The sequence below is a fragment of the Rutidosis leptorrhynchoides genome, chromosome 1, assembly GCF_046630445.1.
Source record: "Rutidosis leptorrhynchoides isolate AG116_Rl617_1_P2 chromosome 1, CSIRO_AGI_Rlap_v1, whole genome shotgun sequence".
NCBI lineage: Eukaryota > Viridiplantae > Streptophyta > Magnoliopsida > Asterales > Asteraceae > Rutidosis > Rutidosis leptorrhynchoides.
In genome coordinates, this window is record NC_092333.1 from 587,969,078 (window position 1) to 588,041,166 (window position 72,089).

The 72,089-nt window shown below is 33.5% G+C and overlaps 1 protein-coding gene and 1 pseudogene across 1 annotated transcript; both read left to right on the top strand.

Moving 5' to 3' along the window:
* Positions 1-34,681: 34,681 nt before the first annotated feature.
* On the top strand, positions 34,682-35,802 carry LOC139846649 (probable xyloglucan endotransglucosylase/hydrolase protein 26). Its single transcript, XM_071836137.1, has 4 exons — positions 34,682-34,853; positions 34,935-35,035; positions 35,111-35,304; positions 35,394-35,802. Exons 1-4 carry the CDS (start codon positions 34,682-34,684, stop codon positions 35,800-35,802), a joined length of 876 nt encoding a protein of 291 aa, XP_071692238.1.
* Positions 35,803-35,954: 152 nt separating this feature from the next.
* LOC139846658 (grpE protein homolog 2, mitochondrial-like) lies at positions 35,955-48,445 on the top strand (annotated as a pseudogene).
* Positions 48,446-72,089: the final 23,644 nt, after the last annotated feature.

A 72,089-nucleotide genomic window follows, 5' to 3' on the forward strand; every position in this document is an offset into this window, starting at 1 on the left:
ACCAAAAACACCTACAAACACTTTCATTCTTCAATTTTATTCATCTAATTGATCTCTCTCAAGTTCCATCTTCAAGTTCTAAGTGTTCTTCATAAATTCCATAAGTATAGTTTCATAAAAATCAAGAATACTTTCAAGTTTGCAAGTCTACTTCCAAGCTTTCTAATCCATTCCAAGTATTCATCTAAGATCAAGGAACCTTTGTTATTTATAGTAAGTTATCTTTCTAATTCAAGGTAATAATCATATTCAAACTTTGATTCAATTTCTACAACTATAACAATCTTATTTCGAGTGAAAATCTTACTTGAACTGTTTTCGTTTCATGATTCTGTTTCAAGAACTTTCAAGCCATCCAAGGATCCTTTGAAGCTAGATCCATTTTTCTCATTTCCAGTAGTTTTATCCAGAAAACTTGAGGTAGTAATGATGTTCATAACATCATTCGATTCATACATATAAAGCTATCTTATTCGAAGGTTTAAACTTGTAATCACTAGAACATAGTTTAGTTAATTCTAAACTTGTTCGCAAACAAAAGTTAATCCTTCTAACTTGACTTTTAAAATCAACTAAAAACATTTTCTATATCTATATGATATGCTAACTTAATGATTTAAAACCTAGAAACACGATGAACACCATAAAAATCGGATATACGCCGTCGTAGTGAAACCGGGGGCTGTTTTGGTTTGGATAATTAAAAACTATGATAAACTTTGATTTAAAAGTTGTTCTTCTGGGAAAATGATTTTTCATATGAACATGAAACTATATCCAAAAATCAAGGTTAAACTCAAAGTGGAAGTATGTTTTCTAAAATGCTCATCTAGACGTCGTTCTTTCGACTGAAATGACTACCTTTACAAAAACGACTTGTAACTTATATTTCTGACTATAAAACTATACTTTTCTGTTTATATTCATAAAATAGAGTTCAATATGAAACCATAGCAATTTGATTCACTCAAAACGGATTTAAAATGAAGAAGTTATGGGTAAAACAAGATTGGATATTTTGATCTTTTTAGCTACGGGAAATGTTTAACAAATCTATACAAATCATATCCTAGCTAACTTATATTGTATTATACATGTATTCTAATATATTATGTAATCTTGAGATACCATAGACACGTATGCAAATGTTTTGACATATCATATCGACCCATGTATATATATTATTTCGAACAACCATAGACACTCTATATGCAGTAATGTTGGAGTTAGCTATACAGGGTTGAGGTTGATTCCAAAAATATATATACTTTGAGTTGTGATCTAGCCTGAGACATGTATACACTGGGTCGTGGATTGATTCAAGATAATATATATCTATTTATTTCTGTACATCTAACTGTGGACAACTAGTTGTAGGTTACTAACGAGGACAACTGACTTAATACACTCAAATCTTTAAAACATAATAAAAATGGTTGTAATTATATTTTGATCATACTTTGATATATATGTACATATTTGTATAGGTTCGTGAATCGATCCGTGGCCAAGTCTTATTTCCGAGGAAGGAAATATCTGTGAAAGTGAGTTATAGTCCCACTTTTAAAATCTAATATTTTTGGGATGAGAATACATGCAGGTTTTATAAATGATTTACAAAATAGGCACAAGTACGTGAAACTACATTCTATGGTTGAATTATCGAAATCAAATATGCCCCTTTTTATTAAGTCTGGTAATCTAAGAATTAGGGAACAGACACCCTAATTGACGCGAATCCTAAAGATAGATCTATTGGGCCTAACAAACCCCATCCAAAGTACCGAATGCTTTAGTACTTTGAAATTTATATCATATCCGAAGGGTGTCCAGGAATGATGGGGATATTCTTATATATGCATCTTGTTAATGTCGGTTACCAGGTGTTCACCATATGAATGATTTTTATCTCTATGTATGGGATGTGTATTGAAATATGAAATCTTGTGGTCTATTGTTATGATTTGATATATATAGGTTAAACCTATAACTCACCAACATTTTTGTTGACGTTTAAAGTATGTTTATTCTCAGGTGAATACTAAGAGCTTCCGCTGTTGCATACTAAAATAAGGACAATATTTAGAGTCCATGTTTGTTTAATATTGTGTAAAAACTGCATTCAAGAAATATATGTCGATGTAATATATTTCTATTGTAAACCATTATGTAATGGTCGTGTGTAAACAGTGTATTTTAGATTATCATTATTTGATAATCTACGTAATGTTTTTAAAACCTTTATTGATAAAATAAAGGTTATGGTTGTTTTAAAAATGAATGCAGTCTTTGAAAAACGTCTCATATAGAGGTCAAAACCTCGCAACGAAATCAATTAATATGGAACGTTTATAATCAATATGAACGGGACATTTCAGTTGGTATTCGAGCGTTGGTCTTAGAGAACTAGAAAATTTGCATTAGTGTATCTTATCGAGTTTGTTAGGATGCATTAGTGAGTCTGGACTTCGACCGTGTTTTCTTTAAAATGATTGCTTAACATTTTTGTTGGAAACTATATACTATTAACATGTAAATATTATGTGATATATTAATCTCTTAACATGTTTGATATTGTGTGATAGATGTCTACCTCTAGCACAAATCCCATTGTCTCACCTAATAATAACGAAGAGTCGAATATATATTGGCAAGATTCACAAGTTCCCGAAGAACCGGAAGAAGAGGAAACGGAACCGGAAGAAGAGGAACCAGAAGAAGAGGAACCAGAAGAAGAAGAGGTTCTGGAGGGGGGGAATAGTAGGAACCACAGAAAACCAGTCAAATAAAAGAAAATCCTCAACCAATGGACCAAAGTTAATAATGGTCAATGGTGTTTCCGCTAAGGAAGCAAAATATTGGAAAAATTACCAATTTTCCGATGAATCGGATCCTGATGAGGATTCCGATGATGTTATAGAAATTACCCCGACCCAATTTAATGAGGCAAAAGAAAATAATAAGGGAAAAGGCATCAAAATTGAGAAATCTGATTCCGACCCCGATGAACTTTATATGTACCGTCAACACCCGTATTTTCAATATCGTGACAATAACCCGGGAACCTCTAAACCACCAGGTTTTTCTAAACGAATGTGGAAAACGACGACTCGTATTAGAGGAACATCATATATCCATAGAAGATTAGGAAAAAGAACCAAGTCCGAAGAAGAAGAAACCAGTGATTCAGATTAGAGGGGTGTGAGCATGTTGTGTAATAAATGTATTGTAGTGTGCTTGTACTTTTATGTTCTATGTAAAAATTGCTTGTATTATTTGTTTTTACGAATCTAATACTTGTCTATTTTACAGTATAAAAACAAAATGGATGTTAAGGGTAGACAACCGAATATTTTAGAAGACCTACCAGAGGATATGATTGAGGAAATCTTGTCTAGAGTCGGTCAGAATTCATCAGCATATTTAGTTATGGCGAAATTAACTTGTCAAACATTTGAAAGACTTTCCAGAAATGCCTTAGTTTATAAAAGGCTTTCCTTTGATAGGTGGGGTATATCACATTGGGGAGACTTCAAGTTACGCCGTGTTTTCTTTAAAGCGTTAAATGCGAGGAACCCAAATGCAATTTTACGCTACGGGTTAAGAACCTATTTTGACTCAACATATCCCAACATAGGATTTCGTGAATTAGAAAGAGCTTCTAACATGCAACATAAAGAAGCATGTTATACTTACGGGTTAGTGATGTTCGCTTCTTACCAAAGTGAGAAAAAGAACATCGGATTACAGCTTTTAAATAAAACTTTCCCACAAGTGACGGATTCAATAGTTGGGGTGAGAAACAAGGTTTTTAGATTATTACGGGGCTATTGTACATTACGTAACCCTCGTCCTTTTGACGACATTACAACATGCTGCCTAGCTAATGGTCATAACGGTTATTTTCCACAAAACCAAGGATGGGAAGTCGTCTTAGTAAAACCAGAATGCATGACTTGTTTCTGGACTTATGAATTACGTGTCTTTATTTCCTTTGCTGAACAACTTGCGTATTAACTAGATTTATCTTCAAAACTGTCCTGTATCATAGTGTACTATATTTCATGTTATATGTAATATAGCGAAGTTGTAAGTTTGAAGAATATTTGTATGTGATATATTATTATAATCAGTTTTTCATATGGAATTGTAGTAGTTGAATTGTATATTAGCTACTAAGTATGAACTTAACGGGCAGGTAGTACCCGAATTTAAACTTATAAAACGCTAATATGAAGAAAAAACTTTTATAAATGAGTTCATATTATGCTTCGAGATACTACTGACTACTCTTAATATTCTGTATGATTAAATTGTTTCATTTGACTATTTTGAAGGAAATGGCACCGACTACTCGACACACCTTGAATATGAGCGAAGAGGAATTTTGTGCCTTTCTTGCTTCAACATAGCCGCAGTACAGGCCGCGCTACATACCAACAATAACTCTGAATCTAGCAATACAGCTAACGGTGCAAGAAATCGTGTAGGATGCTCCTACAAGGAATTCACTGCCTGCAAACCTTCAGAATTTGATGGGACCGAAGGACCAATCGGATTGAAACGGTGGACCGAGAAAGTTGAATCGGTGTTTGCCATAAGTAAGTGTGCTGAAGGAGACAAAGTGAAGTACGCTACGCATACCTTCACAGGTATTGCGTTAACATGGTGGAATACCTATCTAGAGCAAGTGGGACAAGATGCTGCTTACGCGCTACCGTGGTCAGCATTCAAGCACTTGATGAACGAGAAGTACCGTCCCAGAACCGAGGTCAATAAGCTCAAGTCAGAACTTAGAGGGTTACGAACACAGGGATTCGATATTACTTTGTACGAAAGACGATTCACAGAATTGTGCCTATTGTGTCCGAGAGCGTTCGAAGATGAGGAAGAGAAGATCGACGCGTTTGTGAAAGGGTTACCGGAGAGAATCCAAGAAGATATAAGTTCACACGAGCCTGCCTCCATACAAAAGGCATGTAGAATGGCTCACAAACTAGTGAACCAGATTGAGGGAAGAATTAAAGAACAGGCGGCCGAAGAGGCCAACGTGAAGTTAGTCAAAAGAAAGTGGGAGGAAAACGGTGATAAGAGTCACCAAAACAACAACAACTATCCCAACAATCGCAACATCAATCGCAACTACAACAAACGGCACAACAACAACAACAACAACTACAACAATCATCCCAACAATAATAACAACCGCAACAACAACAACAACAACAACAATCAGAAGCAGCTATGCCAAAGGTGTGAAAAGTATCACTCGGGGTTCTGCACCAAATTTTGCAACAAGTGTAAAAGAAATGGTCATAGCGCGGCGAAGTGTGAGGTCTACGGACCAGGGGTTAACAGAACGAAAGGAACAAATGGTGTCGGAATGAGTAATGGCGGAGCAAGTAGTGTCGGAGCAAGTTATGCCAATGTAGTTTGTTATAAATGTGGAAAACCGGTCCACATTATTAGAAATTGCCCGAACCAGGAGAACACGAATGGACAAGGCCACGGAAGAGTTTTCAATATTAATGCGGTAGAGGCACAGGAAGACCCGGAGCTTGTTACGGGTACGTTTCTTATTGACAATAAATCTGCTTACGTTTTATTTGATTCAGGTGCGGATAGAAGCTATATGAGTTGAGATTTTTGTGCTAAATTAAGTTGTCCATTGACGCCGTTGGATAGTAAATTTTTACTCGAATTAGCAAACGGTAAATTAATTTCAGCAAATTATATATGCCGAAATCGAGAAATTAAACTGGGTAGCGAAATATTTAAGATTGATTTAATACCAGTAGAGTTAGGGAGTTTTGATGTAATAGTTGGCATGGACTGGCTGAAGGAGATGAAAGCAGAGATCGTATGTTACAAAAATGCAATTCGCATTGTACGAGAAGAAGGAGAGCCCTTAATGGTGTATGGAGAAAAGGGCAACACGAAGCTACATCTTATTAGTAATTTGAAGGAATAAAAACTAATAAAAAAAGGTTGCTATGCTGTTCTAGCACACATCGAGAAAGTACAAACTGAAGAAAAGAGCATCAATGATGTTCCCGTCACAAAAGAATTTCTCGATGTATTTCCGAAAGAATTACCGGGACTACCTCCACATCGATCTGTTGAATTTCAAATAGATCTTGTACCAGGAGCTGCACCAATAGCTCGTGCTCCTTACAGACTCGCACCCAGTGAGATGAAAGAACTGCAAAGCCAACTGCAAGAATTATTAGAACGTGGTTTCATTCGACCAAGCACATCACCATGGGGAGCTCCTGTTTTGTTTATCAAGAAGAAGGATGGTACATTTAGGTTGTGTATTGACTACAGAGAGTTGAATAAACTTACCATCAAAAACCGTTATCCACTGCCGAGAATTGACGACTTATTAGATCAACTACAAGGCTCGTCGGTTTATTCGAAAATTGATTTACGTTCTGGATATCATCAAATGCGAGTAAAGGAGGATGATATTCTAAAAACTGCTTTTAGGACGCGTTATGGTCATTATGAGTTTATGGTTATGCCGTTTGGATTGACTAATGCACCAGCTATGTTCATGGACCTTATGAACCGAGTGTGTGGGCTATATCTTGACAAGTTTGTCATTGTTTTCATCGATGACATACTTATTTACTCAAAGAATGATCAAGAGCACGAAGAACATTTGAGAAAAGTGCTAGAAGTATTGAGGAAAGAAAAACTGTACGCTAAGTTTTCAAAGTGTGCATTTTGGTTGGAAGAAGTTCAATTTCTCGGTCACATAGTGAACAAAGAAGGTATCCAGGTGGACCCGGCAAAGATCAAAACCGTTGAAAAGTGGGAAACCCCAAAAACTCCGAAGCATATACGTCAATTTTTAGGATTGGCTGGTTACTACAGAAGATTCATCCAAGATTTCTCCAAAATAGCAAAGCCCTTGACTGCATTAACGCATAAAGGGAAGAAATTTGAATGGAAGGATGAACAAGAGAAGGCGTTTCAGTTATTGAAGAAAAAGCTAACTACGGCACCTATATTGTCATTGCCTGAAGGGAATGATGATTTTGTGATTTATTGTAACGCATCAAAGCAAGGTCTCGGTTGTGTATTAATGCAACGAACGAAGGTGATTGCTTATGCGTCTAGACAATTGAAGATTCACGAGCAAAATTATACAACTCACGATTTGGAATTGGGTGCTGTTGTTTTTGCATTAAAGACTTGAAGGCATTATTTATATGGGGTCAAAAGTATTATATATACCGACCACAAAAGTCTCCAACATATATTTAATCAGAAGCAACTGAATATGAGACAACGCAGGAGGATTGAACTGTTGAATGATTATGATTTTGAGATTCGATACCACCCGGGGAAGGCGAATGTGGTAGCCGACGCTTTGAGTAGAAAGGACAGAGAACCTATACGGGTAAAAGCTATGAATATAATTATTCGTACTAACCTTACTTCTCAAATAAAGGAGGTGCAACAGGGGGTTGTAAAAGAAGGAAAGTTGAAGAATGAGATACCCAAAGGATCAGAGAAATATATTAATATTCAGGAAGACGGAACCCGATATAGGGCTGATAGAATTTGGGTACCAAGGTTTGGAGATGTGAGAGAAATGGTACTTAAAGAAGCATATAAAACCAGATATTCAATACATCCCGGAGCGGGAAATATGTATAAAGATCTCAAGAAACACTTTTGGTGGCCGGGTATGAAAGTTGATATTGCTAAATGTAACATCCCGCCTTTTTCCGGTTACTTTCCGTTTAACTATTTTAAAGTCCGTTATATATTTATAACATCTTTCGTTAATACGCGTTTTAAATTATCTCGATTAGGTAATTCACGCACCCGATTCAAACTTGAGGGACTAAACTTGCCAAAATTCCAAAATGGTGACTAGGTCAAAGGAGTCAAACTCCTCTCATCCATTCATTTCATCTTCTCCATCTTTCTTCTTCTTCTTTTTCTCTCAAAAACACCAACAAGAATTCATCATCTAAATTCGGATTAGGAAGTTAGCAACAAAACAAATTACAAATTCGTGATCCTTGCATCTTCCTCTTCGATTCCATACCGATTTCATTACATTTGGGTAACTTTCTAAAATCACTAGATTTTGTGTTCTTGATGTTTTTAACTTATAAAAGTGTTAATTAGTGTCTATGGCTCAAGTCTAAAATGAATATATGAATTGTATGCTCGATCTTGTTGTTTTGAAGTAACTAGCATGAACTTGAATTTTGGTGTGTTGTTTTTGAGTTTTGGATGATCATATGTTGTTAGATGTTAAAAGTTCATGTTCTAATTGTGTTCCTAGTATCACTAGCTTCAATTTGATGTGTAGGTTGCTTTAGAAAAGTTCATGAACTTGATTTATGATTTTGGTGAATTTGGGTTAGGGTTTGATGAACTTGAAATGGACTTTTGATGCATTGAATGCCATGGATTATTATTGGTAAGTGTTTAGTTGGATTGTATGCTTGATTACCTTCGAAACGGCATATCATTCATGTAAATTGGTTGCCCGAATCATTGAATTGCATTTATGAACTTGTATGCGGTTAATGTTAAGCATTAGATGCGGTTTTGGTTGTTGTAATAGGTAGATTGATTGATGAAATGTGTTTAGTTGTTTTCCTTGTCAAATTACCTTCCCAACGGTATAAGATACTTGTCTTGATTGTTTGCGGATCATAAATTGTGTTTGTTTGGATTTTGGTTCGTGCACTTGAGACTTTCAGCAAACAGAACCTGAATACTAATCTGGACGCCGTCCAGTTCTTTAATACTGGACGCCGTCCAGATATTGGGACGCCGTCCAGTCCTTTAATACTGGACGCCGTCCAGAAAATCTGGACGCCGTCCAGTTACACTTGAAGTTTCTGTTTCGTTTTACCATTTTTCGAAAAATGTTAACTATGCTACGCACCTCCAATTCACATGTAACTTGTTCTAACGTGCTCATATATGATTAAAAACCTCAGAGAAATAGTTCGGGACCCGACCCGAACGAGTTGACTTTTTCGTTGACTTTGACCCGACCAAGTTGACTTTTAATCAAACTTAACCAAATGTTTGTGCAAATCATTCTAACATGCTTTTATACTCGTATCTTGCATGAAACTTGACAAATTGATTCACATGCTACGTAATCGAGTCGTAACGAGCCATAGGACTAATTGAACATCTTTGACCTTTTGTGTTTACCGTTGTTGATACGACCTATTTGTTTAGGTCAAGGCTAGCATTGTTCTTTACACACGTTACTTGTCGAAGTACTTATTTACTCTTCCGCTCAAGGTGAGATCATAGTCCCACTTTTACTCTTTTGAAACTTACATTTGGGATGAGAAAACATAAACGTTCCTTTTTAACTAAGTGAACACAAGTACAGGAAAACAAACATTCTACATACGAGTTTAGAACAAAAATCCTCAATTCGATTATCATTAGTTACACTTGCCGGGTGTAAGCGAGAACTTATGTTATATGGCCATATGGGTTTGACAAACCCTCATTCAAACGGTTCGCTACCGTTTACGAATGAAATATATTTTCGAGAAACAGTGTATGTTCTAGCACTAAGGTGATGGGGTTCTATGGAAGGAATGTTAAGCATTGATAATTGGGTGCTCGTGATAACAAATTTTTGGAATGGTTAACTATTATTGAAATGTTATAAATCTTGTGGTTCATTTGTACTTACTTACTTAAACCTATGATTTCACCAACGTTTTCGTTGACAGATTTCTATGTTTTTCTCAGGTCCTTGAACGATACATGATACATGCTTCCACTCATTATTTTGATACTTGCATTGGATGTCGAGTATATATGCATACATGGAGCGTCTTTTGGCTACTTTTAAATTGTGTCGCATAAGTTTCATTTGTACTTATAACTTTGTAACGTAACTTGTGGTGGAACTATTCTTGTAAACTTTGAACAATCTTTACATTTGAAATGAATGCGACATATCTTTTGGTCAAACGTTGTTTTAAAGATTTATGACCACATAACGGGACCTAAGTAGACAGCGCCGTCAATGACGATTTTGTCGGGTCGCTATACTAAATATGTAGGAGAATATTTGACGTGTTCTAAGGTCAAAGCTGAACATCAAAAACCATCAGGTCTACTACAACAACCTGAAATCCCGGAATGGAAATGGGAAAACATTACCATGGATTTCATTACTAAATTTCCAAGGACTGCAAGTGGTTATGATACTATTTGGGTAATAGTTGATCGTCTCACCAAGTCAGCACACTTCCTGCCAATGAGAGAAGATGACAAAATAGAGAAGTTGGCGCGATTGTATTTGAAGGAGGTTGTCTCCAGACATGGAATACCCATCTCTATTATCTCTTATAGGGATGGTAGATTTGTTTCAAGGTTCTGGCAGACGTTGCAACAAGCATTGGGGACTCGTCTAGACATGAGTACTGCCTATCATCCACAAACTGATGGGCAGAGCGAAAGGATGATACAAACGTTTGAAGACATACTACGAGCATGTGTTATTGATTTCGAAAACAGTTGGGATCGACACCTACCGTTAGCAGAATTTTCCTACAACAACAGTTATCATTCTAGTATTAAGATGGCGCCGTTTGAGGAACTTTATGGTAGAAAGTGCAGGTCTCCGATTTGTTGGAATGAAGTGGGGGATAGACAGATTACGGGTCCAGAGATAATACAAGAAACTACCGAGAAAATCATCCAAATTCAACAACGATTGAAAACCGCCCAGAGTCGACAAAAGAGCTACGCGGACAGTAAAAGAAAAGATATAGAGTTTGAAATTGGAGAAATTGTCATGCTTAAGGTTTCACCTTGGAAAGGCGTTGTTCGATTTGGTAAACGGGGGAAACTAAATCCAAGGTACATTGGACCATTCAAGATTATAGATCGTGTCGGACCAGTAGCTTACCAACAGGAGCTACCTCAACAACTCGCGGCTGTACATAACACTTTCCACGTCTCGAATTTGAAGAAATGTTTTGCTAAAGAAGATCTCACTATTCCATTGGACGAAATCCAAATCAATGAAAAACTTCAATTCATCGAAGAACCCGTCGAAATAATGGATCGTGAGGTTAAGAGACTTAAGCAAAACAAGATACCGATTGTTAAAGTTTGATGGAATGCTCGTAGAAGACCCGAGTTCACCTGGGAGCGTGAAGATTAGATGAAGAATAAATACCCGCATCTATTTCCAGAAGATTCGTCAACACCTTCAACAGCTTAAAATTTCGGGACGAAATTTATTTAACGGGTAGGTACTGTAGTGACCCGAACTTTTCCATGTTTATATATATTAATTGAGATTGATATTTACATGACTAAATGTTTCCAACGTGTTAAGCAATCAAACTTATTAAGACTTGATTAATTGAAATAGGTTTCATATAGACAATTGACCACCCAAGTTGACCGGTGATTCACGAACGTTAAAACTTGTAAAAACTATACGATAACATATATATGGTTATATATATAGTTAACATGATTTTATTATAAGTAAGTATCTCATTAGGTATTTTAACAATGAGTTATATACATAAAAATTGGACTATTAAATTAAGAAACTCGAAAACGATATATATAACGATTATCGTTATAACAACGTCTTACTAGGTACATATGAATCAAATTAAGATATTGATACACTTGGTTAATTATTTTAAATGATAATTAAATATATCATTAAGTGTATTAACAATGAACTACATATGTAAAAATAAGACTACTAACTTAATGATTTCGAAACGAGACATATATGTAACGATTATCGTTGTAACGACATTTAACTGTATATATATCATACTAAGATATATTATATATCATAATATCATGATAATGTAACAATTTAACATCTTATTTGATATAATAAACAATGGGTTAACAACATTTAACAAGATCGTTAACCTAAAGGTTTCAAAACAACATTTACATGTAACGACTAACGATGACTTAACGACTCAGTTAAAATGTATATACATGTAGTGTTTTAATATGTATTCATACACTTTTGAAAGGCTTCAAGAAACTTATCAAAATAATTCTACTTAACAAAAATTCTTACAATTACATCCTCGTTCAGTTTCATCAACAATTCTACTCGTATGCACCCGTATACGTACTCGTACAATACACAGCTTTTAGATGTATGTACTATTGGTATATACACTCCAATGATCAGCTATTAGAAGCCCATTTGAGTCACCTAACACATGTGGGAACCATCATTTAGCAACTAGCATGAAATATCTCATAAAATTTCAAAAATATGAGTAATCATTCATGACTTATTACATGAAAACAAAATTACATACCCTTTATATCTAATCCATATACCAACGACCAAAAACACCTACAAACACTTTCATTCTTCAATTTTCTTCATCTAATTGATCTCTCTCAAGTTCCATCTTCAAGTTCTAAGTGTTCTTCATAAATTCCATAAGTATAGTTTCATAAAAATCAAGAATACTTCCAAGTTTGCAAGTCTACTTCCAAGCTTTCTAATCCATTCCAAGTAATCATCTAAGATCAAGAAACCTTTGTTATTTACATTAAGTTATATTTCTAATTCAAGGTAATAATCATATTCAAACTTTGATTCAATTTCTACAACTATAACAATCTTATTTCGAGTGAAAATCTTACTTGAACTGTTTTCGTGTCATGATTCTGTTTCAAGAACTTTCAAGCCATCCAAGGATCCTTTGAAGCTAGATCCATTTTTCTCATTTCCAGTAGTTTTATCCAGAAAACTTGAGGTAGTAATGATGTTCATAACATCATTCGATTCATACATATAAAGCTATCTTATTCGAAGGTTTAAACTTGTAATCACTAGAACATAGTTTAGTTAATTCTAAACTTGTTCGCAAACAAAAGTTAATCCTTCTAACTTGACTTTTAAAATCAACTAAACACATGTTCTATATCTATATGATATGCTAACTTAATGATTTAAAACCTAGAAACACGATGAACACCATAAAATTGGATATACGCCGTCGTAGTGAAACCGGGGGCTGTTTTGGTTTGGATAATTAAAAACTATGATAAACTTTGATTTAAAAGTTGTTCTTCTGGGAAAATTATTTTTCATATGAACATGAAACTATATCCAAAAATCAAGGTTAAACTCAAAGTGGAAGTATGTTTTCTAAAATGGTCATCTAGATGTCGTTCTTTCGACTGAAATGACTACCTTTACAAAAATGACTTGTAACTTATATTTCCGACTATAAACCTATACTTTGTCTGTTTAGATTCATAAAATAGAGTTCAATATGAAACCATAGCAATTTGACTCACTCAAAACGGATTTAAAATGAAGAAGTTATGGGTAAAACAAGATTGGATATTTTTGATCTTTTTAGCTACGGGAAATGTTTAACAAATCTATACAAATCATATCCTAGCTAACTTATATTGTATTATACATGTATTCTAATATATTATGTAATCTTGGGATACCATAGACACGTATGCAAATGTTTTGACATATCATATCGACCCATGTATATATATTATTTGGAACAACCATAGACACTCTATATGCAGTAATATTGGAGTTAGCCATACAGGGTTGAGGTTGATTCCAAAAATATATATACTTTGAGTTGTGATCTAGCCTGAAACGTATATACACTGGGTCGTGGATTGATTCAAGATAATATATATCTATTTATTTCTGTACATCTAACTGTGGACAACTAGTTGTAGGTTACTAACGAGGACAACTGACTTAATATACACAAATCTTTAAAACATAATAAAAATGGTTGTAATTATATTTTGATCATACTTTGATATATATGTACATATTTGTATAGGTTCGTGAATCAATCCGTGGACAAGTCTTATTTCCGAGGAAGGAAATATCTGTGAAAGTGAGTTATAGTCCCACTTTTAAAATCTAATATTTTTGAGATGAGAATACATGCAGGTTTTATAAATGATTTACAAAATAGACACAAGTACGTGAAACTACATTCTATGGTTGAATTATCGAAATCAAATATGCCCCTTTTTATTAAGTCTGGTAATCTAAGAATTAGGGAACAGACACCCTAATTGACGCGAATCCTAAAGATAGATCTATTGGGCCTAACAAACCCCATCCAAAGTACCGGATGCTTTAGTACTTCGAAATTTATATCATATCCGAAGGGTGTCCCAGAATGATGGGGATATTCTTATATATGCATCTTGTTAATGTCGGTTACCAGGTGTTCACCATATGAATGATTTTTATCTCTATGTATGGGATATGTATTGAAATATGAAATCTTGTGGTCTATTGTTACGATTTGATATATATAGGTTAAACCTATAACTCACCAACATTTTTGTTGACGTTTAAAGTATGTTTATTCTCAGGTGAATACTAAGAGCTTCCGCTGTTGCATACTAAAATAAGGACAAGATTTAGAGTCCATGTTTGTTTGATATTGTGTAAAAACTGCATTCAAGAAACATATGTTGATGTAATATATTTCTATTGTAAACCATTATGTAATGGTCGTGTGTAAACAGTATATTTTAGATTATCATTATTTGATAATCTACGTAATGTTTTTAAAACCTTTATTGATAAAATAAAGGTTATGGTTGTTTTAAAAATGAATGCAGTCTTTGAAAAATGTCTCATATAGAGGTCAAAACCTCGCAACGAAATCAATTAATATGGAACGTTTATACTCAATATGAACGGGACATTTCAAATTTAATCATATATTAAGTATGGATAACAACCCTAGGGGCAAATTAGTCAATTCAAGTATGGAAATGTGAGGGTTGTTATAGTTTCGTTTCCGCTGCAATTGAATTATTGATTTTATTAAACGTCTCATTTAGAGTCGTTCTCGTTTATATAATTGTGTGATGATAGTGAAATGTCATATTTACCCCGACCCTATTTGGGGGTATGACATTTAATGTCTCCTTCGAGTAGGAGATTGTTAGAGTGCGAAGTTCGAATTAAACAAGGTTTGCTGAAACTGTGAAACTTGTGACCGCGAGTTTAGAGTTATGGTCGCAAGTATGAAAGAGTCTGCTGAGAAAATAAAACTCGCGACCACCAGAATTTCATTGCCGTCGCGAAAATGGTTCTGACGGGAAGAAACTTCCAGAATCGTGTTTTCTTGTTCGTTAAGTAGTTTCCTTGGTGAGTTTTGTCTATTTAAACACCCTATTGTAACCCTAATATATGTGCACGAAATTTATAGTAAAAAATCTCTGGTTTGCGCCCGTGAAGTAAACCCTTCTCCTTGTTTTGGAGTTGGGATGTAACCACGTTAAATTCCGTGTCATTTATCTTAATCGTTATGCTTTAATTATTCGGTTGTCGTTCGTGGGTTAGTGATTATGATCAATCACTTATCTTGTTTGGGTCCTAAATCCTAACATAACCTAAAGTGGTTCAAGAGTTGTAAGTTCAAGTCTCTTTAGAGACAAAAGTGGTATAATAGTATACTAGTTTAGTGACCCGTGAATTCACAGGTTGTGATAATAAACAATACACAATATTACATAAACAGTATTTACAATATTTACAAAAAAAGGTACTAAGAAAATGTGACACTTCATATTCAATAAATATTATCAATTCACACACTTATATAAAGTCATTCTTGTCAAATTCCTATAAAAGGAAAATCATAGTACCTTAACCTTGTGTAAATATTATCAATTCACACACTTATAAAAATAACAATATAACCTTTTTAGCAATGAACACCTCTAAAGCAATACGATTCATCTACATTGTATAACATAGATGGACCAAAATGTGACCTGATCTGATGCGTTCTTGTAACCTGAAAAATAGAAAATCAATCAAAAATAAACAGACTACGATACATGTATATTTACTACTACTTAATAAACAGTTAACAATAAGCAAAAAGATCAAGCCAAAGTTATTTCAAACTAAATAAACTTACTTGAATTAAAGAACATACACATAAAAGAAATGTATATAAGACTCCAGGAATAAAGAAAAAGTTACTGATCCAGGAACAAAATCATAAATAAGACTCCAAGAACCATATAAGTAGATCCATAATTGTAATATGTAAAATAGAAGAAAAATCGTAAATAAGACTCCGGGCATAAAACAAAAGTTACAGTCTTACTGACGCAGTAAGAAATACATTACTTTTTTACACTTTTTCGTTGCCTAAGCCATCCACAACTACAAATGCACAATCATCATCATAAGTTCATAACACTGATAAATTTAGAATACGAAATTAACCTCTCAACATTAAAATAGACTATCAAAAAGTAAGCTTTCAATGTATTGATATATATTTGTGCAAGCCAGATTACATACTACTGATATATGATTTCTAGAAAGGTAATGAACACTTGTTTTTTTAAATATCTAATAATAGACTTCAGTTCAACTAATTAGGTCAATAATTGACTACAAATTTCATTTTGTAGGACTACCAGTATACCAAATCAACTACTTTAAACTTGCTTGAATGTTTAGTCCCAACACATATCTAACCATCGTAATAACAATAGTGTTTTATTTGTAGCCAAGTTTCATTTGTCCCATATTGTCATTCTAAGAATGTGGACATGTTGATTTGAAAGTCCAAGATAAATAGTTCAAGTGTGGAATATAAAATCAAGTTTTGAATAATCTATCCATGTCACTTCAATGAACATCTCAAATAAAACAATAGGCTAACATGATACATTCTCAGCTATTGTATAAATCACAGTGGAAACAAAATGTTAAAATATTAGTGCACAACTCAAACTCAAGTGGCTCAACTTGCTCAACTAGCTCAACTTGATTTTGGAATTTATTGATCAAGTTGCTCAACTTTTCCAAATGAGTTTAGGCCATTATTGACCAAATTAATGGTTAAGGTATTTAGTGGACAACTTGACATTATCTTTTGTGACATACTTGCATAATCAAGTTGCCTTTTATCTTGTTTTGTTAGGTCTAGTTGTTAGTGTGTTCACATGTATGCTAGTTGTCATCTAGCTTTACTAGTGGGTCTAGTTGTTGGTATGTTATGATTACGTTTTGATTTAATCATCTATATAAGGATGTGATTGTAACCATTTGAAATCAATCCAACACATTTAGTTTTTCATATTATTTCCTTAACCTTTTATTCATAGCAAATAACTTGTTGTTTTATGGTATCTAGAGTTTGGTTCTAAGTTAAACTCTTGAGTGCAAATACTCAAAGTTTACTCAAAGTTCCAAACTAGTTATCTAGCTATCAAAAATGGAAGGTACACATGGAAACAATGGTGGTATGGTAAATGGAATGGAGAAACTTGTAGGCAATAAATATAAGTATTGGAAGATGTGTATGGAGGCTTTTCTTCAAGGTCATGATCTACGGGAACTTGTGGCAGGAGGTGATGCGATAATTCTCGTAGAAACTCTAGAGAATGTAGAGTCAAGAAGAAAATGGAAGGTAAGGTGTGGAAAGGCTCTCTTTGCATTGAGAACTTCAATTAGCAAAGATTTCATAGAACACATTCGTGATATTACTTCTCCAAAAGAAGTATGAGATACTCTTGAGAAACTCTTTTCTAAGAAAAACACCGCAATGTTGCAATTCTTGGAAAACGAGTTAGAAATCTTAAGAAAAGAAGGTATGACTGTTTCCGAATATTTCTTACGGGTCAAAAATATCTGTTCTGAAATATCAGAGATTGATGCCAACGAGAAAATTAGTGAAGCTCGTTTGCGAAGATATCTAATTCGCGGTTTGAAGAAGGAGTATGTCCCGTTCATAACCTCTATTCAGGGGTAGACTACTCAACCTTCGGTTGAAGAATTGGAGAATTTACTCTCTAATCAAGAAGCTTTGGCCAAGCAAATGGCTAAAGAATTTGAAAATGATGCGGTATTATTTTCAAAAGGGAAGAACTTCAAGAAAGGTTCTTCTAGCAAAGAAAAAGAAGAAGAGCAAACTAGTTACAAAAGTAACTATGAGAAGAAACCTCCTACATGTTACAAGTGCGAGAAGGTTGGTCACATCAAAAGATATTGTCGTTCTAAAGTCACAAAAGCAAATGTGGCTTGTTCAAGCAATGATGATGATGAAGTCAAATGGGAGCAATGTTTTACCATTGATACGGTTGTCAAGAATAATCAATGGATTGTCGATTCGGATTGCTCTCATCATGTGACCGGTGATGGAACTCTCCTTCATGACGTTAAAGATCACAATCAAAATCGAGTTGTAATCACGGCCGACAACTCAACTCATCCGGTTAAAAAGGAAGGTAATGTTATTATAGATGTTAATAATGATACATTTACTTTGGTAGATGTTTATCTTGTTCCTAAATTAACCAAGAATCTAGTTTCGGTACCTCAAATTACCGAATCCGAAAAGCATGTTCTTTTTGGTCCAATGGATGTGAAAGTCCTTGAGAATGCCAAGGAGATTATGGGTGATGTTCTTTTCAAGGGAGAAAAGAAAGGTTCTTTGTTTGTGTTGTCCGCGGGCGAGGTTTATGTGAAGAAAACAAGTCAAACCGACAACGGAGCTATTTGGCATGCAAGACTAAGCCATGTGGGATATCAAATGTTACAAAAGATATTCTCACATAAGCTAGTAGATGGTATTCCTCAATTGAAGAATGTTCATGAGGAGGTAATATGTAACGACCCGTCAAAATCGCTATTGACGCGGCACGTTAATTATTGATTCCACAGTGAGGTTTTGACCTCTATATGATACGTTTTGATAAAATATTGCATTCATTAAAATAAGTGACTTTCTAAACATAGAAAGTTATAAACATGTGGGCGAGTGCTTAGGTATAAACAAAACCACAAAATACGTAAGTCTTTAATTTACAGGTTGACATCATAGTTCAATTATTTATTACACAACGCAGTTTTATTTTGAATGCAATAAACTTTGTATAAAGCATGAGAGACTCCATGCAGGCAACAAGCACATCACAGCGGAAGCAGTCTAAGGACCTGAGAATAAAACATGCTAAAAAGTCAACACGAATGTTGGTGAGTTATAGGTTTAATTGCTTGAGTCATAAACATATATAAAGATAGACCACAAGATTTCATCAAAAGTTTATCAATAGATTCTACGTAACAGAGCACCCTGGTAACTAAACTTAATGCTATAGTGATAATTACCCCATTCGTTTTAATACACGCAAACCAACGTGTCTTAAACTCAAATAACATACGTCCGTTAAAAGGCTAGCGCTCTAGCTCGGACGGGGATGTCAAGCCCTATGGATCCATATACAATTATTCGCACCCACCAGTCTATATCCTATGCACTGGCAGCTACTAGTTACCAAAGCTAAGAGATTTTCGGTTTAACTCAGTATAGAATTTAGTATGTACTTGTGTCTTATCGCGTTTAAAATAAATTGCATGTATTCTCAGCCCAAAAATATTTAAAGTATTTAAAAAGGGAGACTATAACTCACTGTTCAATATTGTGGTTCAATATTGTAGGCAAATTACGTAGACGTAAAGATAGTGGATGACTGTATGGTTGGTCTTGGATTCACGAACAATACCCCGAACAATACCCAATATTTCCTTAGCTTAAAACGGTTTGAAACCCGAATTAAAACACCCGCGTATATACCTTATTATTATTAAACTTTAAATTATAAATTATAAATTATAAATATTATCACTCTTACAGAAGAAAGAAAAGGAGTGAAGGTGTAAAAATTTCGTCGAGCGAGCTGACTTTTTATAGTACTTTTCCGTTTTACTGTAGCTCATGCGATCGCATGAGTTTTCAGTGTTTTTGCCATGCGATCGCATGGCCGCCTTTTTCGATTTTGTTTGCTAGTTCGTCGACATCAAATAGTGTACTGTAGCAATAGTGTACTGTAGCAAATAGTGTTTTACTGTAGCAAATAGTGTTTTACTGTAGAAAATTACTGTAGCAAAGTCGTTTTCACTGTAGCAATGTAGCAAAATACGGTTTCACTGTAGCAAATAGTGTTTTACTGTAGCAAATAGTGTTTTACTGTAGCAAAGTCGTTTTTACAGTAGCAATTAGTGTTTTACTTGTACATCTTATAATATATATATTTATATGTATATTTACATAATATTAAATCATATAGAGAATTGGTTTAAGTTAGTCAAAATTTTCTGGGGCATCACATAACCTCCCCGTTAAAGAAAATTTCGTCCCGAAATTTTGAGTAGTACCTGTTTTATGAGCGATATCAGTGAACAAATGTGGATACTTTTGCTTCATTTGATCCTCACGTTCCCAAGTAAACTCGGGTCCTCGTCTAGTGTTCCAACGAACTCTAACTATCGGTATTTTGCTTTGTTTTAATTGTTTGACCTCACGGTCCATGATTTCAACAGGTTGTTCGACAAAATGGAGTTTATCATTGATTCGTATTTCTTCAAGAGGAATTACGACATCCTCTTCAGCTAAACATTTCTTCAAATTTGACACGTGAAATGTGTCGTGAACACTACTAAGTTCTTGCGGTAGCTTTAATCGATAAGCAACTGCTCCAATTCTTTCGGTGATTTCAAAGGGTCCTACGTACCTAGGACTTAGCTTTCCTCGTTTACCGAATCGTACAACGCCTTTCCAGGGTGACACTTTCAACATGACTTTGTCACCCACTTGAAATTCTAGCGGTTTTCTTCTTACATCAGCATAACTCTTTTGGCGACTCATGGCCGTTTTCAATCGCTGTTGTATTTGAATGATCTTTTCGGTGGTTTCATGAATAATTTCTGGTCCAGTAAGTTGTCTTTCTCCTACTTCACTCCAACAGATAGGAGATCTGCACTTTCTACCGTAAAGTGCTTCAAATGGCGCTGCATTGATGCTCGTATGATAGCTGTTATTGTATGAAAATTCTGCCAACGGTAAGTGTCGATCTCAACTGGTTTCAAAGTCAATCACGCATGCCCGTAACATGTCTTCCAATGCTTGTATTGTTCTTTCACTTTGACCATCTGTCTGTGGGTGATAAGCGGTGCTCATATCTAATCGAGTTCCCAATGCTTTTTGTAATGACTGCCAAAAACGTGATGTGAATCGGGTGTCGCGATCAGATATGATGGAGATAGGTACACCATGCTTGGAAACTACTTCCTTCAAATATAGGCGTGCTAATTTCTCCATACTGTCTGTCTCCTTTATTGGTAGAAAGTGAGCTGATTTAATTAGACGATCAACTATCACCCAAATAGTATCATGACTACTTGTAGTCCTTGGCAATTTCGTAATAAAATCCATGGTTATTCTTTCCCATTTCCACTGCAGAATTTCTGGTTGTTGCAGTAATCCTGACGGCTTTTGGTGCTCAGCTTTGACCTTTGCACACGTCAAACATTTGCTTACATAAATAGCAATTTCTGTCTTCATATTAGGCCACCAATAGAACTTCTTGAGATCGTGGTACATTTTCTCATTTCCTGGGTGAATTGAGTACCTCGTTTTGTATGCTTCATCCAGTACTAGTTCCCTTAGATTACCATGTTTTGGTACCCATATCCTATCAGCAAAATACAGGGTTCCATCGGCTTTTACTTCAAGCTGTTTTTCTAACCCTCTGCTCATTTCCCTTTTTTATTTTCTTCTTTTAAAGCCTCTAACTGTGCTGCTTGAATTTGCTTTGTGAGATTAGTACGAATTGTAATATTCAAAGCTCGGACCCCAAGAGGTTTTACTCTTTCTTTCCGACTTAGGGCTTCAGCTACAACATTAGCCTTTCCGGGGTGGTAACGGATTTCACAATCGTAATTGTTTAACAACTCTACCCAGCGACGTTGCCTCATATTGTTTTTGATCAAAAATATGCTGAAGACTCTTATGGTCGGTGTACACTGTACACTTGGTGCCATATAGATAGTGTCTCCATATTTTGAGTGCAAAAACTACTGCTCCAAGTTCCAAATCGTGCGTTGTATAGTTCTTTTCATGAATTTTTAGTTGTCGTGAGGCATATGCGATAACTTTTGTGCATTGCATTAATACACATCCTAAACCTTGGCACGAAGCGTCACAATAGATCACGAAATCATCATTTCCTTCTGGTAATGACAAAATGGGTGCAGACGTTAACTTCTTCTTTAATAACTGGAATGAGGATTCCTGTTCCGTGGACCAATCATACTTCTTTCCCTTTTGAGTCAATGCAGTTAAGGGTTTGGCGATTCTAGAGAAATCTTGAATGAATCTTCGGTAGTAACCAGCAAGACCTAAGAATTGACGGATTTGTGTTGGAGTCTTCGGTGTTTCCCATTTACTAATGGCTTCGATCTTGTCAGGATCAACTTTAATTCCATGTTTACTGACAACATGGTCCAAAAATTGTACTTCTTGTAACCAGAAATCACACTTAAAAAATTTTGCGTACAATTCTTCTTTCTTGAGTATCTCTAGTACCAGTCTTAAGTGTTGCTCATGTTCTTCCTTATTCTTCGAGTAAATCAATATGTCGTCGATAAAAACAATGACAAATTTGTCTAAATACGGTCTACAGATGCGATTCATTAGATCCATGAATACTGCTGGATCATTAGTTAATCCAAAAGGCATGACTAGAAACTCATAGTGACCGTAACGGGTTCTGAACGCGGTTTTAGGAACATCTTCTTCCTTCACTTTCAGCTGATGATATCCGGAGCGTAGATCAATCTTAGAATAAACACTTGATCCTTGCAATTGATCAAACAAATCATCAATCCTCGGTAATGGGTACCGATTCTTGATCGTTAATTTGTTTAATTCTCGGTAATCTATGCACATTCTCATAGATCCATCCTTCTTCTTGACGAACAGAATAGGAGCACCCCAAGGTGAAAAACTGGGACGAATAAATCCACGGTCCGATAATTCTTGCAACTGGTCTTGTAATTCTTGCATTTCTGAAGGTGCAAGTCTATATGGGGATCAGGCTACAGGTGCGGCTCCTGGTATGAGATCAATCTGGAATTCTACACATCTGTGTGGAGGTAGCCCCGGTAATTCTTCTGGAAATACTCCGGGATATTCTCTTACAACCGGCATGTCATCAATGCTTCTTTCTTCAGTATCGATCTTCTTTACGTGTGCCATAATAGCATAACAACCTTTTCTTATAAGTTTCTGGGCCTTCATACAGCTGATAAAGTTCAGCTTTGAGTTGTTCTTCTCCCCATAAATCATTAATGACGTTTCATCCTTACGAGGGATGCGGATTGCTTTCTCAGCACAAACAACTTCCGCTCTTGTTTTGGACATCCAGTCCATGCCAACGATTACATCAAAACTTCCTAATTCTACGGGTATCAAATTGATTTTGAAGGTTTCACCAGCGAGATTTATTTCGCAACCATGGCAAATTTTATCGGCTTTTATCAGTTTACCATTAGCTAATTCAATAGTATATCTATCGTCTAAAGGCAATGATGCACATTTTAGTTTAGAACTAAAGTCTTTACACATATAACTTCTATCAGCACCCGTATCAAACATAATAGAAGCTAGTTGATTATTCACGGTAAACATACCCTTGACAAGATTAGGATCCTCACGTGCTTCACTGGTACTAACATTAAATGCCCTCCCACGTGCGGGTTCTTTGTTCTTCTCCTTATCAGGGCATTGATTTATAAAGTGACCAAACTTCCCGCATCCAAAACATTTCTTGACATCGGTCGGTTTTGTCTTTACTTCAGAAACGGTGGCATAACAATCTTTCGCCACATGTCCTTTCTTGTTGCACTTATCACAGACCACTTGGCAATAACCTGCATGATGTGTGTAACATCTTTTGCAGAACGGATGGGATCCCTTATAGTTTGGACTTGCAGTTGCCCCATCTTGTTTACCTTTAAAAGTTTCTTGTTTCTTCAGGTGAGTACTTTTGCCCTTATAGTCTTCCCATTTCCTCTTTCCTCCAGTTGTCTTGACTTCGGTAATTGGTGCCTTAATCGAACTCTCTGTGATCTGGTCCATGAGTTGGTGTGCCATTGTCATGGCTTCCTGCATCGTATTCGGTTTGGACGATGTAACATTTCCTTTGATATTGATCGATAAACCGTCAATATACATTTCTATCTTTCGTTTCTCGTTTGGAACCAATTCGGGACACAACAAGGCTAGTTCCATGAAATGCTTTTCATAGTTATTGAGATTTGCACCAATAACCTTCAGATTACGTAACTCCAATTCCATTTTTCTGATCTCGTTTTGAGGACAGTACTCTTCGATTAGCATCTTTTTCAGTTCTTCCCAAGAGATATCATATGCCGTATCTATTCCTTATGCTTTAGCATAATTGTTCCACCAAGTAAGTGCACCGTCTTGCAACGTGCACGAAGCATACTTTGACTTGTATCTGTTCGCACAATTACTGATTTTGAAAACGGACTCCATCTTTTCAAACCATCGGGTTAGATCGACTGGTCCCTCGGTTCCACTAAACGTCTGTGGTTTGCATCCTTGAAAAGTTTTGTATGAGCATCCGTTTCGTGAGTTTGTGTTTATGGCTGCTGCTTTGGCTGCTGCTTCGGCTGTTGCTTTTGCTGCCTCGGCTGCAGCAATTCTTTCATTCACACGTTTCTCGACTAGTTGCTCAAACTCAGCATCCGACATTCGAGACATGTTTCTTCAATAAACACAACAGATATAATTTAATCATATAGAATATTATAGGTAAAATGAGTTGTCAATAGTTAATCGTAGTATATTAATAATATGAACTGATTATTATAAAAGCCTTTTCTTCTTATTAGTATTTCATAATTATTTCTAGGGTATTACCTACCCGTTAAGTTCATACATAATAGCTAGTACAAGGAATTAACTACTAAAATCCTAATAATATTCCACTATGAAAAATTATAGCGAGTTACTAAGTTATTATGTAATAATAATAATAATAAGAAGTAGTAATAATACAAATAATCATTCCATGCATTTATTATTAATAAACCAAATTAATACAATACCATACAATACTGATATTTTACATATGATTATTCTACATAACAAGATAGAGTAGCACACATAAGCAATAGAATAGCGCATGGAAGATTTATGGTTGCGAGGTCGTTTATTCAGAACTATCAGAAACTTCTTCCCATTTGGTTCTCTCTGCCAATTGTTTGTGTGCACATGGTCCGACAGACATTCTGGCAGTGTATTTTATTTTTGGTTGGGGTTTTGAGGTACCCGTTGCCTCAATGGGTTTAATACAATAAGGGTGGTTACGGATCGAATGGTCCTGTTCCTTTTTAATAATTAAGGGCATTTTATTATTGTGGTTGTTTTTATTATCTATAGCAAGTTGGAATTTCTCCTTAGTGACCTCTTTTATTTTATTAGCGAAATCCTCCTCCTAACTGATCGCGTCTGATGACGAACTGTCTGAGTCATGTGTAGGAGAATATGATGACGAACTGCGAGAATATGTACCGGTGGTCATGAACCGAAATCTGCCAGGCGTAATCGGCATAACCCGCCCATCGGCGGTATATCTGGACCAATGTCCATATTTGTTTAGAAATGGACGATCCTCGTTTACTCCAGGGATCATGGGTCCATGCCAACGATACTGTGGCTCCGGAAAACTAAAGCTGGGTGGAGCTGGAACCTCCTCTGGGTTTACCGGGAGTTGAGATTCTCCGGCTAACACAATTTCTTCTTAATAGGTATTGGAACGCCCTTTTCAGTTATGGATAGAATAGATTCAGTGTCCGATTCCGAGTCGTACAAAATGATAGGATTAGAAGAAGTCATCTATCACATAATTGAAACAACAATTACGTTAGCATATAAATATATCACATATAATGTTTTTGACCAAATGATAAGCAAAAATCAGTAAAAACAGATATGGTCATAGTCCAGACTCACTAATGCATCCTAACAATTACCAGTTAAACACACTAATGTAATTTCTGGTTCCCTATGACCTCAAGCTCGGATACCAACTATAACGACCTGTCAAAATCGCTATTGACGCGGCACGTTAATTATTGATTCCACAGTGAGGTTTTGACCTCTATATGATACGTTTTGATAAAATATTGCATTCATTAAAATAAGTGACTTTCTAAACATAGAAAGTTATAAACATGTGGGCGAGTGCTTAGGTATAAGCAAAACCCCAAAATACATAAGTCTTTAATTTACAGGTTGACATCATAGTTCAATTATTTATTACACAACACAGTTTTATTTTGAATGCAATAAACTTTGTACAAAGCATGAGAGACTCCATGCAGGCAACAAGCACATCACAGCGGAAGCAGTCTAAGGACCTGAGAATAAAACATGCTAAAAAGTCAACACGAATGTTGGTGAGTTATAGGTTTAATTGCTTGAGTCATAAACATATATAAAGATAGACCACAAGATTTCATCAAAAGTTTATCAATAGATTCTACGTAACAGAGCACCCTGGTAACTAAACTTAACGCTATAGTGATAATTACCCCATTCGTTTTAATACACGCAAACCAATGTGTCTTAAACTCAAAAAATATACGTTCGTTAAAAGGCTAGCGCTCTAGCTCGGACGGGGATGTCAAGCCCTATGGATCCATATACAATTATTCGCGCCCACCAGTCCATATCCTATGTACTGGCAGCTACTAGTTACCAAAGCTAAGGGATTTTCGGTTTAACTCAGTGTAGAATTTAGTATGTACTTGTGTCTTATCGCGTTTAAAATAAATTGCATGTATTCTCAGCCCAAAAATATTTAAAATATTTAAAAAGGGAGACTATAACTCACTGTTCAATATTGTGGTTCAATATTGTAGGCAAATTACGTAGACGTAAAGATAGTGGATGACTGTATGGTTGGTCTTGGATTCACGAACAATACCCCGAACAATACCCAATATTTCCTTAGCTTAAAACGGTTTAAAAACCGAATTAAAACACCCGCGTATATACCTTATTATTATTAAACTTTAAATTATAAATTATAAATATTATCACTCTTACAGAAGAAAGAAAAGGAGTGAAGGTGTAAAAATTTCGTCGAGCGAGCTGACTTTTTATAGTACTTTTCCGTTTACTGTAGCTCATGCGATCGCATGAGTTTTCAGTGTTTTTGCCATGCGATCGCATGGCCGCCTTTTCCGATTTTGTTTGCTAGTTCGTCGACATCAAATAGTGTACTGTAGCAATAGTGTATTGTAGCAAATAGTGTTTACTGTAGCAAATAGTGTTTTACTGTAGAAAATTACTGTAGCAAAGTCATTTTCACTGTAGCAATGTAGCAAAATACGGTTTCACTGTAGCAAATACGGTTTCACTGTAGCAAATAGCGTTTTACTGTAGCAAATAGTGGGTTACTGTAGCAAATAGTGTTTTACTGAAGAAAATCACTGTAGCAAAGTCGTTTTCACTGTAGCACTGTAGCAAAATACGGTTTCATTGTAGCAAATACGGTTTCACTGTAGCAAATAGTGTTTTACTGTAGCAAATAGTGTTTTACTGTAGCAAAGTCGTTTTTACAGTTGCAATTAGTGTTTTACTTGTACATCTTATAATATATATATATTTATATGTATATTTACATAATATTAAATCATATAGAGAATTGGTTTAAATTAGTCTAAATTTTCTGGGTCATCACATAATATGCCAAGGGTGTCAATATGGAAAGTCACACCGACTTCCATATAAGAAGTCAATAAATTGAAAACAAGGTTTGCTTGACTTGATTCATATGGATTTGATGGGGCCAACAAGAACACCAAGTTATAGCGGTCATTGCTATGTCATGGTGTTAATCGATGACCATTCTCGGTTCACTTGGGTGAAATTTCTAAAGGAGAAAAGTGAAGCCTTATCAAAGTTCATAGATTTCAAAGAAGTGGTAGAATCCGAATTTGGGATAAAGGTAAAAGCTCCTAGGAGTGATAACGGTGGATAATTCATGCCAAATGATTTCTTTACCTATTGCAAAACAAACGGTATTTCTCTTCAAATGACTTATCTGAATACTCCTCAACAAAATGGTGTTTCGGAAAGGAAGATTGCTTACCTTGTTTCAATATGCTTATCTTGGTTGCATGACAAAGGATTTCCTAGGGAGCTATGGGCGGAAGCACTTCAATGTGCTTGTCATGTATCTAATCGGTTACTATCTTGGCCAGGTACACAAAAATCATCTTTTGAGCTAGCTTATGGTGAAAAGCCTAATGTAAGCTATTTTAGGGTGTTTGGTTCTATTTGTTATGTTCATGTTCCAAAAGCTAACCGAACCAAACTTGACCCAAAAGATCGAAAGTGTATTTTTGTTAGTTATGATTCTCATAGGAAAGGTTGGAGGTGTATGGATCTAGAAACAAAGAAGTTTACCACTTCAAGAGATGTGGTATTTGATGAAGTGTCTTCTCAATTTTTTGAATCAAGCAAAAATGATGAAGAAAATAGAGATTACAAATTTATATTTCCTAGCTTCGATACTCAAGAAGAAACTGATAATGATGGTGTTTCTCAAACTCAAGAAGAGGCACCTAGTGAAGAAGTACCAACTCAAGTTAGAAGGTCAACAAGAGAAAAGAGACAACTAAGACATCTAAGTGACTATGAGGTGAACACGGTCACAACTTGTTTTTTTTCAGGTGGCTTAACCGAAGAACCAACATGTTATGAAGAAACTAAAGATTATCCGGATTGGAGAAAAGCAATGCAAGAGGAGATTGATGCATTGGAAAAGAATGAAACTTGGGAGCTTGTCAAGAAATCGGAAGCATGTAAACCGGTTACTTGCAAATGGGTGTACCGTTTGAAGAAGAACTCAGATGGAACCATAAATAGGTTCAACGCTCATTTGGTGGCTCGTGACTTTTGTCAAAGTTATGGGTTTGATTATGAAGAAACTTTTAACCCCGTGGCTAAAATGGTGACAGTGAGAACAATAATCTCACTAGCGGCTTACAAAGGGTGGAAATTGTGGCAACTTGATGTGAAGAATGCTTTTCTATATGGAGAGCTTGATCGTGAGGTGCTTATGGAACAACCTATTGGGTTCACTTCAAATCAATTTTCAGAATATGTGTGCCGGTTGAAGAAAGCTCTTTATGGCTTGAAACAAGCTCCGAGAGCTTGGTATGGTAAGGTCGCATAATACCTTGTCTTTTGTGGTTTTAAAATTTCTGATGCGGATTCTAGTTTATTATGAAGAAAGAATTGGGTATTCATGTCTTGGTATTACTATATGTTGATGACATGATTATCACCGAAGGAAACGAAGTCAGAAATCTCTCATTTAAGTGATGATCTTTCAGTTCGTTTTGAAATGTAGAATCTGGGGGAGATTGGATGTTTTCTTGGCTTAGAAGTTGATAAATTAGAAAACGGGTACTTTATCTCTCAAATAGGTTATGCAAGAAGTCTCTTGGAACGTTTCAACATGGGGGAAGTCAAAGCCTATGTCTACTGCAATGGAACCAAATCTCAAAATGATGAAGGATCAAGAAAAGAGCTCAAGGATGTAAAGTTGTTCCGAAAAATGGTTGGAAGTTTGATTTATCTAACCATCACAAGGCCGGAAATTGCTTATTCAGTTGGCATTGTTTCGCAATTTATGCAATGTCCAACCAATATTCATCTTGATGCAACTAAAAGGATCCTTCGTTATGTGAAAGGATAAATGGGACACGGCTTGTGGTATAAGAAGTTTAATGATGTTTTGTTAAATAGTTTCGTAGATGCAGATTGGATGGGAGACGCAAATTGATATGGCCGAAACGGACGGTTTTATTTGTGCGGTGTCGTTAGGTCGCAACACGTCAGAATCAACCACCAAGAGGGGGTACTGTTTTAAATTTATATTTAGCTGGGCCTAAATCGTACTACTCCTTACTATGAGTAGGGGAAGTATGACCTAGAGTCGTATTTTTGAGATATTAGTATAATCGAACCTATATTTAAGCCTAAGATAGTTATGAAGGAGTAGTGGTTACTTAATTTTGGGATTTTCTAATTTATAAGACATATAAAGTAAATGTGATAAAATTCGTAATTCAGATAAGGTTAAAGTAAGTGCATACTATGATTTCATCAGTTATTCTGCCGAGATTATGGAATGCTGGCTCATGAATAGGCAGAGGCTTGTATTCATTACACTGGTCCTAAACGCCCATGTCATAAGACATGTCACTGGGTACTGCGTTAGGCTTGAAGATTCTGAATAGACAGCAACGTCCCTTACCCCCGACACCCGTGCAGTCTGATTACAGGCATACACGTTCAGACAGCTCATCTAATTGAGTGACTCGGTTGGGTAACGTATTAACATTCCACAAAGGTTAAAACTTTCTTAAGCATAATAGAATACATGGTTTACCATATCCGAGAGATGTGATGTGTTTCAATGCTTTCGTTAATGATTGGTTTTAAAAGATAGTTAGGCCCTTAAAAAGAGTTCAACCATAAAGAACACCATGGCCAAGTCAAGCTGACTTCCATGAACACGTTCGGTTATCCTAACGGTCTAATCCCTTATGTGTCTAAACAAATAGTTCCTTAATTAACTAAGAATCCCTCAAGCGGGGTGCAATGCTTAAGACCGCGTTATGGTGCAGTGTACTAATCAACACTGATCGGGTTCCATGGCCTTACTTAGCAGAGGTACAACTTACAACAACCGCTGTGCTTCAGCGTGCACGTACGAAGTTTATATGCTTGGTGACTACACTAGCATGGTCTGGGACCGACAATGTACTAAGGATCTAGTCAGATGTTTCACTACGAAAGAGTCCTCAGTCGGAGTCCAACGCTCGATAGACTTACTACAACCGGTGTGCCTCACTCGATCTTACGTTGTATTCGATAGAATTCTCTTACCAAGGGGTGACACAGATAGTGTACTCTGAACCGGGGTTTGCAACTTACCAATAACATAGCCAATAACTACGTTCTGTTAGTTGGAAAAGCGATTGAGTTTAAAGCAAAATCGGAAAGCATTTCAACGACATACACAAACCATAACATTATTTCGGCATTATAACTGCTTACATCATAGCATACACTAAAGATAATTACTTGCTAATCATGGCAACAATATCACAGAACATAATGATAGAAGACATTATATAAAGATAAAGGATAGAAGTACCAGTAGATTAAACGAGTTCCGAATACAAAAGTGACAACTTCAAGACTCCAGACCGCTCCTAATACAATCTTCGGCGTTCTTCTCCGGGTACTAGGTTTCCCGCACAGAGTCGAAGACCTTGAGAGTATGACTAATATTGTACAAGAGAGAGAAAGAAGTGAATTAAAGTGTGTGCGTTGGAATGAATGACAAAGACCCTTTAAATAAGCATGATTTTTGCCTGCAAACGGCTGGCATGCCGTTTGGCAGGCCATTTGGCAAGCCGTTTGCAAGGCCCGTTTGCCAAGGCAAGCCGATTAACGTGACCGTTTGATCTGGGCGTATGTCAGGCCATTTTCCATACTGGCAAGCCGTTTGGCAGCCCGTTTGGCAAGCCGTTTGGCTTGCTAGTTTGCTGGATCGTAACTTGTTTTCTTGTCTTTCACCATTTTCGCTCTAGAATCTTCGTTTTAGCTCCGATTCTCTTGATTCTTTTTGCACCGTCTTCGTAATTACTTGTTCTTCAATTCTAACCAACGAATTGGGTATTTTGCCGACAAAGTTTGAATCTTTCTTGTTTTTGGGCCTCAATACCGGGGTGAAAAAGTGACTTTTTAGCCGATATCACAAATGATCGCCATTCAACTTCGGGTTACTGTTTTAACATGGGTTCCACGATTATTTCATGGTGTAGCAAGAAGCAAGATGTTGTTGCTTTGTCTAGCACGGAAGCGGAATACATAGCTGCAACTATGGCAGTTCAAGAGTGTATTTAGCTAATAAGATTGATTGGTGACATACTTGAAGAAGTAGATTATGTTGTCAAACTGAAATGTGACAACGAAAGTGCAATCAAACTTGCTTCGAATCCTGTTTTCATGCTCGTACTAAACATATAGAAATGAGGTATCATTTCATTCGTGAAAAGGTTCTTAGCGGGAAAATCGAGCTAGAAAATGTAAGGACAAATGATCAAGTAGCCGACATCTTTACTAAAGCTCTAATGAAAGCCAAGTTCATGAAATTTCGAGAGGCGTTGGGGATTTTTGATCGGCAGTTTTCACTAAGGGGAAGTGTTAAAATATTAGTGCACAACTCAAACTCAAGTGGCTCAACTTGCTCAACTTGATTTTGGAATTTATTGATCAAGTTGCTCAACTTGTCCAAATGGATTTAGGCCATTATTGACCAAATTAATGGTTAAGGTGTTTGGTGGACAACTTGACATTATCTTTTGTGGCATACTTGGATAATCAAGTTGCCTTTTATCTTGTTTTGTTAGGTCTAGTTGTTAGTGTGTTCACATGTATGCTAGTTGTCATCTAGCTTTACTAGTGGGTCTAGTTGTTGGTATGTTATAATTATGTTTTGCTTTAATCCTCTATATAAGGATGTGATTGTAACCATTTGAAATCAATATAACACATTTAGTTTTTCATATTCTTGTTCATATTATTTCCTTAACCTTTTATTCATAGCAAATAACTTGTTGTTTTACAAAATACATATTCTTTAGTTTAAATTATCCAACAAAATTGAAGTAACTTTGTAACAAAATTTGTACCTTGAAAATTCAGTTCTTTCAGACATTTCATCAAACACATTTCATGCACTTTCATAGTCACTATTTTTCTTTAACTCGTTACACGTGCGTTAATCCAATCCGAATAAAAAGAAATACAAAAACTATAAATTTGTAGGAGAAAAAAACTTGACAACTGTCGTTATAATCCGAATTTAAAATTAGCAACTATCAGTTTAATAAATTAAAAGTGTATTATCATCTTTTATCTTCATATGTGCACTACACCACACTATCTACGTTCTTCAAATCCATTCCAAATCTACATTTATCATCATACATCATACATTAAAAGTAAGGAAAATTTTTTTAAAAACACATACATAAAAAAAGAAACTTACAAAGAAAAAATAAGAGGAAGAGATAAATCCAGTAGCAAGGTTAGCCAGACTATCACCGAGTATTATGATTTTTCGAATTCAAATATGTTATAAGGTAATTGAAGCTAAAAATTGGGAGAAATAAGGTGAAAGAATTGTGTTAAGTCAGAAGGCGTGGGTATTCTGATATTTTCAAGACAATCTTAAATGTTGTGCAGCAATTCATCTCGTGTAAGGCATTACGTTTCCAAAGCAATTTTTAATTTTTAAGACTATTTGTAGTGGTTGAGGCGTGGGTTGGGGCGTGAGTTGCTTTTTGATGACTAGGACGTGTGGGTTGTTTGTGTGAAGTAGTGGTGATGTGGGTTTATGGTGTGAGTTGGGAGTATTGTGATGATGTGTAAAAATATAATTGATTTAAGTATTAAAAGGGGATAAAAATAATATTTTTAAATTAAATAAAAAATAAAAATTAAAAAATTAGCAACAATGCCGTTGCTTCTTCCGTTGCTCTGCAACGCATACCCAAGCAATGCCCCAAACAATGCCCCAATACACCATAAATTGGTGTTGCTTGGTTGCCACATAGGATATCCCACGCCCCCTTATGCAACCGATACAACAAGTCTAATTGTATAATACTTCGTATTATTATTAGAGTAATAATAATAAAATAATAATTTTTAAATATTACATTATCAAATTGGTAAGTTACAACCTTTAGAACATATGTTACAACCCTATTAAGCACACGATGATCTCAGCATCAACTCCCTTTTATTAGATACTAGTGAAATGACCCGTGGAATCACGGGTTTGTTTAAACGAAACAATTTAATGACATGTTTTAGGTATTAAGTAAATGTAAATGTTAAAGCCATTTATTTTAATGACCCGTTCGACTAAGAAACTTGTCGTTGTTTTTACAAATATATAGAGATATGTATTTTCGCATACATATGTAACGTAATTAATCTCGTAAAGAGAATCCATATTTGAATAGTAATAATATAATAATTATAATTATTATAATAAAAATAAATAATAATAATAAAGTTTGCTCAAAGTTGGGTATTTATATAATAATTATTAGTAATAATAATAAATGTTTTTTGAAATTTTTTAGAAAAAATAAACTACAATTATTATATAAATGTTGTACAATATGCTTTAAATTTTGTAAATGTGAGAGATTAATATTTCCTTTTATAAAAGATTTCTTTAATTATTTAATTTTGATTTAGTTAAGAATTATGATATCATGTACATGGTCTCTAAATTTTTCTTTTTCTTTTTTAACTTTTTTGAATGAAGGAAAAAACTTATTTATGATGTCGTTATTTTAGGAATTTAATAGAACTTATAGATATAGATTTAGATAGAATAGATTACTCTTATTATTTTCACAACAATAATGTAAGAACCAAAAAATGTAAGAACCAAAAGAAACATATTTTAAAAGGGTTAATATACTAAATTATAGAGGTCATTAAAGAATGTCACAATGCAAGACAAGTTCAATAAATATTAAATAATTTGAAGAAACAAAAAGTGATGGGGCAGTAGTCATCATGGCAAAGGACTTGCACTAGACAATGCCTATATAAGGTGTCCAGAAGCAATAATAAGAGCATTCCAATTACAAACAACATACATACAAACACAAACAAGATTTAGTACCATTTGTTCAGCTGAGATGACAAGCTTTCGGGCATTCATTGCAGTCGCACTTGTCTCAGCGATTGCGTTCCAATCGTTCCTTGTTAACGGAAACTTTTACAGTGACACATATTTCAATTGGGGTGGCGAGCATTCCTACATTTTTGGTGATGGTGATGACCTTAATCTCATATTGGATCAATCTGCAGGTACTTAAAGCAATCAATTGACTCGTAAAAGTCAAACATTATTTATAACTCTTATAACTGATCTAACTATATTAAATACAGGATCTGGTGTACAGTCACACAAATCATACCTTTTCGGAAGCATTGAACTGCTAATCAAGCTGGTTCCGGGGAACTCTGCAGGAACTGTCACCGCATATTACGTAAGTGCAATAACAAACGAACGTTTACTTAAACTGAGAAATTGACGCCTAACTTTTTTATTTTAAATGTTGCAGCTGTCGTCTACGGGTGACTATCATGATGAGATTGACTTTGAGTTTTTAGGAAACTCAACAGGAGAACCTTACACCATGCATACAAATATCTTTACTAATGGAAAAGGAAATAGGGAGCAACAGTTTAAATTATGGTTTGACCCAACTGCTGACTTTCATAATTACACCATTCACTGGAACCCAACCGCAGTCGTGTAAGTCAAACACATACTAACGCCTAAAATATTTCTAGTTTACGTATTAACAGTTATTAATAGGTTATTAATTATGTCAATAAATGCAGGTGGTACGTTGATAGTATACCAATTAGGGTGTACAGAAACTACCAAAGTGAAGGAATTGGGTTCCCAAATGAACAAGGAATGCAAGTGTATTCTAGTTTGTGGAATGCAGATAACTGGGCCACGAGAGGTGGTCAAGTCAAAATTGACTGGACTTGTGCACCTTTCAGGGCTGGTTTGAGAAAATTTAACGCAAGAGCTTGTGAATGGAAAGGGCCTAATAGCATTTATGAGTGTGCGTACCCTAACGAGGCTAACTGGTGGACCGCCCCTGTGTACGACCAATTGAACTGGGACCAACAGGGTAAAATGAAGTGGGTTCAAGAAAACTACATGATCTACAATTACTGCACGGATTACGAGCGTTTCCATTGGCAGATGGCTCCTGAATGCTCCAAGCCACAATACTAAATACTCCGTAATTATGATTTACTTACACATATGAGTTATGAAATGTAACAATATCCTATTTATTTCATTCTAATGTATTTTTTTCCCAACATTGTTAAAGAAACCAGTCACTATTTCGCGTATTATGTTCATGTTCTTCTATTCCTACCTATATGTTCAACAGTGAAGGCATCTTCCTTTCAGGGCTCTCTGCAAATACTAACATTCATCTCATGCTGTTGATAATGCTCATCTTAACATACACATACAGAATTAAAATTTATTAGATATTAGATGACCAATATCTTGATGTGTATATACAGCAGGTTAAAAAATAAAAACTTGAAAACTGTTTTTTTGAATTTAGAGGCTAAACTTGAAAAAATAGCAAAATTTTGGGGGCTACTTGTAGATATAGATAATAGATAATAAGCATAATTAGAATAGAAGATACCGGAAGTTTCAAAACGACACCGTTCCTCTGCGTTATCACGAAAGCTGATACTAACACTAGGGGGTTTTTGCTTAAACCCTAAATTCGATCAAATAGACATTTCTACGTGAACATGGAATCTCCAATCAAATGAGTAGTTACTTTTTCTCATTACAGAAATCATGTCAATTTTACATGCTAGTCGATGAATTTAATTTAATTTTAATTAATTTTGAAATGAAGTTTTTTTAATTGAATTGGTAGGATACTAGGATCTAGTGCGACTCTCATTTCGATGATATGGAAAAAGATGCAATCCAATTCGAATATAATAAGGTCAATGCAGATTCATAATACCAGCTATCGTTTTGTTCAATCGCTATATAAGCCATTTCTATTTAAGTATTTATTTATTACTGTAATATGTATATGAGAGCTATAGATAATAAGTGAAAAATTTAAATTCATCAATTCATTGAAACCTATTTATGGCATTGTGATGAGACGTAATTTTTTTCTTAAAGAACATAAGCAAATTCCTGTACCCCTTTAGTTTCACACTTTAAAGCACGTGATAAAGGGTTGTTTCTTGTTGCAGGATGTAAGAACCCAATCGTGTGCGTTTCATAACTCTTTTATTCAACGTCATCGATTAATTTCATCTGCATCTTCTCAAACTAATCAAAATGAGACTGACCAGTCTGGGAATAAGCTTGGGGATACTGTGGAAACTGGCATTGATTCTCAAGCAGAAGTTTCTGATAAGAAAGTAGATTTGGATGCAAATGATGTGTCCCGATCTGTCAAAAGAAGGAGAAGATGTACTAAAAGAACTAAATTTTCCGATTCAGATTCTGAAAGCGACCTAGCTAAGGATGATTTAGTAAAGGTTTTGGCGAAGAAGGAAGAACTTTTTGAACAAAACAGTATATAAACTTCCAATCACATGAAGTTAAATCTTCCAATCACAGGAAGTTAATTACAAATTAACTAACTCAATCAAAAAGATCGTTTAACAGAATATAGAAAACATAAAACAATCTCTCAAACATATTCACTCTTGGTTCATGTGATATGAACAATCACAAGAAATCACTCACAAACCCTAAAAGAATCGAGAGAGAACAGATACAGATACCAACAGAATGAAATAAATTAAAAATAACTTAAATAGTATCAGGAAAAGAGTTGGTGTCTTTAGCTTCATGGGCTCCTTCTCATCAAACAGCCCAATATAAAAAATATAAGCTCAATGCACAAAGTTTTATCCGCTCAATAATTTAGCCCAATATAAAAAATATAAGCTCAATGCACAAAGTTTTATCCGCTCAATAATTTAGCCCAGAATAAATTAACTGCATCATCCTTCTACAGTTCAGATTCAGTCATACAGTCCAGGTTCATCACTTGATCACTAAATTTCTTCACACAATGAACCTGAAACAAACTTAACCCAGAAATATGAAATAAAACAAGACATTTCACGTTAGATTGATCATATTATCATTTTAATATTCTCCCTCAATCTAATCATGAAACAAATTCAACAAAGTCAGCTTTTCACACAACAAATTATGTTGTGTTCCATTTAATCCTTTTGTAAAAATATCTGAAAAATTTTCACTTGAAGGAATTAAAAAAGTTTCAATAATGCCCAAGCTTATTTTTTCCCTAACAAAATGAAGGTCAACTTCAAAATGCTTTGTTCTTTCATGAAACACATGATTTTTTTGCTATTTGTAAGGCTGACTTACTATCACAATAGACTTTAATTGGCAAAACAGTTTTTATCTGTAAGTCATTAAGAATTTTAAGAATCCATAACAATTCACAAGTTACAGAAGAAAGTGCTATGTATTCAGCTTCTGCAGATGATCTTGATACATTTGCCTGCTTTTTACTTTTCCAAGAAATAAGACAATTACCCAAGTAAATACAGAAACCAGTCACAGACTTTCTTAACATACTACTTTTAGCATAGTCGGAATCTGCATAAGCAGACAACACAAGCTCATCACTTTTCTTTATACAAATACCCTTACCAGGACATCCTTGTAGATATCTTAAAATTCTTAAAGCAGCTTTTAAATGAGAATTTAAAGGAGCATGCATAAATTAACTTAAACAATGTACAAAATATGCAATATCAAGTCTAGTAATAGTAACATAAATTAACTTTCCTATAAGTTTTTGATATTCACTAATATTTTTAAAGGAAAGTCAGTTGATGAGTGTTCATCAACAGAAGCAAAAACAACACCAGATTCTAAAGGAGTAACAGCAGGTTTGCAGCCAAGAAGACTAAACTCAGATATTAATTCAGGACAATATTTTCTTTGAGACATTATCATACAATCATCACCTTTTAACAATTCAATACCTAAAAAAATACTTTAGCAACCCTAAGTCTTTAATTCTGAACTTAGTTTTTAAACAAGATTTACGCTGTTCAATTATATCTTTATTACTTCCAGTAATGATTATATCATCAACATACACAAGTAAAAACAAGCAATCAGAATTTTCACATTTAACAAACAGTGAATAGTCATTCACACTTTGATTGAAACCATATTCAAACTATGCATCACAAAATTATTCATTCCATTTTCTAGGTGCTTGTTTCAAACCATATAGAGACTTAACTAGCTTACAGGTTCTAGTATCATTTTTATCAAAATAACCTTCAGGCAGAGACATATACACATCTTCAGTTAAATCACCATACAAAAAAGCATTGTTAATATCAATTTGATATAAAGGCCAGTTATATTGACAAGCAATAGTAATTATAACCCTAACAGTTACCATCTTCACAACTGGTGAGAAAGTTTCATCAAAATCCAAACCCTATCTTTGGTTATAACATTCTGCAACTAATCTAGCCTTATATCTATAAATCTCTCCTGTTGACTTATATTTAATCCTAAACACCCATTTACACCCAATAGGTTTTCTTCCAGGTGAAAAATCAGTAAGAACCCAGGTATTATTTCTATTTAAAGGTTCAATTTCATCATTCATGGATTCAACCCATTTTTGATCTAAAGAAGCTTCCTTGAATGATTTTGATTCTTGTCCTTTACTTAAATTAGAAATAAAGCAGAAATTTTAGAACATAACTTAGAATAATTCAAGTACCTATTCAGGTTGTACTTCACCTTATTTCCCATAACATAGTCTTTAAACTTTGATGGAAGGTGAACTATTTTACTTGACCTTCTAAGTTGGTCAGTTATATTTTCTATGTTTTAAATATTTCCCTCAAGTACAGTATTAGTCTCAGTATTATCAACATTGGAAGTTGCAAGTTCATCATCTTTGGGTAACTCAAGAGAGTCATCAACCAAAGATGCATGACTGCCATCATCCTGAGAACTATCTCTCCCTTCATCATTGGGAGTCAAAAAAATTTCAGTTAAAGTTGTGGCAGTCTTATCATTTGAAAAAGGTAACTCACTTTCAAACAGATCTAAAAAGTTCAAATGATTTAAATCTTTTTCAGTAAATGAAACTTTGTAAACAGGGTCAAGTTTAAAAGGAAAAATGTGCTCATAAAACTTAACATCTCTAGAAAAAATGATATTTTTTGTTTCCAAAAAAAACAATTTATATCCTTTTTGAAAATTAGAATATCCCAAGAAAACACATTTTAAAGACCTACTTGAAAATTTATAGTATTGTGAAGAACAGTTGAAAAACAAAGACAGCCAAAAGTTTTAAGATGGGAGAGATTTGGACATGAACCATACACCAACTCATAGGGACACTTTCCAGATAGAACTAAAGATGGAAGCCTGTTAATAAGATAAGTAGCAGCTAATATACATTCAGACCACAAATAAAGAGGTATACCTCCTTGAAACATAAGAGATCTAGCAACATTAAATAAGTGTCCATGTTTTCTTTCAGCAATGACATTTTGTTGTGGTGTATAAGCACAAGAGGTTTGATGTATTATACCTTTAGAATTAGTAAAGTGTTTCATTTTACTGTTAATAGATTCACTACCATTATCTGATCTTATAACCTTTATTGTAGTATTAAATTGATTGCACAATAGGTTATACAGGTTTTCAACATAATCATATACTTCATCTTTTGATTTTAACAGATATGTCCAAACAGTCCTTAGGTAATCATCAACGACAGTTAAAAAATATTTATGTCCTTCTTTACTTTTAACTCTATAAGGACCCCAAGTATCTAAATGCACTAAATCACCTAAATGATTTGATTTATGCTCACTTAGAGGAAAGGGTTCTCTTGTTTGCTTTGCCTTATGGCATACATCACAAGGATCATTATGTTTAATATTTTCTAACCCTAAGATATTACCCAAAACAGATAAGACTTGATCAGCAGGATGACCAAGTCTGTTATGCCACAATTTATGTTTAGCCTTAGTAGATGAAGACAAATTTGAAACAAAACACTTACCATCCATACAATCATCAAAATAATATAATCCATCAGACTCACTACCAGTCCCCATCAACCTTTTTTGAGTTAAATCCGGCATATAACATTTTTTATCATCAAAACTTACAACACAATTGCTATCTTTAATTAACTTATTCACAGAAAGCAGACTCACACAATACTGAGGAATAACTAAAACATCAAAAAGTTCAATATTGTTTGACAATCTCATATTTCCCATTTGAAGAATTTTTGCAACAGTACCATTAAGATGATTAACACTTAAGTTTAAATCAAAAACATCAATAATATTGTTAAGATTTTGTGAAGATGAAACCATATGTTGATTTACACCTGAATCTATTATCCAACCGTTCCTAACTTTTTCAGAAGATTGAAAACAATTTTCAGAAAAGAAATTACAAAAGTTATCATTAAAAAACACATTATTATTAAAAAAAAAAGTTGCCTGCCATATTGGCATCAACAGTTTTTGCACTAGGTTTATCATTCACCAGACTAAGCAACTTCATAATCTGCTCATTAGTTAACTGCATTGAAGACTAAGCACTAGAACACTTATCCATACCACAATTATTGCTATTAAATCTAGGTGAAGTTTAATTAAAAGGTTTTTTAATGTGACCTGGAGGATAACCAATCAATTCATAACATCTATCTACAGTATGCCCCAACATATTACAATTAGTACATTTAAGGGGTGGTTTTCCTATATTTTTTCGTGTTATTACCATTATTATTCCCAAAGTTATTATTGCTAGTTTTATGTAACGACCCGACTTTTTCGACTTTTAATTATACTTTATACTTTCACGAAACTGTGTATTTGTGCGTACTGAGTTAGATTATATTCTGGGATCATTATTTATGTTAATTACTTTCGTTAATGTCTTAAAACATGCTATTAAGTGTTTAATCACTTAACTTGATCCTCGAATGAATTTATGACCGTTAGTGTCCCTTATCCTTTAAAACACGCTACGTACTTGGTACACGTTAAACTTTTGTCATAATTGGAGCGTTATGACTACGTAATCGTAATTGTTATTTATTAAGGATAATTACTTAGCTTGATGGTTTCTTAATTACGCTTAGTGTTTACTAATGCTCACTAGTTAGTCTTAATGGACTTAACACCTTAATGGACCTAGCTTATTGAAGGCCCAACCTACTCAACTTAATGGACTCATTTTAGTGGGCTAGTTAATGAGTTAGTTAGCCCATCTGATTAAAGACAAAACCCATTTAGATTAAAAGACAAGTAACTAGTATGCTTGTGTACAATTACTTACATGTTTTAACTTAACACCCCATGCCACCCAACATGCTAGCATCACCATTATACCACCACCCATGCCAAGCCAATGGTCGCCCCCAACACCCTCCAAACCATCAGCCTCCCTTACACCCCATCACCATTTCATTTTTTTTAAACACTCTCATTTCATTCTCAAAACACACACACACACACACACACACATTTCTCTAGTTTTCTCTCTAGCTTTTTTCTCTAAAATACTTGAGAAGAATTGTAAGTTTCTTGAATATTTCTTCTTCTTTTCTTTATTAATCATGAAATCATCATCATTTTTATTCAAGGATTCAAGTTTTGTAACTTGAATCTTCATAAATCTTGTAGATTCAAACTTTGATTTGAAAGTCTTCATGAACATGAAGGATTCAAGCTTTTTAGCTTTGAATCTTCATTATCTTGTTAGATCTAAGTTTTATAACTTAAGATCTCTTTATTTATGTTAAAAGATCAAAACTTATGTTTATGATCTTCATGTAACTTGTTGATCTAAATTTTTACTTTAGAGGTCTTCAAGAACACCAGAAATCCAAGCTTTCTAGCTTGAGGTTTCTACAAAAATTTTGTTAAAAGATCAAGATTATAAACTTATGATCTTCTTTAATTTGTTGTACTTTAAATTTGTAACATGTGTTTTCATTAAACAAAGATACAAGCTTACTAGCTTGAAGTCTCATAAGTGTTGTTAAGAAATTCAAGCTTTCTAGCTTAGGGTTTCATTATTGTGTTTGATCTAAGTTATGTAACTTATGGTCATCTAACTTATTTAAACAAAGGCTCATAAGCTTACATTCATTTTACTTTGCAAAAATCTAAGTTTTATAACTTAAGGTTTTGTAAAAGTTGAAAGTCTAAGTTCTATAACTTAGAGTTTCACCAAGAACATAAGATCTAGACTTTTTAGTCTAAGGTCTTTAATATTTACCTAAGATCTAAGTTCTATAACTTAAGGTCTTGCTTATTTGGTTTGAATCAAAGTTTATAGCTTAATAGAACTTGTACTTGTGTCGAAACTAAGAATTTGATGTAACTTTGGTTCATCATCTTGCGCAAGCTCTCAAATGAGTTGTATTTCTTTTCTTAGTCTTGACATTGTGTGTTGATGGTTAAATATTGGTTAAAGTGATGCTAGAACATCAAGAGTTGTACACTTGAGGCTTATAACCGCGATGAGCATCAAACACCAAGAAACCCACCGGAGCACTTGATTTCTGTTTTTCAGGGTCTGATCAGACTCCTGGGACTTCTGGAAAGTTGATTTCCAGATAGTTCGGTTTTAGTAGATGAATTTTCGTTTAAGACTCGCCTAAATCCAATATACAGTTTAGGATTTATAGCCTTCCGAAAAGCACTACGCATTTGTAACGACGTGCTGAAATTTCTGACCTACTCGCGCTTGAACCGTCGCCACGGTCAAACGACATCGAGTTAGGATCTGAAAATTTGAAAGCGGTAAGAGGACTCACATACGGAGCCTTGACCACTGGCCGCGCGTCTTTTCAGTTTGTATAGAGGTCGTAGCAGCTGATCGAATTCAGCCTTTCGTTTAGACCTCTATTCTTGTCAAAAACTTACTTTATCTTTTACGTATGATGATGATACTTAAGATTTAACTTATTTACTTTTAAACTTTTAGGGACGATTTACTGACTTAGTAACCTTTGACTTAGGTTGAGGACCTTTCGGACCAACTTACTACTTGCTTACTTTTTCGTATCGACTTTACCGCACATTCACTGTGAGTTATAGCTCCTTTTTTACTTTAACTATTTTCGGGACTGAGAATACATGCGCTTTTTATGTTTTAATATACTAGACACGAGTACTTTAACTTTATATATGCGTGGGTGACATAACGGCACAAACTTTCCCCTTAGCTCGGTAACGTTTAGTCATTGGTTTATGAACCGGTGAACGCGAATCTTAGATATGGATCCATAGGGTTTGACCTCCCCACTGGGGCTAGTTATGCTAGCATTTAACGGGTGTTTAATACTTCGTCTATTTTAACGCACTCGTCAAGTGTACTTTTAGGGGTGATATATTTTACTTTGTTAAGTTAGTTACCAAGTGCCCACGGTTAAGCATATACTTTATCATACTGATTTGAAATACTAATTTGAAATGCTGATTTGAAGCACTGAAATCTCATGGTCTACATTACTTTGTTGCGCACAATAAAACTATAGCTCACCAACATTCGTGTTGACATTTTAAAGCATGTTATTTCTCAGGTGCTTAGACGTTTGTTGCTTCTGCTGTATTAGACTTGCTGTGATAGACTTCCGTTGTACTGTGCCTGTTTAGAGATGTCTCAATCATGGAACTTTTACTTTGCATTCACAACTTATGTTACATTTGAACAATGGTTTTGTAATGACCTTTGTGTCACGTATTTATATTAATGCTTTCTATTCATAGAAGCACGTTATCTTTTGTAAAACATTTGATATTGGTAAAAACGTTATCTTTTCATGAATGCAAAACTTGTTTTAAAACAGCATATAGTGTTGTAACCGTGTAATGGACCTGTCATTGATGATCCGTATACATTGATTTTGTACGGGGCATCACATTTTACTCACAAATGCAGAAGTTTGATTTCTATTATTATGCACATTACCAGAAGTATGCAACCAATGTGACTCATCCCTAGATATGATAGAAAAATCATTTTTTACAGAAGGAACAGGGTCACTAGTTAATATTTGACTTCTAATAGGTATGTACACATCATCCAGACCCATTAAAAATTGCATAAGTTTCAGAAGCTGACAATGATCTTGAAAAGACTTAGATGCTAATACCACATTATCAATTTTAATCATATCATCAAATTGTCTCCACATAGCATTAAGTTTATGGTAATAATCAGACAAAGGTTGACCAGATTAACTGCATGAATTGATTTGTTGGTAAAGGTTAAATGTAACAGATACATCTACTTTGTCATAGGTTTCTTTTAATTCATTCCACACAGTTTCAACATTTGTTGAGAAAATTTGACCATTATAAACTTTTTCAGACAAAGAAACATGAAACCAAGTAAGAACAACAAAATTACATCTATCCCATTGACTTAACAGAATTTCATCATCTTCATTACTGAATCTAGGACAACTACCATCAACAAATCCTAGTTTATTTTTAGTTGAAGAGCCAGTTTAATAGCACAACACCATACATTATAATTTTCTGTTCCTTTTAACTTTTGTGTAATTAAAGATGCACCATAAGTGTCACTAGGATGTAAATATAATGGATTATTAAACTCTAATTTACTAATGTTAGTTACACTACCACTGGATTCAGTATCACTAGTCATATCAACAGAACAAGTAAATAACAAAGAAATCAAATAACACAAATAACCACAACAAATCTACGGTTCAGACACCTGTACGGAACCTCACTGGACTGGTTACTAACCAGGAAACCTGTAGAGATGATTTATAGTATAAGTGGTCAAGATCAATCTATGCTTGATCAGGTTTTCATAGATCTCAAGGATCTAGATCAAGAGTTGGGCGTAGAGATCAAGTTGGGGTAATTAGAAAACACGAATAAACACGAGACTCACCTTTGTAGACAAGATTGCGGCGGGAGACAAGAAGAAGAAACCCTAATTTAGAGTTTCTTAACGAGTTCTTTTGTATAACAGCAGATCCAGCTCAAAAACAAAATCCAAAAGACGTATTCGAACCCAAACACAGTAGAAACAACCGATCTTTCAACAAATCTTGAAAGGATCAATCGAAGACCAGAAACCCTAATTTTTTAGATTTGAAAAATTGAAGTTAAACAAACACCTTGCCGCTCTGATACCATGAACAAAATAGTATATAAACTTCCAATCACAGGAAGTTAATCACAAGTTAACTAACTCAATCAAAAAGATCGTTTAACAGAATACAGAAAACAGAAAACAATCTCTCAAACAGATTCACTCTTGGTTCATGTGATATGAACAATCACAAGAAATCACTCACAAACCCTAGAAGAATCGAGAGAGAACAGATACAAATACCAACAGAATGAAAAAAAATGAAAAAATAAATTAAAAATAACTTAAATAGCATCAGGAAAAGAGTTAGTGTCTTTAGCTTCGTGGGCTCCTTCTCATCAAACAGCCCAATATCAAAAATATAAGCCCAATGCACAATGCTTTATCCACTCAATAATTTAGCCCAAAATAAATTAACTGCATCATCCTTCTACAGTCCAGATTCAGTTATACAGTCCAGGTTCAATACTTGATCACTAAATTTCCTCACACAATGAACCTGAAACAAACTTAACCCATAAATAAGAAATAAAACAAAAAACATTTCATGTTAGATTGATCATATTTTCATTTTAATACTTTTAAATAAAAAAACCAAGGATATGGAAGAACTATATGATAAAGCTTCGGGGATTTTTACAGAAAATGAAAATGATATTGGAAGGATAAAATAAGAAAACTCAAAAAAGTTTGCCATACAGGTTTATTGCAGTTTGATCTGTGTTTTATAGAACAATGTTTATGTTTATATATGTTTTGACTAAGCTGAAGCTGATAAAATGTTGCAGTCTTTTGCAAAGATTTTACAAGACGTTGCATATAATCTTGGTATGGCCTCATCGGTTGTGAAAGATAATTTTAAGAAAATCGACACCAGTGAAGGCTCTACAGGAGCTTTACCGCTCCTAAAAACACTGCTTGAAGGTGTTGAGATGACTGAAAAACAACTAGCAGAGGTAACTGTTTTTTTTCATCAAAAGAAGTATAATTTTAAATCCATTTATATACCAAGAGGGATGGGGGTTTTTATTGACAGTTAACTCATTTGAATGTAGTATTTTTTTTTTATTCTCTAAATTGAGCCTAACAGGCATTTAAGAAGTTTGGAGTGGAAAGGTTTGATCCAATGGATGAAAAGTTTGATCCGAATAGGCATAATGCAGTATTTCAAGTACCAGATCAATCTAAGCCTGCTAATACCATTGAGGTTGTAATGAAGGTATGATGGCTCACATTTACATGTGGATAAAAGTTGCTACACCTAATTTGTATTAAATATACGACTTTCGTCAAATGAAGTTGTAACAAAATATGAAAACTTTGGAACAAAATTACATTGTGACTAGTTATTTTAGACTAAGCATTGTCTTCATCTTCTCATTAGGTTTGGTATCATAACTCTTATACAAAGATGACCATATCCACTTTGATATCCATTTACCCAATACAATTACTACGCTATAAATGAGTTACCCCATCTATCTATCTATAGTTTCTATTATATTGCTAAAATGATGATGTCATTATTAGGCTAATTCCTTTGTTAAGAAAAAATCAAAAAGAAAACGAAAAAAATCTAAGCATGGTGGGTGATGTCATTAATCTAAATAATTTTGAATTAAAATTAAATTTTATTAATTATTTATTATTATTATTAAATCTTATTAATAATTATTTTAATTATTAAAATTAAATAATTTTAAACTATTGTAATTAATTATTTTGAATTGAGTACGAGAAAGTATAAAAGTTAGGCATAAGGAAACCAAATTTATATCTATATTTTTAATTTACACTTTTAAAATAAAATGACAACCAATATTATTTCTTATGATTGGATGAAAATTGTTTAATATGCATTTTAGGTGTTTGATGAAATGTTCAGCTGACGAGTTTCTTAGTCGGACTATGTGGTTTCACGGGTCATTAAACTAAATAATTTTAACATTTACGTTCACTTAATACCTAAAACATATTATTAAACTGTTTCATTTAAACAAACCCGTGATTTCACGGGTCATTTCACTAGTTAACTTGATATATAACATAAATTTGTATTGTGTATGTGATAGAGATCGGCCTATTATCTACCTTCCAGCCGACCAAGGCCTAACCGAAGCCCAATTAGTCTAGGGTTACTTATGTGAGATGATAACAAGTATAAATAGAAGACATGGTTTTGTATTGGCGGTCAGATTTTATGTGCGTATTTTAGTATCGGCTCTCTTTGAGAGTTTTGGCAAGAAGTAAGCATAGTGTTTCTTCTCTGATTAGGCAGTGCGAATTCCTAAGTTGTAGGATTCATCTGATTGTTCACAATTATCTTTTCCATTCAATAAAATATCTTTATCTTTCCTTTGTTATTGTTGTTATTATTCTGCTGCTGCAGTATTTTGTTTCCTATCATAATCAGTCCATAAACTGTTGTTGATGAAGTATATCTATTTCTTATCAGTGTGTTTTAGTATATACATTGGCTATTAGAATTAATGTTATAGTTATATGTTCATGACACTCGTAAAACAAGACTATTTCTTGTAATTTTTTTCAGCCAGGATATACACTGCATGATCGAATCATACGACCAGCTGAAGTCGGTGTAGTGGTAGGCCCCGCTGCAGACAATAAAGAAACAGACTTGAGAAGTGATGGTGTTGCTATCAACACCTCATATCCAAATTTCGATTTATGACTTCAGATCCATATACTTCTAGAAATATCCGTTTTCCTGATCTTAACGAGAACAATAAGAGCACTAGAAAAAGAATGTACGCCTCCAGAGTATTAATACCTTCCTTCATACATGTAACATATATACTTTTCCTTTCAGTTCATGTTTCACAGGTACCCCCTATCACGACATTAGCATCTCTTCATATCAAGCAACCCCCATATCAACCAAACAAATCCACCATGCATTTATAATGCTGCCACGGCTCAATCCCATATTCATTCTTCATCTTTATTTACATTTAAGTGAATACTCATATAATCATATTAGTACCATGTGATACGAAATTATGTTAATGTAACTATTGAAAAGAGAAAAGTATTGTATATTATATGTTAAAAGAAGGTTGGTTCTTTATTAGATTTAGATAAATGATGACCGTAAACTTGTAATATGTAAATAGAAATATATAGAGATCATGATATAAGTCCTACACAGATTCGATTGCACAGATAGGGTTTTTTAAGGTTGATCGTTTTCAAGCAGCCATCATCAAAGCCACGAGGCTTTAATAACCTTAATAATCGCCCCTTATCACAATGTTGATCAGGTTTGGCTTCAATTTTGAACATCTCATCGGGTTCTTTTGGGATTGCTATTCAAGTCACGTGCACATTTACACCCGCTTGGTTTTCTGTTTTTGATACCAAAGGAAGCTACAGGGATATTAGCATAAATAGTTTGAGGTGTCGATTCTCGTTTTTAATAGCTTCTGAATAGTTTGGGTTGAGATATTTAGTAGATGGATATATGACCCAGGTATAGTTCGAATAGATGCAAACATCCATATATTGTTGTAACATCCCGTCTTTTTCCGTTTACTTTCCGTTAAATTATTTTAAAAGTCCGTTATTTAATTATAACATCTCTCGTTTACTCTACGTATTTAAGGTAATTCGTTTGGTTAATTCACGCACCCGCTTTGAAACTAGAGGGACTAAACTTGCCAATGGACCAAAGTTTTGACTAGATCAAATGGTCAAGCCTCATCTCCTCCATTCATTCACCTCCTCATATTCTAATACTTCCATCTTTTACTCTCAAACACCCAAATCAAAGAATCATCATCCATATTCGATCTAGAAAGCGTTCTTCAAAACAAATTACATATTTGGAATCCTTGCATCTTTCTCTTCAATTCCATACCAACTTCATCTCTTTTGGGTAACTTTCTAAAAACTCTATATTCTTTGTTCTTGATGTTTTTGACTTATAAAAGTGTTAATTAATATCTATGGCTCAAGTCTAACATGAATATGTGGTTTATATGCTCGATCTTGTTATTTTGAGTAACTAGCATGAACTTGAAAATGAGTGTGTTTAATCTTGAGTTTTGGTTGATTAAATGTTGTTATAATGTTAAAGTTCATGTATTAAATGTGTTACTAGCATCATTAGCTTCAATTTGGTGTGTAGGTTGACTTGGAAAAACTTCATAAACATGATTGATGAATTTATGATTTTTTGTTAGGGTTTGGTAGCCTTAAATGCAGATTTTGATGCTTTAAATGCTTTACAATGTTGTTTGTAAGTGTTTAGTAGTATTGTATGCCTAATTACCTACAAACGGCGTATTATATGTGTGCATTTAATTCCCGAATCATCAAAATGCATTTATGAACTTGAAGCATATATGATGAGCATTAAATGATCATTCAACTTGGATTTGATTATTGTAAATGATGAATTTGATTGATGAAATATGTTTAGATGTATTCCTCATTAAATTACCTTTCCAACGATGTATGGTATGCGTTTTAGGTGTTTACGATTCATTAGTTATGATTAATTGAAGTTTGGTTCGAGACTTGAACAATTAAAGCAGACCAGGACTCGTGTGACGATCGCTCCAAATCCATATGGACGAACACGTCATTCATCGATTTTATTGTTAGGTATTTGACCTCTATATGATACGTTTTGTAAACATTGCATTCTTTTAAAAAGGCACACCATAAATTAATATTTAAATCAAAGGTTTTCGACATCTGATGATTTCTACATATAGACAATCAGCGTAAATAATAGTTTACAATAGTACTTCCGTTGACAATGCAGTCAAAATATGATACATGGTGATGATTTGGTGAATGCAACGTTTTCTTGAAAAATATGCCATGTAAGACTCCATGCACATAGCTTGTCTAACATATAAGCAAACAGCGGAAGACTTCTAGGAACCTGAGAATAAACATGCTAACAAGTGTCAACACAAAGGTTGGTGAGTTCATAGTTTTAATGTATCGCATAATATGTATATAAAGGTGGACCACAAGATTTCAGTTGTTTCATCCAGAAACGTTTGTCAAATTATTCTACAAGATTGAGCACCCTGATAACTAAGCTTTAACGTCTATATAATAAGTACCCCTGTTTTAACATACATGCAACCAACATGTACAATACACGCAATCCAACGTATATTAACTCAAATAGCATACGTCTATTTTATAATTCAGGCTGGGGTTTCTATACCTGAAACAGACGGGGATGTCAAGCCCTATGGATCCATATACCTCTATTCGCGCCCATCGGTTCTTATAACCGACAGTTACTAGTTACCAAAGCTAAGGAATTTTCGGTTCAAACTCGGTGTAGAATTTAGTATGTACTTGTGTCCATTGCGTTTAAAATAAAGTGCATGTATTCTCAGTCCAAAAATATAGATTGCAAAAGCAATTAAAAAGGGATCAATGAAACTCACGCATATAAATCTAGTATTTTCAGTATGTAAAAACAGTCGCATGTATTCTCAGCCCAAAAAGGTAATGAGTAAAAGGGATCATATGAAACTCACCTTAGCAGCATATAAAGTCGTTCACCAAAAATGTGACCGAAACTCGGATTACCAAATAACCGTAGATCTCAACCTAGAGAACATATGTTGGTCAATAAATGTCTATCAAGCTAGGTCAGGTCATAGTGTATCACAATCCTAATGCTCGAGATCGACATACAAAAGTTATCCAAAGTCGTTTCAAAAAGTCAATTTTGACAATAGTTCAACAAAACGAGACGTGTCTTATAAAGAAATTCATTTACTCGATTAGTAATATTTGAAAATCCAATTTGTCAATTATTATAAACAAGTCGTTTAATTATCAATTGCAAATTCAAAAGCAATTTCAATTAATGTTAATCATAATTCAGTTGTCCATATCTTTTAATTCGTTCATCGAAATTACGCGATTTCTAAATGAAAAGTTAATGATTTTTCGCCACCTTTCCAAAACATGCATATCATATACCTTTTATCAGTAATATATGTTTTAAATTGTGATTCATCATAAACTGTTTAACGACAAAATTTAGCATACAAGCATGTATAAACATATATACTCGAGCATTAGACATGGATACACTATTAATATATAAAAGATAAGATATGAATGCTCACGTATCAATATTGTGACTCAATATTGTAGAAAAGTACGTAGACGCGACGGAGATGATAAACACTAGTTTGACCTCACGAGCATACCCCCGAACAATACCCATAACCTCCATAGCTATAACCTATAATCTCCTTAGCTCTAACCCGTTCGAAAAACAATTTTTGAAATCACTCGAACAGCACTCCGTTGTAAAATTTTATGTATAATACTACTAATAATAATACTCCTAACCATAAAATTAATAATAATATTAATCTTTAATAATAATAATAATAATTTAAATAATAATAAAAATATTACGGAGTATATATGTGATCATATAGATAGATAGAATGATGAATGAGTCGAGCAGGAAACACGATCGATTTATATAGAATAAATATAATAATATAATAATATAAATATAATATAATAATTAAAGAAAATCAAACGTGTTAAATTAAAAGCCGCCCCATTTTTGTTAGTTTATGCCGACAGTTTTTCACAGACCGGTATTTCGTACACTGTTGCTAATAATTGTTAGTGACTTTCCGATGTATTTCCTGACGAATTGCCGGGTCTTCCACCTCATCGACAGGTTGAATTCCAAATCGATCTTATTTCGGGAGCCGCACCCGTAGCACGTGCACCATATAGACTTACTCCATCCGAAATGCAAGAATTGCAAAGTCAAATTCAAGAACTACTTGACCGTGGTTTTATCCAACCTAGCCATTCATCATGGGGCGCTCCGATTTTATTCGTCAAGAAGAAAGATGGATCCCTACGAATGTGCATTGATTATCATGAGCTAAATAAATTGATGGTTAAGAACCGATATCCTCTTCCCCGCATCGATGACCTCTTTGATCAACTACAAGGGTCTTGTGTATATTCAAAAATCGATCTCCGCTCGGGTTATCATCAACTAAGGGTTAAGGGGGAAGATGTCTCCAAAACTGCTTTCCGGACTCGTTATGGTAGTTATGAATTTCTTGTAATGCCATTTGGTCTAACTAACGCACTGGCGGTGTTCATGGATCTTATGAACCGCGTGTGCAAACCATATCTCGATAAATTCGTCATCGTGTTCATAGATGATATTTTGGTCTATTCTAAAAGCGAAGAAGAAGACGAACAACACCTCCGACCCGTGCTTGAACTCTTGAGACAAGAATGACTCTATGCCAAATTCTCCAAGTGTGAATTTTGGTTGAAGGAAGTTCAATTTCTCGGTCATGTTGTAAGCGACCAAGGTATTAAGGTTGATCCCGCAAAAATCGAAGCCATTAGTAAATGGGAAACCCCTACTACTCCTACTCACATTCGTTAATTTTTGGGTCTCGCCGGATACTATCGTAGATTCATCAAAGATTTCTCCTTGGTTGCTCGTCCAATAACCGCGTTAACTCACAAGGGAAGGAAATTCATTTGGGCAACCGAACAAGAGTCCGCGTTTCAAATCTTGAAGAAAAAGCTAACCACCGCTCCCATCTTGTCTCTTCCCGAAGGCAATGATGATTTTGTTGTATACTGCAATGCCTCGAAACACGGTTTTGGGTGTGTATTGATGCAACGAAAGAAAGTCATTGCTTATGCCTCTCGACAATTGAAAATTCATGAACGAAACTACACGACACATGATCTCGAACCCGGAGCCGTTTTCTTTGTACTCAAAATGTGGAGACACTATCTTTATGGAACCAAAAGCACTATCTTCACCGATCATAAAAGCCACCAACACATCTTTGACCAAAAACAACTAAACATGAGACAACGACAGTGGATTGAAACTTTGAACGATTATGATTGTGAGCTTCGTTACCATCCCTGGAAGGCAAATGTAGTAGTCGATGCCTTAAGTTGAAAGAAAAGAATGGTGCCTCTTCGTGTCCGAGCCTTAAACATCACCATCCACCCCAACCTCAATAGTCAAATTCGGGTAGCTCAAGATGAAGCCCTCAAGGATGAAAACATTTCTCTCGAACGCTTGAACATCCTCGCCTCTTGATTCGAAGTTAAGGAGACCGAACTCCGATATTTCACTGGAAGGATTTGGGTGCCTAGTTATGGGAATTTACAAAGCCTTATTCTAGACGAAGCCCATAAGTCATGGTATTTGATTCATCCCGGTGCCAATAAGATGTACCACGACCTTAAAGAACAATATTGGTGGCCGAACATTAAAAGGGACGTTGCTACTTATGTTGCAAAGTGTTTAACTTGTTCCAAAGTCAAAGCCGAACATCAAAGGCCCTCCGGGTTACTTCAATAACCCAAAATCCCGCAATGGAAGTGGGAAAGAGTAACGATGGATTTCATCACAAAACTACCAAAAACGACGGGCGGTTATGATACCATTTGTGTTATTATTGACCGTCTCACCAAATTCGCCCACTTCCTAGCCATGAAAGAAACGGACAAAATGGACAAACTTGCACAACTTTACATAAAAGAGATCGTAACCCGTCACGGTGTACCCTTATCGATCATATCCGACCGAGAAGCCTTGGGAATGCGTTTGGACATGAGTACCGCATATCACCCGCAAACCGACGGACAAAGAGAACGCACGATTCAAACCTTGGAAGACATGCTACGAGCTTGCGTTATCGATGTGATGACCCGGGAATTTTCGACTAAATTTAAACTTAATCTTTATATGATTTCGATACGATAAGCAAAGTCTGAAATGTTGAGTCTCTAAAACTTTGGAACAGTTACATGAATGCATTTACCAATTGACTATCCCCAACGATTCACGAACAATTATGTGTAATTAAATATGTAGATAAAAATATAAATGTATATGGACATTTTTTAAATAAATAAAAATACACTTTAACTAATTAGAATTAAAATTATAAAATAATATACAAGATAATAAAGTTGATATTAAATGTATATATGATATATGATGTTTATACATAATTATTATTATTATATATTGTAATATATATATATATATATATATATATATATATATATATATATATATATATATATATATATATATATATATATATATATATTAAGTATTCAATATTATATAATCATTAAATATTACATAATTAATAATATGTTAATATTAGTAATTAAATTTAATTACAAGTTAAAAGATAAAAGTTATATTATTAACCTTAATTTCATTATAAATGATAATATTAATATTTGTATTAAAAATTATATAAAAATATATAAAACTTGAGATGTTCAAGTATTGCTAATAACATTATTGATATTATTAATTCTATTATTATTATTATTATTAGTTACATTTATTATTAATAAAATTAATATTAAATATTAATGTTTATATAATTATTATTATTATGTTTCTTATTATAATTAAGACACATATATATATACATGTTCGATATATAGGATATATGTACAAATAAATGCATATTATATACATAGAATATATATATATATATATATATATATATATATATATATATATATATATACATATATATACATATGTACTGAGATATACATATATACAGCCACATTATATCAGTATTTTTATTAATTGAGTTTGATTAATTAAATAATGAGTTATACAAAAACACAGAATCAATTTCAATTTCATATCACTTTCATCCTGTGTTAAATTGATGATTCTTATTCTTAAACCATTACAAATCACGAACCTAATTCACACAACATTCCAAAATCCGTTGCACATCACCATCTTCTTTATTTTTTTCTGTCTTTTATCTCTTGAACGAATATTACTGTCGATTAAACTTGATATACATCCAATCATTAGTTGAATGATATGAAGGATAAACACCCTAACTTCTTTGACATAACAATAACCATAATACTTTCATCACATATTTCTTTCCTTCAATTACAAACAAACCATCACCATTTTTACTCTTGTTACTAATTCTATCGACACAAGACTCAACCCAAGTATCATCTTAATCATCTATATATATTTTTTTCGGTTACTTACTTTTGTTTGATCAAGAACAAGAACCACAGACCAATCGAAACCCACCTTTGATTCACCATCACTTCACGACCTCCTGTTCCTTTTTCTTTTGAGCAACAACCATCGAAACTTCCACAATCACGATACCTACTGCAGCCCTCTAAATGTTTCTGCTACAACAGCTAAGTTTATGTCTTCTTCTACTTAAAAACCGAATAAACAACCACCACCTTTATTAATTACTTTAATTGTGTGACCTTTATCTCTTTGGTGGACGACACATACCAAACCATTAGCCACTTGATTAAAAGAAACCAATTTAAATAAAACTTTGGGCCACATGTTTCAATCCTTTCCTTCCTTTCTGTTCTCGTCGACTTTCACAGCTGCCTTTTTTTGTTGTTTTGTTTACTAGCCATAATAAATACAATGAATGATGATGAACATAATAATTAAAGATGATGATATGATTAAGGATGTTGATAGTTTAAAGTTTTTTTTGGCATGTTCTTTTTATTTATTTCTTGATTGGCCGACAAATACTAATTCACCAACCCCACTTGTAAAAAAAAAAAAAAAAAAAAAGAGATCAATCTGTTTCCAAGAATGCCGGTGAACCTATTCTTCTTCCTGTTTTCATTACGGGCCGAATGATACAAGTGGACTGGATAATTACTTAGCTGTGGGCCGAATGATACATGTGGGCTGTCATGTTGTTGGGCCGTTGTGTTTAAACTGAATAGGCCAAGACCCAACTACTATTTCGATTGGGTCACTGAGTTGCTGCATTTTCTGTGTAAACCACAAACCATATTGTATGGTGAAAGCCACGTTAGTAATGATTATGATTATGATGGTAGCGTATGATGTATATGATGATACATGAAAAATGATGATGATGAAGGAACATGTCGATGATGTGATGATAAGTTAATGATGAGATGATTAGATTAGATGATATTGATCATAATGAAGAAATGGGTTTTTAAGGAGCAAAGCAAAACAGCGTTTTACATGTTAAATAAATAAAAGTGCGAGTTATAACAAGAAATGTCTAATGGTTAGGCGTATGGTTGGTTAAATGAGAGGTCATGGGTTCGAGCCTAGGCGATGGCAAATCTTTTTAAATCTTGTTTCTTTAAAGGTAGCTACTTACTACTACTATTATTATTATTATTATTATTATTATTATTATTATTATTATTATTATTATTATTATTATTATTTTTTTTTTTTTTTTTATTAAGTTAATCATTATCATTATTATTACTATCATTTTTATAATTATACTTATCATTATTATTATTATTACTATTATTAGTATTATCCTTAAAATTACTATTTTTAAAATTATTATTATTAACAAAAGTATTTTTATGAATATTATCATTTTCATTATCATTATAAGTATTATTATTATTATCATTTTTTATCATTACTAACATTATTATTATTATTATTATTATTATTATTATTATTATTATTATTATTATTATTATTATTATTATTATTATTATTATAAAAATATTACTACTTTCTATTATAAGCCTTATTATATCAAATAAAGTAGTAGTTATATAAAAACATATATTAATATAATCCTATATATATATATATATATATATATATATATATATATATACATATATAGGTATTAACCTTAATACATTATATATAATATAAATAAATTCAGTTGATTAAATGTGATATATGTTAATATACATAATGGAATATAGGTTCGTGAATCCGAGGTCAACCCTACACTTGTTAAATGACGTCATATGTATTTTTACTACAAAATACAGTATGGTGAGTTTCATTTGCTCCCTTTTTAAATGCTTTTGCAATATATATTTTTGGGATTGAGAATACATGCGCTGCTTTTATAAATGTTTTACGAAATAGACACAAGTACTTAAAATTACATTCTATGGTTGGATTATTAATCCGAATATCGCCCTTCAAGTCTGGTAACCTAAGAATTTAGGGAAATGAAACCTGATTGACGCGAATCCTAAAGATAGATCTATGGACCTTGACAAGTCCCATTCGGGGTACGAATGCTTTAGTACTTCAAGATTAATTATACAGACGAGAGGTTCTGTTTTGGGGATATTCTATGCATTAAGTTAACGTCGGTTACCAGGTGTTCAATCCATATGAATGATATTTTTGTCTCTATGCATGAGACATATATTTATGAGAAATGAAAATCTTGTGGTCTATTAAAATGATGGAAATGATTATTTATGTTAAACTAATGAACTCACCAACCTTTTGGTTGAAACTTTAAAGGATGTTTATTCTCAGGTATGAAAGAAATCTTCCGCTGTGCATTTGCTTATTTTAAGGATATTACTTGGAGTCATTCATGACATATTTCAAAAGACGTTGCATTCGAGTCGTTGAGTTCATCAAGATTATTATTAAGTCAATTAGAGTTGGATATATTATGAAATGGTATGCATGTCGTCAACTTTCAATGTAAATGAAAGTTTGTCTTTTAAAAATGAATGCAATGTTTGTAAAATGTATCATATAGAGGTCATGAACCTCGCGATGTAATCAACTATTGTGAATCGTTTATAATGTATATGAACGGGTCCTTTCAATTGGTATCAGAGCGGTGGTCTTAGCGAACCAGGTCTTGCATTAGTGTGTTTAACTGATAGTTGTTTAGATGCATTAGTGAGTCTGGACTTTGACCGTGTCTGCATGTCAAAAGATTTGTTTATCATTTAGTGTCGAAAATTATTTGCTTATCATCTTTAAAGTCTAGACACATCTTACTGCCTCTATTGCATAGACTGTGTATAGATAAATTCATATCTTAGCGTATCTGTTATTGTTACCTTTGCCTGACAGCTTCCGTAGATTCCTCCGTAACTTATGGGATTTTAGTATTATATTGCATATGTAAATTATGTATTGCAGGGTACTAATCTACATCCTATAATCTATTTCTTATCGAAAATCCTTCATATGATCGTACGAGATGAATCCCTCAACCAATTCGAGTCATCAGATTCCGATAGCTATTTCGATAGTTATTCCGACAGCTATTCCGATATGAATATTCACCTAAGATCTGAAAGTAGTATGACCGGAATGGATCAACCAATCAGTCATCCCCAATTCATCTGATGGGTTCGTAGTCTCCTCAATCATTGAAGACAAGAAGAAGGCGATCCTTTCCATCTACCACATTGCCCTCTTGGCGAAGAACCTGAAGCACTTACCGGGGAACCTGTCTGAAACACAATTTTCTCTCTCATTTCCAGAGTATCTCGTCACGATTATATACTATACCAAATTTTAGATTATATTTATCCGCTCGTCCGAACCGACAATCACCCCGGCGTAATAGAAGAAGTCAACGAACTTCGCGCCCGGGTAGTGGCTTTGGAAAATATGGTACGAAGGTTACAAACACCAGCAGCAGCACCAACAGCATAAACATTACCACCATCAGCAACACCAACAGTACCATCACCACCACCAACATCAACATCCGCATCCCACACCTCAACATCACAATCTGTCCCACAAACATCAACATCATACGCACCATAGATACCAAGAAGTATCAACAACAATGAACAATGAAATATTGATCCATAACTTCATTAATATTCTGCGAAGAATATGTGGTTCCTAATAGTTTTAGAGATTACTTATTCTAGCTCAAACCGAAAAGCAAATGAGATTAATATCATATTAACTCATTAAATCCATAATTACATCTGAAGAAAGTATATATGTATATATATGTTTTCATAAAGATTGTAATTAAAAATTCTTTTATACAAACTGTTAATGATGAAAATATTTTAACGGGTAGGTAATACCCGAGGAATATTTAGATTTCACATTAATAAGTTACACTGTACATTCTTCAAATCTGATTCAACATTCATTTACTATCCTACTTACATCTACAAAGATACGAATCCGTTCACCACAGAATAACCATTTTCATTCAATTTCATATTTGGATTTTGACCTATCAGAATCCAACAAGTGACATAATGAAGAAAAACATTGGACAAAATAAAAATTTGTTAGAAACAAACAAAGTAACTATAAGAAATTCTGTTAAGAAACCACGCTAACAAAATCCTAGCTAACCGTTCCTAGCTAACTGTTAATTCCTTATTACATTTTATTTATCGCAGTTTATTTATCGCAATTTTATTTATCGTCATTTAATTTCTGTATTTATTTTACGCACTTTAAATATCGGGACACGTATACAAGGTTTTGACATATCATATCGACGCATATATATATATATATATATATATATATATATATATATATATATATATATATATATATATATATATATATATATATATATATATATATATATATATTATTTGGAATAACCATAGACACTCAATATGCAGTAATGATCGAGTTCTCTATACAGGGTTGAGGTTGATTTTATAATAATATATATACTTTGAGTTGTGATCGAGTCTGAGACATGTACACGGGTCACGATACGTATTAATTAATTCGAATATTATATATTAAACTATATATGAATTATTGAATTGTTAACTGTGGACTTTAAACTATGGATTACCAACATTGGACAATTAAAATGAATTAAAATATTGATTATAACATATGAAACTAAACAACTCTTCAAGTTTGCCACTTGATTTCATCTTAAACCTCATTTGTATCTTGACGATTACCATCTGCATTCAAACGTTTCATGATTCTTGAAAACACCTCAATCGAGAGAATGAACCAACCGCACTTCATCTACGGAAGGAAAGATTTATGCATATAGTTATGCACCTGAAAAACTCTCGAAAACTAAGTAAACGTTTAACACGTAGCTGTGCTAATTCCTTTAGTGTTATTATTACCCAAAATAACTTTGCAGTTCTTCTTCAAAATAGCCAATTTTATCACAGCTCCAGCAAGACAACTTCGACTTTTCATTCGAAACAACCATATTATAACCTTGATTTATATGTGTGTTCTTTTATTATTACCGGGGAGCCTTTCATATTCTACCATATTATCAGTAGATGTACCAGCAACCTCGTTGCTTATTGGTTTAAATCTCTCCAATAAATCATTATATTTATTTATTGAAACCCTATCATATACTCATCCGCATCTTGTAACGAGAACTGCCATACCAATTATTGGGAATCAACAATCAGTACTTTGAAAACGCACAGCATATCTACATCAACAGTTATATGTATAACATTTATCTTTTAGAATTATGGTCTTTCATTCTGAAATTTTGAACAGCACTCAGTCTACAAACCAATACTCTGAATGTTAAAAAAGCTAAATGAAGCAGCAGAAACTGTAGACAACCGTAAACGACCTTAATCGTAGGAAGTTTAATGATAAAGAATAGTATGTTGGAAAAGCTCAGAAAAGTTAGAACTGAAAAATGGATTGAGCTAACCATGAAGGAGACCAAGGACAAATACAAGGACCATACCCTATATTCAAAGAATCCAGATAATTCTGGATCCGTTGAAATCTTTAGAGAATATCTTGCTCTAAAGTCATGTTAAAATCTTGCGAAAAATCTTTCTCCATCAACCATCGAACTTAGAAATTCCAAAATATCATCATCAATATCTTCGATATTTCTGAGGATATTTTCATAAATATTCTCGTCCGAAATTATATACCTCTTCGTGCTTCCTGTGTTTCATTATATTGGAAACTTCTATAAAATCTAAGTTTAATTTATGAATAAATTATGAAGAAATGTAAAGAAATTGATGCATGAATTAGTATAATATAATGACACTTGATCAACGTGATTATAATACAGTAAGTCATGCTGAGTTTCTAATGGAACGTGATGATTCACAGATCATATCGTCATCACGTGCCATGTACATAACTCTTTCATTCAAATTAACTTCTGAACATATCAAGAAAATATATTCTTGATAGTTCTATTCTCAGTGATTCTGGTAATTTGACAAATCAAATCGTGCTATAACGTTCTTTCTTGCTTAGAACATTAAGTTCATTCGGAACTCCATATCTACGAATTCTGGACCGTTACTCGCTTTACTAGAGGTCGGGAGGGTAATAAAAAAGAAAAGAGCTCCAAAATATAAGAGAAAATATAATGCCCAATAACAACACGGAGATTACAAACCGTGGATATTAATACGAATAGCAATATAAAGACACGGTATAATTAAGAATAGTATCACCCAAGGTAATAGTAAAAGTAAATAGATTTTTCTGGTGGAAGATTGAAAAGAAAGATGATAGAAATGATAATTAGGAAAATATCAAGGATTAGAACTGGATTAAGCATTTTCACAATCTTTTGGATGTATGAACTAAGAAAGAAAGTATAGAAATGGTGAGAATAATGGAATGGAAGGGCTTAATTTATAATGGAAATATCAGACAGAGTAATCGAGGCAGATCACCGTATTTAATTATAGAGATCTTAAATTCCATACTCACCGAAGAATCAAATCTTTTTGATTTCGAAGATTTTCTATAAATCCCTTGAATTCCGGAATTCAACCCTGTTTACGTCAAAAGCTAAGAAAAATCCTATTTTCTTCAATTCACTCTTTTGCGATAGCTTCATTCATATTCTTAGAATAATCGAATTATTTTATCATTATTATTCAATGATGATAAACCTCTAATTATCAACTCATATTGGTCATGAAAACATTTTTATTGTTAGCCATGACCACCTCACTCAAATTTCGGGACGAAATTTCTTTAACGGGTAGGTACTGTGATGACCCGGGAATTTCCGACTAAATTTAAACTTAATTTTTATATGATTTCGATACGATAAGCAAAGTGTGAAATATTGAGTCTCGAAAACTTTGGAACAGTTATATGAATGCATTTACCAATTGACTATCCCCGACGATTCACGAACAATTTTGTGTAATTAAATATGTAGATAAAAATATAAATGTATATGGACATTTTTTAAATAAATAAAAATACACTTTAACTAATTAGAATTAAAATTATAAAATAATATACAAGATAATAAAGTTGATATTAAATGTATATATGATATATGATGTTTATACATAATTATTATTATTATTATATATTGTAATATATATATATATATATATATATATATATATATATATATATATATATATATATATATTAAGTATTCAATATTATATAATCATTAAATATTACATAATTAATAATATGTTAATATTAGTAATTAAATTTAATTACAAGTTAAAAGATAAAAGTTATATTATTAACCTTAATTTCATTATAAATGATAATATTAATATTTGTATTAAAAATTATATAAAAATATATAAAACTTGAGCTGTACAAGTATTGCTAATAACATTATTGATATTATTAATTCTATTATTATTATCATTATTAGTTACATTTATTATTAATAAAATTAATATTAAATATTAATGTTTATATAATTATTATTATTATGTTTCTTATTATAATTAAGACACATATATCTATATACATGTTCGATATATAGGATATATGTACAAATAAATGCATATTATATACATAGAATATATATATATATATATATATATATATATATATATATATATATATATATATATATATATATGTGTGTGTGTGTGTGTGTGTGTGTGTACATATATATATATATATATATATATATATATATATATATATATATATATATATATATATATATATATATATATATATATATGTGTGTGTGTGTGTGTGTGTGTGTGTGTGTACATATATATATACATATATACAGCCACATTATATCAGTATTTTTATTAATTGAGTTTGATTAATTAAATAATGAGTTATACAAAAACACAGAATCAATTTCAATTTCATATCACTTTCATCCTGTGTTAAATTGATGATTCTTATTCTTAAACCATTACAAATCACGAACCTAATTCACACAACATTCCAAAATCCGTTGCACATCACCATCTTCTTTATTTTTTTCTGTCTTTTATCTCTTGAACGAATATTACTGTCGATTAAACTTGCTATACATCCAATCATTAGTTGAATGATATGAAGGATAAACACCCTAACTTCTTTGACATAACAATAACCATAATACTTTCATCACATATTTCTTTCCTTCAATTACAAACAAACCATCACCATTTTTACTCTTGTAACTAATTCTATCGACACAAGACTCAACCCAAGTATCATCTTAATCATTTATATATATATATTTTTCTGTTACTTACTTCTGTTTGATCAAGAACAAGAATCACAGACCAATCGAAACCCACCTTTGATTCACCATCACTTCACGACCTCCTGTTCCTTTTTTGTTTGAGCAATAACCATCGAAACTTCCACAATCACGATACCTACTTCAGCCCTCTAAATGTTTCTGCTACAACAGCTAAGTTTATATCTTCTTCTACTTAAAAACCGAATAAACAACAACCACCTTTATTAATGTAAAGACCCGTCCTTATCCAACTGGACAAAGTCTTCAACATTTGGTTCCATTGCGATGATTGACTCCAAGTAATGTCTTTAGTATGAGCAAATGCACAGCGGAAGACTTAATTCATACCCGAGAATAACATGCTTTAAAATGTCAACATTAAGTTGGTGAGATATATAGGTTTGATGCTAGCAGCGTTATAACAATGGACTACAAGATTTAAAGTTTATACATAATACACTCCTCGTGTATAGAAAAGACGTTGAGCACTTGGTAACCATACTTAACTAAAAGTCACAGCAGCATACTCTTAAATAAACCCTACACTGTACCAAAGTGTAGTAACGAGAACGAAGTACTGTGCAACCGTTAAATGCTGGTCGTCCAGCCCGGTTGGGGATGTCAGCCCGATAGATCTATCAACAGGATTCGCGTTTACGCTCCTCACGTAATTAGCAGTTACCAAGTATAAAGAGATATGCCATGGTACAACTCAACGTAGAATTTATTTTTGATCACTTGTGTCTATAACGTAAATCATTTATAAAAACAGCGCATGTATTCTCAGCCCAAAAATATTTAGAGTTTAAAAGGGATCTATATACTCACCATACTGTATTTTGTAGTAAAAATACATATAACATCATTGATCAAGTGTAGGGTTGGCCTTGGATTCACGAACCTATATTATTCGTATATATATTAAAACATATAATCATAGTCGAATAAATCTATATACTATTATTGATGATGTATTTGTTGTTTTAATAATTTATAAGTTTCTTTATTTATTTATATTTTCATTTTAGATATAAAAATATTAGTATAGTTAAGTGTTGTAATTTAAATATATACATAAATATATATATAATCTTAACAACATTTTTTGTTTTAAACTTTTATTTTCATAATCGATATTATTTTTATATTAATGATATAGCTAGTACTTGATAGTAATAATAATGATAGTTTTATTTTAAAAAAAATAATCCTGTTATATATAAATTTCCAATACGAATATTAATCTTAATCTTAATACTAATAATAATAAGAATGGTACTAATTATAATACTTAATATTAATATTTGTAATAACATTAATAATAATAAAAATCTTATTTATAATTATATTAATAATAATAGTAATACTAGTGATATCATTAATAAAAAAAATAACATAATAATTATAATTTATAATAACAAACATAACAATAATCATAATAATAATAAGAATAATAATAATAATAATAATAATAATAATAATAATAATATTAGAAAGGAGTAAAGAAGATATACCCTAAAAAGAAAAGAAATGAACTCAACGGGACTCGAACCCACAACCACTTGCTCACGCACTAACACCCATAACCACTCCTCCATCTTAACTTTCTTGTTTTAATACACAATATAATCATATATAAACTGTTGTTAATCGATTTCCTTCTTTATAAACTAACCACCCAAATTTCCTCTTTATGTTCAAACATCTCGGCCCAATCAATTCACGGCCCACCAGCGTTTTTTTTTTTATAAGCCCAACATGATACTAATTGGAACTTAACCCATTAACAACCCAAACCGATAGATTTAATGTGGAACGGTTTTTTTTTTTTTTTTTTTTTTTTTTTTTTTAAAAAAAACAATACGCCTCCCTTGGATACCCTAACATCCTTTACAGCTCATCATAAATTTCTTAAATACCTTCAAGTGGAGTTTATGAGTCATGATTGTCGGCTAAAAAAAAATAATATAAATAGTATCCAAATTGTGATGTTTGTTTCGATCACCACAGAAAAGAAGGCTGCAGTAGGTAAATTGCAGGTTTGGTGTTTTGAAGGGTTTTCGAAAAATGGTGAAGATGGTTCATGGGTGTTTGGTTTTCTTTTCGATTTGGGGCTCAACAGAAGAAGTTAGCAGCGAAAATTAATAGTGGGGTTGTTGTGGTTGCTGATTCGAATTAGAAACAGAAGTGAGTAGCAAATGACTTTCGAACAAAAATCTTATGCAGTAAGTAATAGTAGGGAGGTGACGGTTTTGGTTGATGTTTGTTGTGTTCAAACAGAAACAATAGAAAACCGAAAGTGGTGTTCAACAAGGAGGTGGTTTTGGGTTGGTTATGAATCACATCATAGAATATAATAGCACGAAACGGTTTTTGTTATGGTTCATGGTGATGATCTTGGATGGATATCGATCAAAATCAATGATGTGTTTACCGATTGTGGTGATATTCGAAGTTAGGTGTGTTCGAGCTTGATGGGTGGCGACTGCAACATGAATCGAATAATAGTGACAGAATAGTGGCGAGTTGATTGGTGAATGTGGTGGTCTGCATAAAAGAAAGCGAGGGTGGTGGTTTGGTTGTTCGTGTTTAAACAGAAAATAGAAACAGGTAACCTTGTTGTTTGATGATGGGTTTATATTGGTTTGAATCATTTATGACGAAAACGATTACAGATAGCAGTAGTGGGTAATATGGAATTAGAAAACGATGATGATACGGTGTATACATATATATATATATATATATATATATATATGAAGAGGAGATGGTGGTTTGGAATAAGCTAGATATATAAGAAAAGAATTGTTGAAAGATTGAATAAATGTGATTATGATTATGGGTGTTATTTACGTGCAGTGTGTATATATATAAATTAGATATAGGCAGTGATTAAAACAAACACAGTAATATAAATAATATAATAATAATTAATATCTCCTAATTCGTAAATAATTGAAACGTGTATTTGATGATTTCAATATAAAAACAGTAAAGCAGCCACACAATTTGGATCCTTATACCGACACTTTTAACCCAAACGGCTATATCGTGTTCATTGCTAAACAGCTGACGTATAAAAGTGTTCCTAAAAAATCCCAAACTTTTAAATTAAGTATAATTAATTATTTCACTCATTAATTGTTTGAAACCTAATCAAAAAGGTTCGTCTAAAACTCATTTTAAGTTCCAAGTAATATATACGAAGTATTAAAACTTAGCTCGAGGTATTTAAATATATTTTTAGCAAACTAAAATTTATATAACATACTTTCTCATATTTATTTTTAACAATTAAATTATTTATTATTTCCAATAATAATAAAAATATATATACATATACACATTCAAATATATATATGTATTTATTTACAAATAATTGTTCGTGAATCGTCAGGCTTGGTCAAGAGGGTAACTAATTATCCAGATATAGATTTCAGACTTTCTAGACTCAGTATTAAGGTTTTTGCTTATCGTGTCGGAAACATAAAGAGTTTAAGGTTTGAATTCGGTCGGAAATTTCCGGGTCATTACAGTACCCACCCGTTAAAGAAATTTCGTCCTCGAAATTTGGTAGAGGTTGTCATAAATAACAATAGGAATGTTTGCATGACGAATATGGGGTAATAATGAAGTTTTATCATTATTGAGAGATTTAGATAAAACGATTCGATTATGTAAGGCGCACGAGTGAAGCTATCACAAAAGAGTGAGATGAGTAAAAATATACTTGTTTTAACCAATGACGTGTTTAGAATTGATTTCCGAAATTTATGGAATTAAAGAAAATCTTATGTAATAAGATTTGGTTCTTCGGCGATTTAGAAAACAGGATCTCCTTTGATTTAATGCGGTAATCTGTTTCGATTTCTTTGTCGGATATTTCACTATAAAACTACTCCCTTCGTTTTCTTATTTCCATATCCATATCTTCTACTCTTTCTCCTAAATTCCCACTTTAAGACATTTGCTAATATGCTTCATCCCATTCTAATCCTTGATATACTCTTAATTTTTACGTCTGTCATCCTTCTTTTTCTTTTACCACCAGAAGAGTCTATTTACTTCTACTATACTCTTGCGTTGATAGTGCTTCTCGTTCTCCCATGTCTTTATATTGCTATCAGCATTGATATACATGGTTTGTAAATCCTGGGTAGTTGTTGAGTTTGATATCTCCCCTTATACTTTGATGCTCTTGTTTCTGTTTTCTATAATCATTGTCATCCATAGTTAATACTCTCTCCTTTTTGCTGCGATTTATACCCCAACTTCTATTTTGGGGCTTTGTCCCTTCGTTTCTTCTTCCCGTCCTTGAGTCAAGCGAGCAATGGTCCGGAATTCGTAGGTATGAGGTTTGGAATGAACATAGCTAATGCTCTAAGAAAGAAAGGGTATTGGCACAATTTTGATTTGTTAAATTACCAGAATACCCTGGAAAAGATAGAACTATCAAGACGATAAGTTCCTAATACGTTAGGGGATTGGACAGAATGTAAGAGCCGTGTAACATGGCACATGATGACGGTACTGTAAATCATCACATTCCATTAGAAACTTAACATGACTTACTGTAATATAATGAAGTTGATCAAGTTTCATTATATTATACTAATTCATGCATCAGTTCCCAACACTACTTCAAAACATTCATATATTAGAATTTGAATTCTTCAGAATTTAGAAACTAACATCGTTTCTTTTATGTTGTAACGCAGATATTACGGAGAGGTTAATGATCTCAGATAGAATGCTTATGAAAATATCTTCAAAAATATTGAGGATATTTATAATGAAAGGCACAATGATATCTTAAATTTTCTATCATCGATGGATGATGAAGAAGATTTGTCTGTGAAGATTTAGATTGAGGAGTAAGATGTTTGCCGACGATCTTAACGGATACTGAATCATTTGGATCCTTTGAAGTCAGGTTTAGTTTTTCACAATTTGTCCACGGTCTCCTTCATACTTTGCTCAAATCGTTGTCCAGTCCCCAACCTTCTCTTTTTCTGAGCTTTACCTACACACTGCACTTTATCGTCAAAATTTTGACTGTTAAAGTCGTTTACAGTTTTTGCTGCTTCATCAGCATTTTAAGAACTACTTCATAATTCAGGGTGTTTTCAGAAACTTCACATTCGGAGTATGAATTTCTTAGGAGTAAATATTATAGGTATAACTGGAGAAATGTTATGAGATTTTCAAAATACCAATTGCGGATTCCGCCGAAGAGATAACGAGTTGCTGGTACATCTGCTGATGATGTTGTGAAATTTAAAAGGTTTTCCGGTAACGACGGCGGAAGGACAAGGTATAAATATCGAGGTTATAATAGGAGCAGTCTCACTAAGAAGTCGAAGTGGAGCTGTGACAAAACTGGTTACTTTGGAAGGAATTGTAAGGTTGTTTTTACTAATAAATGATAAGAAATTCGACGCGGATACGATTTAACTATAACTTCAGTTTCGAAAGTTTTTCAGGTGCATATCTGTATGCATAATTCTTTCTTCCGTAGACGAGATGCGGCTGGTTCAACTTCTCGATCGAGGTATTTTTAAGAATCATGATAGGTTTGAACGCGGATTATAATTGTCAAGATACGAATGAGGTTTAGGATGAAATCAAGTGGCAAACTTGAAGAATTATTTAGTTTCATATGTGATAATCAACATTTTAATTCATTTTAATTGTCCAAAGTTAGCAGTCCAATAGTCCGATTGTCCAATGGTCCAATAATTTGACATATAAATAATATATATAATATTCGAATTAATTAATACGTATCGTGACCCGTGTACCGGTCTCAGTGTCGATCACAACTCAAACCATATATATATTTTGGAATCAACTCCAACCCTGTATAGCCAACCCCCACCTTCTCATATAGAGTGTCTACGGTTGTTCTGAAATATATATATAGATGGGTCGATATGATAAGTCGAAACCTTGCATACGTGTCCCGTTATTTAAAATGCGTAAGATAAATATATATATATCATGACCCATTATACAACGTGTTGTCTCAGAATTTATCCGACGTATTGTTGTACATGTGTCCCGACGGTATGTAAAGTGCAGAAATTAAATAACAATAAATAAAATTGCGAGAATGTAAATTGCGATAAATTAAATGTTAATCAGTTAGCTGGGAACAGTTAGCCGGAAAAGTTAGCGTGAAATTCTAACAAAATTTCAATTAGTTAATTCGTCTGTTTCTATCAAATTTTTATTTTGTCCAATGTTTTCTTCTTTATGCCACTTGTTGGATTCTGATAGGTCAAAATCCGAATATGAAATTGAGTGGAAATGGTTATTTTTTGGTGAACGGGTTCGTATATCGGTGGTTGTAAGTAGGATAGTAAATGACTTTTGAATCAGATTCGGAGAATGTACAGTGTAACTTATTAATGTGAAATCTAAATATTCCTCGGGTACTACCTACCCGTTAAAATATTTTCATCATTAATAGTTTGTACGAAGGAATTTTTTTTTTTTTTATTACAATCTTTATGAAAATATACTTGCATATATATTTTCTTCAGATGTAATCACGGATCTAATGAGTCAATAAGGTATTAAACTCATTTGATTTATTGTTAATACTGGATTACATGATCTCTAAAACATTAGAGATTTCATAATCACTATGTCGAACGAAGATATATGAGGTAGAACGTTACGTAAAGCGAAGGTAATCGATATAGAATGATATATAGAACGAAGATTATACTTGAAGTACAGATGATGATATTGAGGCGTGTGATGTTGATATCCGAGATACAGATCGTGATGTTGAGATTTACGACGTGATTGTGGTTGGGGTGATAAGAGTATTGTCGGCGTTGATGATGGTGTACGGATTATGCTGCTGGTGTTTGTAACCTCCGCACCAGATTTTCCAAAGTCATTACCCGAGCACGTAGTTCATTAACTTCTTATATTATGTCGAAATGGTTGACGATTGAAACGAGTGGGTGAGTAAGATTCGAAATATAAAATAATATATAATCGCAATGGGATACTCTAGAGATGAGAGGGTAAATGGTTTCTCGAACAGGTTTGCCGGTAAGTGCTTTCAGGTTCATCGCCAAGAGGCAACTTGGTGGATGAAGGAGATCTTTGATGTGAAATGATTTTCGGATATCGGATGATATTCTAACTATATAGAATATCTATATGTAATCCTAAAGATTTCATAGACTACAGAGGAATTTACGGCATATGTCAGGCAAGTCTACAGATATGCTAAGACATGAATCTTGTCTATATACTATCGATGCACTAAATGCAGTAAGACGTGTCTAGACTTATGAATGATAAGCAGGCAATTCCTTAAGGATGATAAGCAGATGGTTTCCGACTAGAAATGATAAGCAAAACTTTTTGACATGTAGACACGGTCAAAGTCCAGACTCACTAATGTATCCTAACAACTACTAGTCAAACACACTAATGCAAGACCTGGTTCGCTAAGACCAACGCTCTGATACCACCTGTAAAGACCCGTCCTTATCCACCTGGACAAAGTCTTCAACATTTGGTTCCATTGCGATGATTGACTCCAAGTAATGTCTTTAGTATGAGCAAATGCACAGCGGAAGACTTAATTCATACCTGAGAATAACATGCTTTAAAATGTCAACATTAAGTTGGTGAGATATATAGGTTTGATGCTAGCAGCGTTATAACAATGGACTACAAGATTTAAAGTTTATACATAATACACTCCTCGTGTATAGAAAAGACGTTGAGCACTTGATAACCATACTTAACTAAAAGTCACAGCAGCATACTCTTAAATAAACCCTACACTGTACCAAAGTGTAGTAACGAGAACGAAGTACTGTGCAACCGTTAAATGCTGGTCGTCCAGCCCGGTTGGGGATGTCAGCCCGATAGATCTATCAACAGGATTCGCGTTTACGCTCCTCACGTAATTAGCAGTTACCAAGTATAAAGAGATATGCCATGGTACAACTCAACGTAGAATTTATTTTTGATCACTTGTGTCCATAACGTAAATCATTTATAAAAACAGCGCATGTATTCTCAGCCCAA

Bases quoted from the DNA above. Each gene is read 5' to 3' on its own strand.
- LOC139846649 (XM_071836137.1), top strand. From the start codon at position 34,682: ATGACAAGCTTTCGGGCATTCATTGCAGTCGCACTTGTCTCAGCGATT. The intron at 34,854-34,934 runs GTACTTAAAGCA...TATTAAATACAG, and splicing joins CATATTGGATCAATCTGCAG to GATCTGGTGTACAGTCACAC. The intron at 35,036-35,110 runs GTAAGTGCAATA...TAAATGTTGCAG, and splicing joins GAACTGTCACCGCATATTAC to CTGTCGTCTACGGGTGACTA.